Here is a 70,319-nt window from a genome sequence, read left to right on the forward strand (position 1 = left end):
TGCAGATGCAATCAGTGACCCCTCATCACCCAGAGCCAGAGTATCGACTCAGACCTTAATGAGAGCTCTGTCTTTGTCTTCAGGGGCAGGGACTTCTGTGGTAAAGGTTATATCTTTTAAATAAGGCCTTTTATTTTCCGATAGACACAGAGCTCAGAGAAATCTGGTGAAGGCTCTGACAAAAATAACCCCATTTTTGTTTCTGGCGTCCCTACGGAAGCATCAAACACGTTGGTTCTCAATAGAGCCATGAAAAATATTATTGTCTAATATCTCCATGTTCTTGATCAAGGGATTATTGATTGTGATTTTGAGCTAAAAAAAGTCACAAAGATTCAATACAGAAGTAGAGCCGCTCATTAACTCACTATTCGTTTAACACCAAGAAGTAAACACCTCCGACAGAATGGCTTCCAAGTCACTGAAGGAAGATCTTTATGAGAAATTGTAGATAAAGATTTAAAGCGTTTAAAAATAAGTCTGCTAAGAGACAACATGTGACCTGGAATGGTACTGGGAAAACAGAGTCAGGGAGGAGCGCTCACCAGATGCATCAGAGAAACGAGTTTGTCTGAGGGAACCCTGTGGGTCACCAGGAGCTGCCGATGCCCAGAGCTTCAGCTGCCGCGGGCGGGAGCAGATACCTCGAGCTGAACACAGCGATGGCATGGCCTGCGTCACAGAGGAAGAGAAGGAAACCCATAAAAAGAAACAGTATTCCAGAAACCACAAAATCTTAGGTTTATGCAAAGCCCTGGAATTCTTCCATGCAAAGCCGGGGATGGGGGGCCGCTGCCAGCAGGGCCAGCGAGCAGCCCCTGTGGATGCACAGGGATCTCTCTCAGCTACCCTCCTGGCCTCCAAACTCCCATTCCTGGGGCTTGGTGGGGAAAGAGCAGCAAGAAGAAAGACCCAGCACCAGCTGGCATCTCCCATAGCCTACACACGTCTCTCTTACCCAGAGAACAAAAGAATGGTCTTGAGCTCTTACATGTTTGATCCAGTGAAACGCAACCGCAGTTATCATTAGGATGGAGGAATTATAAGGACTATTGTGGAAAGACCTAAAAGCTGGCAGTGACCAGGCTGGCGTTAGTGGTGCTGCTGATGCAGCAGCCCACCTGCCACCGGCTCCCCCCGACAGGAGAACTGACGGAGGACCCTGCAGTCCCACCAGCTTCACTTTTCTCCCAGCCAGAAACCGCTCCCTGAAATATTTGGCGAGCTGATTTCATATTTGCTCAGGGGTATTTTATATCCACTTCTCATGAATACTTAGCAATTTACTTGGACATTTTTGTAAATCAATTTTAACCAAGTGGGGAATATTTTCATAAAACCTATTTTGAACTTGCAAATGCAAGTGTTCATGCTGGAAGCCTCATTAGTAGAATTACAAGTAATATGCCATTAATGTGTCCAACAAAAAGAAATTAATTCTGAAGATGAACTACAAATGAACTTCAGATCAAGAATTGTCTGCAGAAATTACTTTGTGATGAACTGAATAGTGAATACCGGCAATTTGTGACAAGAAAATGAGGCAGAATTTATTGAATAAATTACTTGTGGTTTTGCTGTAGCGGTGGTCGAGAGGTTGTTGGGCTGAGTCTACCGTTAGGATTTGTGCTCTTACCGTAGGAATAAACTCTTTGTTTTCATTCCTTGACCTGGCATTTTCAGCGATGATTGGATTATTTTTCAAGATGTTAAGAAATGGACAGAGATAGATGGGAAAGAAAGAGCAACCTCAGGTTAAAAACAGTTAGCAAAAGTGAAGATTAACCAAAAATGAGACTCAGCAGTGTGGTTTTTATAACCTCAGAAGGGTTCCTTGCTCAGGTGGGGTGGGACAGACCCTGCCCTGCAAGACGTGAGTCCTCCCGGCTGCCCCAGCCCACGCAGTGCCCACAGGTGTGGGCTGAAACCCATTCCTCATTCAGAGACTTGGTGAGAGAGAAAGTCACATCTTCATTGCTTGGCTACAGGAGTAGGCAAGGAATTTTTCATTGAAACTATTAAAAACTAAGGCAACATACATGCATTGCTCCATTGGAGAATGGAACCAGTACCGAAGCAGTGATCTCTGGTGGCTTCCAATATACTGATCCCCATGGACCTTGTGCTGCTGCTTGGACATCATCAACAAGACATGAACACGCATCCTGTTCAGTTGAACTCATTAGTGCACTTTTGTTCTCTCTCAATGTTAAAACAACAGTATTTGCCATGAAGACAAAATTGTGCTCACGGGCCCACTCTGCTGCCCCACATTGGTGAGATTTCCATGGGATGAAGGGTGGCATCCCTTCCTCGGTGGTGGGTCTTCAGCACAGACACCAGGTTGCCTCATGGCAGGTGCAGGTGAAAATTAATATGAACTGTCTACATTTAAAAGGAAAATTTTATTTATAATTTTAATGACATAGGTGTTTCCCTGCATTTCTTGCATGACTCCCTAGGTGGCGGATGCTACCTTACTTAATGGAGTTATTATTCAATCAATATCTTCTTAATATTTGGGGGTGTGCTTCTTGATGCTAATTTACACTTAAAGGTTGAGTATGAGCAGACGGCTAGATTCTGCCATTTAACCCACAAAGAGGAGTACACCACCGTCCAATATTTCTTCTCCGTTTGACAGGAGTCCCCAAGCCCGAGTACGGGTAGCAGAGCCAGGTCCATGGACGTGTCCGACCCGCGGGGTCTCTGGGACACTGCTGAGCCTGGGTGAGGCTGTGGATTCATCTGCACCCACCGAGGGAGTTCCTGACCATGGGATTATTCCACACCGCTGCCAAGTTCACTCCTCTGTATCTGGGGAATTCTTGGCGTTATGAATAAGTAACCAGCTGTTGTCCTTTTAATTACACAGAAAAGAAGCTCTTGTTATTCAATAAGGAAAATGGTGAATAGTGGAGGCAGTTAAAGTTAGTGGGGACCCTGCTTTACTCAGTGTTGTTCTCCAATCTACGAGTAATTTCATGGATTTCATGGACCAAGATACAAATTTGCATATTATGAGTATTAGTCCGATTTCTGTTTTCTCAAGATTTATAGAAAACTACTACTTCTGAAATACTGGAACAACCCTGATAAATGGCTCTGAATAGACTTGTGACCATGTCACAGAAGGCATTACCACCGTTTGTACTAAAACCCCACTTTTTTGACAATCTCAGCGGAACTGTTCAGGGGTGGATGAACGGTACATCCATGGCTGGACTCACGGATTTACAGTCCATGTGATGGAGGAGTACAGGGACGTGCGTAGTGGTACCGGGAGACTTTTTCTGATTCAGCTGTCTGGGTTTTTTTTACTGAAGACTATCTCTTTGGACTGTCTCCTTTCGTACGGCAACACACAGACATATCTGTGACCTTCATAGATGTCACATCAACAAAGAATAAGGTTCAGTTAAAAAAATGAATATAGCGGTTTCAGATCTGGAGTAAATCAGTGTAGCTTCAGTGGAGTCAGCAGAGAGATGCTGATTTACAGACACCGAGGAACTTGTCCTGTGGTTACAAATAGTTTAAGTGAATTGTTACTGCCGTGCCAGTTCAGGGATCTGGTGATTTTACAAGAAAAAGCGTGTGATTCAATGCAATATATGAGCTTTCCCAGCACAGGGAAGTGCAGTGCCTGGAAATGGGCAATAGAACTACAATACATTTTTTATTTTTATAAAAGCAGTACATGATAATGTGTATTTGAGACTACTCGATTAAATGCACTCAAAGATCAGAACAGTAGCAAATGATACCTACCTTGTTCCATACCTTCTGAAATTTCATAATATAGAACAATCTACTTTTCCGTACCTCAACCAAGGGCAGCCAGCCTTCCTGCAGGGCTCCATGCGGGGACGGGGGCTGCCCCCAGCCTCCCCTGCCCTGGGGGGCAGTTAGAGGATGAGGGGCTAGGAGGGGTCTGTGCTTGGGGACGTTAAAAAGCAGGGGCAATCATTACCAGCGATTAAACAGGGAAACCTGTAATGGTTAAGAATGGGTTTTTTTCAACGTTTCCACTTTTCCCAAAAAAAGAATCTCAGCCTGCCTTGTCCTGACTGTGAACATAAACCGAGATTTATGAACGAGCCGATCTCGAACATGTGTGACCATTCCGTGTTGTTCTGACCACAGCCCGTGCTTTGGCTTCTTTGAGGGATCCAAACTTGGGAGTGGCAGCTCTTCTCCTCTTAGCCTATACAATACTTGAAAAATAAGCCTTTAATATGTAATTGAAGATTACGGACTGTCTTTGTATTCCTTATCTCTGAGTTTACTTAGCACGAAGACTACCAAAATAAAATCATCCATTATTCTTGAGATTTTTATTAGCTCCTAATGCAAGAGCTGACAAAAGAAATGGTGGATTGCTTCCGGCAGCGGGACTGCAAGGCGGCGGCACTGTGGGGGGGCCAGCACATTACAGCAGTCAGATCTCCCAGGTGCATCTTCTGAACGCAGCAAGTATTCTTCTCTTTTAGGTTTTGGACTAAAACAGATAGGTGATGGCTTGGGAATAACGGGAAACCTTTATGACCCAGGAGCTGCTTTCCATCGAGCTGTGCAGAGGCTCTTCGGCACCGACACTCTGAAGATTTTCACTAACCGTGGTGACGGGCGCGTGTTTCTTTCCACGGAGAGCAAATGCCTCTGCCCCCGTGAGACAGCCCCGCCGTTGCCGTGCCCGCAGCCTGGGGGGATGCGCAGGTGGGGAATGCCCACAGCAAAACCACCCTCCAAGGACCTCTTCCTGGAAGACATCTGGGCCGTGTTTCATCCCGTGCATGATTTCAGTTTTAACCTACTGAACCCCCACCAGAAGTGATAAAATATCAGATGTATTAGCGCAATTGCTCTGAAATGGAGCTGGGAAGCTTTATAAAATACATTTACTGCTGTTATTATGTGTGTTACTCTTGGGGGACAGGGGACTCAAAAGCAGCAGCCAATAAAACACATGTCAGACAGCGAATTATCGCCAGAGACCGCAGCGAGCACAGCCCCTGGGCTCGCCTGGTCGCCAGCCAGTGGCCCGAGGCCGCCGGCGTGGCACAAGAGGAGGAAGCAGTGCTCAGCACCCCCTCGGCCCCTGCACTCCTGCTGCCAGCCTTTGGGGGTTCTGCCTTTTTCTTTTTTCTTTTTTTTCAAACAACTTGTTTTCCTTACCCTGGTCAAGACTTTTAAACCTTACGCCAACCGGTTTAATTGAGATCAGCAGCGCACTTTGAAATCCTCAGATAAAAGGCAATCTATAAATGCAACAAATTAAATTTCCAAGAGGACTTAGGCAAGATAAGAAAAGTTCCAGTCCCCATATTTGCATTTTAAGGAAATTTGAAGAATCTGGTGCCTATGTATATTCTATAATATTTTTAGATCTAGGCATTTCACTTCTATTGTTCAGGTCAAAGCAACGCTCTGTGTACCCTTCATCTTTGAACTGTCTCTATTTTTTGACCTCAGCTTTACAAGCCTGTTTTATAATTTAGGTAATTAGTTAGGTAGTGTGTAGGTACGTATCCACATATATACATGTTTTTATGTCTAGTTTGACTTTAGAAATAAAGAGAGGGTTTCCAATGCTGCAAACACTTCCGCATGCACTTAAACATACGTAATTAATGCCATGGAGATTACTGAAGGAAAACAAACTGCATTCCTGAAGACGATGGGGACCATTCACTTATATTACCAAAGCAAGATTAAATAGAGATGCTTGTCATATAAATGGTCTGCTGAGAAATTCCCAAGTAAGTAAACTCAGAGTAAAAATTGCTGGGTTTTCCGGTGTCCATTTTCTTTCAGTACAGGTTTGTTTATGGGATTTTTTAGAGTCATTCTGGAATACTCACAGGCAGGGGGTAAATTAAATAGCATGAAATCAAGACGGGTGCCTGTGATGCTTGTGTCAAAACCCTTTTTGGGTGGAACTCTGTGAATCTGGGAAGTCCTAACAGAGGTACACGCCAAGGTCCTTCGAGCGGCTGCCTCAGCCTTGTACCGCTTGTTGTCTGCAAACAAGTACATCAATATTGCAGTGATTTATCTACTGGAGAAGTGAGGTTCTCGCTGGATTGCGGAATGCATCTGGACCAGCCTAATGAGCACATTCTTCACCATCAGAGAGGCTGTGGAGGGCTTGCAAATATTTTAGACATGATTCACAGAGCCAAAAGGTCTTGTTTACTGATATGCTATTTATACCTAGCTCAATTAAACCTCTTCGGAAAGAAAAAAATCAAGGATGCCAATACTGGCAGTGCTGTTAGAAGTGAGTATCTGCACGTTAAAAAGGTTAGAAAAACACCATTAATAATTTTGATAGATTCTTGCGGGCGTATTTATGCCCTAGTCTTTGTCCAACTGCATCAAGTGTCCTGCACGGTGCGGTTCTGGCAGCTGATGACATCAGTCAGTGTAACCGTGTCCCGGTGGCAGGCAGTCCCCAGCCCCACGGGCTAGCATGGGGGCCCTGGGGCAACCGCCCCTGAGGGAGGGACAGATCCAGACAATCTCCTGAAACCAAAGACCTGCAGCTCCCTCCTGGGAGCGTGCCGTGGTTTAGCCTCAGATGGCAACAAAGAACCACGTGTCGCTCGCTCGTGCCTTCCAAACACAGGAAGAATCGTAAGAAAAGGCAAGACTCTTGGGTTGAGACAAAGGCAGTTTAACAGAACAGCAAAGGGAACAGGCAAACAACAACAACAACAACAACAACAACACGGATAGGGGAATATACAAACGCGATTACGGAACCGCCGCTCCCCCCGCCGCTCGCCGCTCGCCGGCCGGACCCGGGCCGCCCCAGCCCGCTTTTAAGCAGCAACTTCCTGCCCCCTCCCCCGGCAGCTCAGGGTGGGCGTGGCTCACATGGCATGGAATACCAGGAAAAGTTAACCCTATCCCCACCGGAACCAGGACATTATCCACCCCTTATTCCATACCATCTATGCCATGCCCAGCAGGTTCCAATGAATTGCCACCACTTTCCCCTGTTATATATATATATATACACACATATAATACCCTTAGTTTATGGGTCATCCCTCCAAAGTGTCCGTTGAGTTCTTTTAATCCACGGCTTTGGGCTCCATTATCCCAGCACCGGAGCAGCCAGGTGACAATGTGCTCGCCTGAAAGTCGGCTAAAATCTTTTCGCATATCCCGCAGCTCACTCAAGGATAGGGATCGAGTAATTATCTCTGGTTCTGCCTCTTCCTCCTGCTCTCGTGATGGCCCTGGTTCATCATCATCTCTTACTAAGCGAACTGATTTCTTTGTGTACTTCTTCTTCTGTATGGGGGCAACTGATACTGGCATGGGTTGGTTCCCTGGTTCAGTGGCAGTGGCTACCACGGGGGTTGCAGTAGCCGCAGTGTCTGTCGCAAGGATTGCAGTAGCCGCAGTGTCTGTCGCAAGGATTGCAGTAGCCGCAGGGGCCGCCGCAGGGGCTGCAGCAGCCGCAGGGGCCGCCGCAGGGGCTGCCGCAGGGGCTGCAGCAGCCGCAGGGGCCGCCGCAGGGGCTGCAGCAGGGGCTGCAGCAGCCGCAGGGGCCGCCGCAGGTCTGGTTTCCATCTCTTCCCCTTGAGGGTGCTGCATAATTCTGAGCAGTGCCTGGTAGATACTGGCCAGGGCCCAGCACAGCGCGGTGAGTTGTGCCTCTCTAGAATAGCCACAGCATTTTCCCTTCAAATATTCTACCACTTTATCAGGGTCCTGTAATTGTTCAGGGGTGAAGTCCCAGACCATTGGAGGTGAGTAGTTCTCTAGGTACCTGCCCATGCTCTCCCACATGCCATGCCACCCCTGACTATCCAGCCTCGGAGCAGATCTCCGGGTGGTAGTCTTAAATAGTCGCTTAACCCAAAACAAGACCTGGAACGTATTCAGGAGACATAGCACTACGAACACGCTAGTTTGAGTATCCCAAGGATATTCAAAATTCTCAAAAGCTGTCATACCTGACCCGAAGGAGAAAAGGGAGGCAAAAGGGCTGGGGAAATTATTAACAAATTCTGAGAGACGGTGTCCAATGTACGGACAGGACAGCAAAACCGCATAAACACCCCAAAATAGCCGTCTGAACAGTGATGTTATCATATCATAAACAGATATCGCACAGGACAGCAGAATGATAATCCTCATCCCTGTTCCAGACATGGTAAACAGCATCGCAGGGAGTACATAAGCCATATAGGAATTTATGTAACACAGCCATGAGAACAAACCAAGCAACATGATGACCAGTGACTACTTACCTAATAAAATAAATGCATACAAAAAAAAACCCAAAACCGTTTTTTCCACGTTCTAGTTGGATTCTGTCGTTATCTCAACCCTTCGAGCCCCACGTTGGGCGCCAAAAGGACTGCCGTGGTTTAGCCTCAGATGGCAACAAAGAACCACGTGTCGCTCGCTCGTGCCTTCCAAACACAGGAAGAATCGTAAGAAAAGGCAAGACTCTTGGGTTGAGACAAAGGCAGTTTAACAGAACAGCAAAGGGAACAGGCAAACAACAACAACAACAACAACAACAACAACAACAACAACACGGATAGGGGAATATACAAACGCGATTACGGAACCGCCGCTCCCCCCGCCGCTCGCCGCTCGCCGGCCGGACCCGGGCCGCCCCAGCCCGCTTTTAAGCAGCAACTTCCTGCCCCCTCCCCCGGCAGCTCAGGGTGGGCGTGGCTCACATGGCATGGAATACCAGGAAAAGTTAACCCTATCCCCACCGGAACCAGGACAGAGCGATACTCTCCACCAGGGTGTTTCCTCAGCTGAAATGTTTCTGCTTGGTCCCACTCCTTACAATGACTAATTCTCAGCACTCAGGATGGGGAGGGAGAAGAGGTAGTGTGAGCTGCGCGGGGCCTGGCAGAGGATGATGAAGGGACATGCGGGATGTGCGGGAGCCTGCAGCTCTGCTGAGTCAGTTCCTGCGGGTCCTGGCTTCATGGGCTAGAAAAGAGGTAAACGGCCAGCAAGTCCCGTTCCTTGTGTCAGTCACAGGCTTAGAGAGGGAGATGTATGTTTAAAGGAGAAAGCTAAAGAATAACTCACACCATTTGAATCTCAGTTTCTTGGAAATCCAGGTCTTTCAAACCTGATGGTTAAAAAAATGAAAGCTTACGCATAAAGTTCTACGTACTGCAAAGTGCTCTTTCCTGGAGCCTTCACAGCGGACCTAAATACCTTGCCGTGAAATTCACGTTAATGTATGTAGGCTCTTCCTGGTGCCGGAGCCAGGCAGAGCTCCTGAAGGTGGCGTGTCTCCCAGAGCTGTGCAGCCATACCTTACCCACCCCCTTGAGATGCTAAAGAAGCCTGTGAGATAAGCAGGAACCTCCACGTGGCAGTAAGCATAAAATATTGAGGCGTAAATTAGTGGTGGTGGAAAGTAAGTACAACAGCCTTTATATAACACTTTAAAATGATGAACCCATTAAATAATAAAGGGTTTGTTCCCCTAATACACTATTAATAAATTTCAAACGATCATACCTTTAAAAAAATGTACTTCAGTCAAGTGGAAAGCAGACTAATGTGGATTTAGAAAGAGGTTGGGAGTGCAACAAATTATAAATGCTTTCTACTTTATCAGCATTACAGAGTACTATTAATTTTAAAAATAGCTTTTAAAAACATACATGGCATACCATAATGGAGATGGCTGTGTTTCAATACATCATCCTGATGACTCTTTCCACAGCAATGAGTTATGCAGACGTGCCAAGCTGCGTTTTGCAAGTATGGTATGTGCCATGCCGCAGCCGAATGTTAAAAAAGGCAGTTTTGTCTTTTGATTCAGGATTGTGCTTGCCGGGAGTTCCGCGCGCGAGCGCTCTCAGACGTACTCTGTGTGTGCATCGAGGGCCGGGATGCTCCCTCAAGGAAGCACCATCCCTGCAAAACCGCCAGTGCCCATTATCCCCATTGAGCGTTGGGATCAGACCACTAGTGCACGTTTTGAATGACGAAAAAATAAGGATGTTAATGGCAGCTGCTAATGTAACTGAGTAGCTCCTTTAAAATACTTTGTCTATAAAAGTTTTCAGTGCTCATTGGCATGAGCGTCCTTAGAATGGTGCGTTGTGTCTGTCTAAATGATGAAGGAGGTAGTTGCCATAGCAAAGACTGTTTTTATTGACTGCTTAAAGGAAAGAGACACATAAAACCGTAACTGAAGCCAGAAAATGAATTAGAAAAATCCCTGGGTAGCTCTAACTTATACTCGAGCTTGCTTGCTTGCCTTTTTGGTTTTTTTTCCTTAGACTGCACAGCTCTCTACTCCTCATAACATAGCCATTACAAACATGACAGAAGCATGTAAAATAGCAATTACAAACATGACATCTCCATGCTGGGAGACGGTGCAGTGCCCACCCCTAGGGACACCCCAGGACCCTCAGAAGACCCCGGTTATGAACACGACTGACCGTGAGAACAGAGCCGGGGTTTGTGTCGTTTGAGGCATCGGGAACGTACACTTGGTTGCTCTTGCGCATGGCCTCGTGTCTGGGCACTAAGTCACGAACTCTAGTTCAAGCGTTCTCCTCAGCTGCCTCATTACTAACTTTTCTTCCCCAAGATTTTTGTGCAGAACTATACTGTCACTCCTTCCGGGTAAGAATATGACTTACAGAGCACGTATGTGCTGCATTAATGTGTTCCCTAGTCCCATTTTATTTTATTTAGTAACATACAAATATCTCTAATTTAGTCACCATTTACTGGTTACCTAATTCAACCCAAAAGAACAGAGTTCACTAAAGGCAGAAGATTTGGTCTCTGAAAGCATTAGAATAATGATCAGAGACTAGCTCAAGCTATATCAATAATGCTAGCAAAGTAATTTATGTTATTACTTTTATCACTTATAAAAAATAAATTTGTCCACCTAGAAACGGCAAACTCCATTTACCTGTGTACCGCTCTGTTCTACATCCTTCCTTTAGGCTTTCACTCCTGCCGTCCTGCCAGCCTGTGCCCACCCAGGTGCGGGCTGCACTAAGTGATTTTTGCTCCTTTATGCCAGTCCAGTTCATGGATTTGGAGCTGCATTATCTGTGATTCTATGATTCTATTATCACATTCTCAGTCAAACGAATATCAGATGCAAACCCATCTCTCTTCATAATGCCCATGTAGCACTTTGTTTCCTCTGTTGTTGATGTGATTATACAGATAAATAATTCTGCTGGAGCTGTGCTGTATAAAATCTTTATAATGACAGGTACAAGGAAATTCCTCTGCCCAGATTTACTTCCACATGCTGCTGTGCAAGTCGAAGCCATAAATCTGGCTTCATCTGCGGCCAATAGCCACATTCCAAAATCACGTTTTCAATGCATATGTGTGTCAGGCTGTGATGGATGGGTGCACACACAACGGTCACAATCAACCATCGCCAGCAATTCACTTTCTTTCTGTCCCAAATTTTCCCAGTACTTCATATGTGAGTTTAATATCCAATGGAGCCTTCTCAGACCATCATGTCTTGCTTCTGTAAAAACAGCTCTAGAGTTCCTGGTCCCTAATGAAAACACCAGGGACACGTGATGCACCCATCGATTACAAACTCATTGGGCTGATTCACATTTGTTGCAATGGTTGGTCCCCCCTTTATTGTGCCAGAACATGTATAGTGTCTGTGTGACGCCAGCTTTATAACAGATGAGATGTTTTCTGTTATCTCACATCCACTCAACATCAGCATCACCTTGGCATGCTGGCCAGGGCAGCAGGAGTTGAGCTGGGTATCCATCCTTGTTCTACATCCAATCTGTATGTTGGGTCCTGCGAAAGGACACAGGCTTTGGATTCCTGGCCGGGGAGCCCCTGCCTGCAGAGCAGATTAAGTCTGTTTGTGTAGGATCCTGATACGCTGCGAGCTGTAACATCATTCTCTCATTTTTCCTATTGTGTTATGATCAACGGCTATTATTTGAGAGTATTTCAGCTCCATTCATGATGCATACACAGAAAAATGTTCCGCACCATCATTCAGAGCGTAAGCTATCTAGCTTAAATGAAACATGATCGTTTCTGCTTCAAGCAAACAAGAAGAGACTTTCTATTTTGCACATCACTGAGTTCTACATTTTGGCATTGTTTATTTTACTAAGCCTGTGTTAGAGAATTAAAATATTAGTATATTGGTGTTATTTAGATGGTAACTTGAGTATGTCTCTCATTTATATGAATTTCCCAGGAGGGAGATGTTTCAAAGACCCGATCAGAGAACAGAAACAACTTTATCTTTTAAAATCATGAAATGTCCTCTCCCTTATTCCCAATCACAGGTTTCAGTGGCGCGTCCCTCAGAAGTCCCCAGCAGTGTCAGTCGTCCCATGGCCTCTGTTCAGCAGCTCTCCCGACTCTCGGCTCCATGTCTGGTTTCCCGGTTCAGCGCCCCCCATTCCCGCCTTTCTGGGCTGTTTCTCCATCACCTTCCCAGCGCTCTGGGGTGAAGGAGGGAGGGTGCTTGGCCCTTAGGGTTCAGGCTTGTTCAAACGACCTCTGCTGGGAGAGCCCCAAAGGTGATGAACAGAGATCTCAAAAAGTAATTTACGTTTCCCAGAAGCTGTGCAAGTGTTTGCTGTCTCGGTGAGCAGCATTCCCTGGCTTCCAGCAGCGCTCCAGGGATGCCAACGCTCTGGCCACAGAGAGATGATCACCCGAGACAATCTAGCTGGAAGGAAAGGAGTGTCTCGATGGGAAGTGATGGTTTCACAGGGTCCCCAAACCTCATGTCTGCCTTCCCCCTCCTGCAGCCCCCTGAGGTGTGTGACCCTTGCTGTGAGAGCAGGGGAGGAGTGCCTGACCCTGGTGTTGGTACCTCCCCACGGCAGTTGACCAAAATGGACTAAAACCATGAGGGCTCGTGTCGGGAGGTGTCGTTTTCAGGTGTGCTGACTCTCTGGGCAGAGATGTGTTTTAATAACCCTCCATCTCGCCGCCGATTCAGACCGCGAGCTCCTTAAGGCAGCCCTGAGCCAAAGGAGGGCAGATTTTCCAGTGACAGGTCCAAAGAGTTACAGCCCCTTAAATCAAATTAGTAGACAGCATCTGAGTGGGAGCCCCTGTGAGATGAACGAGATGGCAGTTTTTAAAGAGTAACAACGAGGTAATAAACAAGATTAACACAAAACTAATGGAGGAATGGAGATAAATACCGGGAATGTCCATGTAATGTCGGAGGGGGCTGCATGCCAGACTGCTGGCAATGTGTTTGAGACAGGAGTAGGTAACTCGTACCTACTAAATCACAGCCATAAATCCTGCGCCGTGTTAACAGAACATGAATGATCTGCTCTGAAATGAACAGGAAGAAGAAAGGGAATTCACTGTTCGTGATAAAAAGAGCTGCTAACCTAAGGTGTGCCTTTTTGTTCGAGCCAGGTTGGGAAAGGCACGTCAGCTGCCTGGCCACGCGGATGGCTGTGTACGGGGCACTCACTGAAGAAGTCCGTGTGCTCAGGGTGCCACAAAAATGGCTCCTTAGCTGTTGCTTGGAAAAAAGGAGGAAATTTATACTGGCAAGTTGATTCCGAATTACATACCAAGACCAAAAGAAGATGAAAACGGTCCGTTCCTTCCCTTCCAGATGGAGCCCATCCCTTCCAAAGGCTAAAGAGCCTACACCAACCCCAAACCTGCATTGCAGGTTTACAAAGAGATTTCAGTGCGTTAGATCTCCAGGTACTGAAGGCTTAGTCATTTTTAGTTAAACATTAATTAAACAAAGGAGTTTATTGATTAATAGGTAGACTTATTACTAACAGAGGTACAAAAGCCTCTCCAAAGGAAAAGATGATTTTGTAGTGACGGTACAAGACCACAGCTTTGCAGCTCTGATGCAGAATTTCCCTCTTATTGTAAGCAGGTCTTGTGAAGCTCCTTGTCCTTCACATTTCTTTGGACAAACCCTGGGTAAGGGACAGTATCTTTTATTGTGTGACCTGATACACTTGGGAAAAGGAGCCGAGCTTTTGAACTGACAGACTTCATCAGATCCCAGCTCTATCCACTCCTCGGGTTCCAGCTGCACCAGCGGGTCTGGAGAGGTTTACCTTCTCTCCACAAACCCTCCTGCCGTCTGTCCGCAGAAAATGGAACAAGAGGGTTATTTTCCTGCTCCTCTGGAGCTGTTGAGTGTGGCTGTGCAAACACACGGTTACAGTCCCGCACTCCTCAAGTACGTCTTTATTGGCCTCCACACCTGGAGAACAACAAAAGCGGAGACATTAAGAGGGGCTTGAAGGGCTGTGAAGTGGAGAAAAGCACCGGTGCCGGGCTCTGAGCTCTGCCCGGGGCCTGCAGAGCTGCCGGAGTGGCAGGAACGCAGCAATGAGAGAGGTGGGAGCAGAGATGGACGCGGAGCCGGTTTCGCCAGGGCCAGCCCGGCCGAGGGGCTGCCAGAGTCCCGTGGCCAGGCAGGGTCTGTCAGGCGGCGCGGGGCTCACGTTGTCGGCACGTAAGATCATACTTGGAGTGAAACCCGCCGGCGCTGTTTGGTGTCCTTACAGCCATTTGAGCAAATAATGGAAACTATTACCTTCGGGATTTTGTCTGCCCGTATGGGACAGAGATGCCTCTCATTTTTAAGTGCTGCATGGTTTCAACTTGCAAGAACATTTGATAAACTGTACCTAAACTATAGGGAAATGAATACTTTCTTTTAAATCCACAGTTGTTTTTTGAGCTTGTGAGCAACCAGTTAAGCTAGATGGATTTAGAAAGGCCCTACAGTGTTTTTCTGTTGAAATACCAGATGATAAACACCATTTTTCTTGTGTCCCTGCAGAAACAAGAGAGCCCAGGGTAACATAAAATTTTCTTTTACTTCCTTCCAACAATGGCACATTTCTTCTTCTAGAGGCTGATTAATATTTATTACTATAGTAAATGGCAACTTAAATATATGCTGGCGGTTCTGCAGTATATCATTAATTTAAGAAAACAGGACACCTACTATCAAACTACAATGGGTCCTTCTACAATGAATAATGGCGGTGATACGGCAACCTTTTAAAAGGAATTGCTGAGGCATCGTGATACCGATTTAAATGACAACACGTTACCATGCAGAAGCAGATCATTCCAACCAGTACGTGTGATTCCACGGGCAATCAATAAGCGAGGCACCTTAGGTTGTGCACTGCTAGTGGCAACAAAATTATAAGAAAGTGGGAAAACAGTCACAACCTGAGCATGAAAATTAGTGTTCTCCTCATAAAGGCTGCTGCGGGAAGTCCTTCATCCCCTGTCCGTCCCAGGGGTACAGGGATGCATTCGTCGGGGCTGTGGGCATTACTGCACCTTTTGTAAAAGGCTACTCATAAATTCTTCCGAAAGAGGGTTTGAAGTTGGAGCTGGGAGAGACACTTTTGGGGCTGTTTTTCAATTAAGATGATACTTTGCAGAGGAGGAATCTTTGTTTTCAAGTAATTTTCTTCTTGAGATTCCTGAGTTGTTTTCAGATGTGCCTTTTGGAAAGTTAAAAGAGGACTCTTAGTGTCAAAATGAAAAACTATTTAATCCGTAAAACTACATACCAGACTCTGAAGAGCAGGATCAGATGAGGTTAGGTCTACTTTGTTAATGGCTCCGTTTTTTAACTACAATGATCTGCACAATTACTTTTCTTACTTTTGTATTCTTGCACTTCTAAGATCCCCCACTCTGGTAGTAAAGGTCCTAATGCCATGACACTGCAGTCCTCAAATAAAGGCCACTCAAACAGCCTGATACAGACACATGCAGGGAGGGTGACAGAGACACTTGGTGCAGGACCGAAACAGGAGGCCACTACTTCATTTAGACATCCACAGGATGCACGATAAGGACCCGGGGTCGCTGGATAGGTAGGTCTCTGCCATTGGCAGGCTTAAAGATTTACAGCCCTGACCCAAACTGCTCCTGCTGCAGGATGGATTTGCGGTGGCTCAGGCACCACAACTGGCTCCCGTGGTCATGATCTGTAACGGCTGGTCGTTGTCTGCCCCACCACCCTCATCATCTCCAGCGCCTTTCCCACCGCGTGACCGGCCAGCGCCCTCTGGATCCGTCTGCTGACCTCTTACAGCCACATACGTCAGCGAAGCACAGCCCTTCACCCTGAGGCATCCTTTCTGGGACCTTTCTTAGTTTCTCTGTGTACGCCCACGGCTTTCTCAAGAGGTTTTGCCTCATCCAGATTCAATTTCCTCCCTTCCCAGATCTGCCTTCCTACCAGGTGGGACAACGCCACTCCTTGGCAGCCTGGCCAATGGGGCAAATGATGCTCACCAGGCGATGGAGATGCGAGGTGGCTGCCCCGTAACGCCCTCCGCACCCAGCACTGGGTGAAGGTAATGCCGACCACAGAACTGTGCCCATCACGGCGCCGGCCCCTCCGGAGCCTGGAGGATGCTTTGGCTCGGCACAGAAGCTCGTTGTGCTGGCAGCCGCTTCCTGATGAGTCCGGCTGCACTGGAACAACCTCCTCTGAGCAGCACGGCCAAGGCAAAAGTAAAAAAAGTCCTTGATTCAAAATAAAAGGGCGAAAAGGATGATTCATTTTCTTCATGAACGCCATATGTCATTTCTTACTTTATAGATAGGCTCACAGAATTCAGAGACTCGGACTGATACAGGATTTTAAGAGCTTTACTCACTACAAATAATCTTTTGATGATGAAACCAACTGCATAAAGCTTTGGAAGAAAGACCTTGCATGAATATAGCCAAATTAGGAAAGCCATATCGTAACAGCTGTATTCATAACCACATGTATTGCTGTTTTATTTTTTAATCTACATTACTGGATCTATTTTTGACTACAAACTAGATGACTCATTTGATCACCACCAGTGAAAAAAACATAGTATGTTGCCACAAAATACTTCTTAGAGTTGATGCAGTATTTTTTTTGCTTTCCACTGCAATCATATATCTCTCTACAAACAACCATGGGCAAAATCAGCACATACAGGAATTTGGCTTGCTTTTTTCAATAACCAAGGAGCTGCTTGGATTTAATTGTCATTTGTCTGCCTCTTTGATTAGTTTCTTCCATTTATTTTCCTGTCATTTTTCTTTGATTGCTCTGCTCTTATTGAGAGTCCAAGAGATGAAATTTTCTTCAAAAATATTTCAAACAAATCTGTATTTTTACTACTACGCTCATGGAAGAGGGGCAAAAACTTAACCAAAAGCAGCTGCAGAGCAGTATTTTCTACCTCATTTATCCCTTTATGTTCATACAAAAGAGAAAAATTGAAAATTAGCCAGGAATGTAATACCACAAATTCTCTCACTAGAAAACACAGCATAGTTTGCAGTAATCCCTTTAACCATCGCATTAGCTTCTTGATCTGCAGCGCACAAACCCTGCTCTCAGAGAGGCACACGACCGCCCTGGCTCGGGCAGACCCCGGTCGCCGAGGCTGCGGGGGTCCCTCACCCCCACATTGGGGGCGATGGCTGCGACTTCAACTCGTTCGTGGCATCAGAAATATTTATAGTTGTTGGCCATTTCTGTTGTCTCTGGGCCAAATTCTCACTTGCATCAGTCAAGCAGCTCTTTTACATTGAGAGTATCGGCGTGGCTCTGCGCTGGGGACGGAGCAGCGCCAACGCTCTGGGGGAGCTCTGCCAGCCCCACGGCATCAGCCAGCGGGTTAGCACCAAAAGTCATCTTCAGCTCCAAGGTTTCCTTCCCCTCTCTGCAGCAATGCCTTTATTTCTTCATAACAAAGCAGGGCAGCATCAATTCCAGGCAGAACTTTGGCCCTTTCCTCCATGTGGGATTCCTGAAGAAACCAAGAAATTCTTAAGAAAATCTCTCCACTCCCCCAACGCTGCCTCTCTTCCGCAGCAGGGCTCCGGCCTCGGTGGCCTGGTCCCCACATGCCTGGTCCCGTCCAGCCCCAACCCGCAGCCTGGCCCCGACTCCCCACCCGGGGAACTTCGAGCAGACCTTGCTCCGTTTCACCTCTGCTCCTCCCTCGGGACTTGTCCCCTTCCCCTGAGAATCATAGAACCACAGAATGGTTTGAGTTGGAAGGGACCTTAAAGATCATTTAGTGCCACCCCCTGCCCTGGGCAGGGACACCTCCTGCTAGACCAGGTTGCTCAAAGCCCCATCATTCCCCAGGTTCAAAAGTCCGAAGGGCAGCTTGCTCCATTCTTCAAAGCCATGGTTGAAACAATCCAAGTGGCAGGAATATAAATGAGGAATAAAGCTGCAACCTCAACTGAGTTTTAGACCCTGCAAAATCCATCTTAGAAAGTACAGATTCTGACCTGAGAAACGGGTATTGCTCAAGACGCTTTAAATCACAGAGAATGATGCACTGGGAGAGACGGCGCTCCGCAGATGACCTAATACGTCTCTTCCTCCCCTGTCCTCAGCGACTCCAATAAACTCCTGACCTTGCAGACCAACAAAGACAAACTCAAAGGAGACGGGAAGTCTGGCTTCACCTTCGGCATTGTGTCAGAAGCTCTGCTTGGTTCAGAAGCAAATACTAGTGCCAACCTCTTACTGCCATTCTATGAGCCAGCAACCATTTTTTTGTCCGTGGTACAGGCTTCTGCCGTCAGAGCTCAGCTGCCCGCCAAGGGCACGTCAGGCAGCAGCACTCTGGTGACACCTCTGCAGGGATAGTTTTGTCCTGATAAAAGCTACCAGTGAATCAACAGGAAGCTGAAATCTCTGTTTCTCATAGTGGAGCATCTTTCCCCTTTGTCCATTTGTCGGCAATTTATGGGGAATGACTACTGCAGAGACTTAGCTGTGTTTAGTCATAGGATGGTTTTGTCTCTTCCTAGCAAAGAGCTAAGTATAGCACAGACTCATTATTCAGAGGCCGTCAGTGATAAGTGGCGTTGGCATCCTTCCCACGGCGCAGTCTGAGCCGGGGGTCGGGTCCTCCTCAGGGCCGACTTTAACTTGCCTTCGCCTCCCCCTGACTCCCCTTCGCTCCCTGCGTGACCTGCCGCCGCGCGGGAGCAGATCCCATCCTCAGAGACAACGTTTCTGGTGGTTTATGCCCGATGACAGGCTGAATCATTCCGAAACCTAGAAACTGAAGCCAGCACATCCAGCTTGGCTGAGTTTCCCATCTCTGGGAGCAGCCACCCTCAGGTGCTTCTCGAGGGGTTTCTGAGCATCAGGAGTAATCCACCCCTGATACGGCTTCTCGCTCTGGCTACACTTAGCTATCACCTGTCATGATTTATTTGTCTTATCATTCATGACAACGCTTCCAGATGTATTTCATTGTAGATATAAGCATCTAGGATGTTTTAAAATCTTATTCTAATCTCAGTTTTATTATCTTCCACTATACAGAAATCGTAGAGCGTAATTATACGCTGTGTCGGGCGCTGTTGCCACACTCCATGGGGACAGGCTGGACCCTGCCCTGGCACGCGGAGCCTGCTGCTACACAGCTTTACAACTGCCATTTAAAACTAAAACAAGGAAACAAAAAAAAGCCCAAACCCAGCACTTTTACGTGTAACATCTCCTGGCTTTAGCCACCCACAAACAGATCGCTTTCTCTCCGTGCTTGTCCGAAGCATGACCCTTGGCCGTCCCCGGGCCGGGTGGCAGCGGGGCAGTGCCACCGCTCCCCGCTGGGTCCTGGCCCATCACCCGGGGCCTCGTGGCTCCCAGAAGTCCCTTTGTAAGTTCTTTCCTATTTTTCCCAGGTCGCCACGTGAGTGTGTGCATTGGGAAAGTGAGATCATGTCACCCCATTGCCATTCCAAATGTTTCCTGGGGCTGCCAAGACCTTCATGGCCTGGGTTTGTAAAACAATATCGCTGTGCTCTCCCCTCTGCTCGCTCCCAAAATGCCTCTGGAAGGTCAGGTTCAAACGCCCTCCCCAGGGGGACTTTATCTCTCCAGAATTTCTCTTCTGCCTTTGCTTTTTAACCCAGATTTTTTTGAGGCTGTTTCAATGCCTCTTCTAAAAAAAATAATCAGGCATTCGCTCTGCGTGTCAGGCACGTCCCCGCTCTCGAGGGCTGCCAGCCCCTGTGGCCCGTGTGCTGAGCCAGCCCGGCGTCACCCGCACGGCTCCAGCCCATTGCTTCTCCTGGGCAGAGGGAATCCCACTCCCCGGCCGGCCCCTGCACCGCTCAGTGCCCGCCATGCCGCAGCATCGCACAGGGCTGCAGAGGGAAGCCTGGCGCTCGCCAGCCTGCAAAATGATGTCGTCTCTGTCCCTGGGCGATTTGGACGCCGAGGGGAGAATTTGGTGACCCAGCACACCCACCCCTACCCCCCCCCCCCCCCGAGGCACTGCACAGATTTACCCCTCCCTGCATGGACCCGGGCAATCCATCTCCTGGCTGGAAGCAGCAGAAAGTCCTTACCTTCTTCTGCAGGCTGAGGAGCCCTGAAAGAACCAAGGCAGAGGCTGGCTGGAGCACAGGAGGGGAAATGCAGGGGAAATACCTGCGCCTGCGTCGCCTTCCCAGTCTCCTCCCAGTAAGGCACCAGCCTTTGCCGCCATTCACTCCTTTTCCTTTCCAAACGGCCGCTGTACATTGTATTCCTTCATTTCAGAAAAGCTTACCCAGGTACTGGGGACAAAACACAATGTGAGCTCTCATAAACCCTGCCAGGGGCACATGCGGAAGCAGACAAGCAAAAGGGACATAATTAATCGTGAAGCACTCTCAGAAACTGAATGCGGGTCAAAATGAGCCCAGGGTGATGAGCCCTTCTCTGCGGGAATGTATTCAAGAAATCTCAGAAAAATGTACCAATGTGTGAGATATTACATCAACAAAAGAGTGTTTAGGATTTTTTTTTTTCAATTTACTGTTGTGAAGAGACAGCTTGGTTCTGAGCTGAGTTTGTGTTCCTTGTTTCCGACCACAGAACGTAAGGAGGCGGCTGGGTCCTGGTCACTGTTATTTCAGCAGGGTTTTTCCTAGATTCAGGCACAATGAGGAAGGGAGAACAGCGGGCGCCAGCGGGAAGAGGGGAGCAGGGGGAGAGAGCTGGGAGCGGGAGCATGAGGAGCCCTCTTACCCGCACCTGCACAAAGGGGCTTTGTGCTGGACCCCCAGCCAAAGCAGGAATGTTTGTTGAAAGCTGTAGAGACCTTGCCATTTCATGTAAAAAAAAACAAACCCAAAAGGCAATAGATCGTCATTCAACCCTTAACATTCATTGAAATAAGCGAAACATGGTTTTGGACAGTTTCTTCTGTTAAAAACATTCCATGTCTGTTTTCTGCGATAAACTGCCCCAGCACATTCCTGTCTGATTCGGGAAATCCGTTTCCCTGTGCTTCGTGTCAGAGCCTGGGACAGCAGGACGGTGGGATGGTTGTACAGCAGGACAGGGGTACAGCAGGATGGCAGGACAGTGGGGCGGGGGGCAGGAGGATGGTGCGACAGGGGGACAGTGGGATGGCGGGGCACGGGGACGGCGGAATGGTGGGACAGCGGCACAGCCCCCAGGCCAGCCAAGAAATGAGACTTGGCTTGAGACCTGCCAGCTCCCTCCACCTCTGCCGGGCCACACACCGCCCGGGCATCCGCCCAGGCGCCGGGCCCCATCCGCACCCCTCCGGCGCCGCCCCTTTAGGGCGGGAGTGTCTGAAAACACCTTTTTTTTTTTTTTTTTCCTTTTTCTTTCTCTTTTTTTTTTTTTTTTAAGCCCCAGCCGCTGCGGCGGGGGCTGCGCTGCCCTGCGCTGCCCGCAGCGGAGCTCCGCGTCCGCGCCCACGTGCACGCGTTGCGCAGCGCGCCCCGCCCCGCCGCACGCCATTGGCCAGGAAAGTTTCCTGCCGGCGGCGGATTGGCGGAGGGGCGGGCGGGGGCAGCCGCCGTCGCCAATGAAAGGCGGCGGGCGGGTAACGCGCGGCCAGGCGGCGGGCGCGGAGCGGTGTGGAGGGAGCTGAGTCCCGGCGTGCGCAAGGTGGGTTCCGCGGAGGGGGGCGGGCGAGACAGACCGAGCGACCCCGACCGAGCCACCCGTGCCCGGTCAGGGCCCGCGGAGCCTGGCGGCGCAGTGCTGGCGGTGTGCGACGAGGAGGGGCGGGCGCGCACGCACCCACCGGCGGGGCTGTAAAACTTCATATTTTTTTTTTCCTTTTTTTTACCCCCATTATCTCCTCACCTCCTGCTTTCCGCCCCGCGGCAGCCCGCGCTGTGCCCGCCGCTGGGCTTGCCCGCTGAATGGGGGGGTGCTGAGGCCCCCGGGTGCGGGTGGTAGCGGCTCGTCTCGCACCCGGCGCCGCTCCGGCAGTTTGCTCCCCTTCGGCTCTTTCCTTGTGCCTGCCTGTCCCTGTTGAAAACTCCGCAGCTAAACTCACCCAGCGGCTGCTGTTGTACCGGTTTTGAGCAAGGGACTGGAGCAGCAGATGCAAAGAGGAGGCGTGTCACAGAGCACGGCTGCTGTGTGGGTTGGTAAATGCTCAGGGTTAAGAGTGCACAAAGGTAATCTCTGAAGTACTGAAGTTTTTCCGACATCTCCACAGGGCAAGTCTAGCTGTGCGTTGTGCCCGGGCAGGGTCTGCCCAGTGATGTGCCTGGGGTTCTTCTTTCTGTACAAGAAACCTGCTTCAACCAAGCTTTTGCTGCGAAAGCAACTGTTTGTTGTCTAAATTAAGGTGCCTAAGCCCCTGACTGGTGCTGCTCTGAGCCTGTGTCCCTGGGGGAGCTGCTTGTCTCCTGTCAGACCCTCTGGAAGCATCGGTCCTGGTCCTGTCGAAGGCTTGCTCTCCCCAGGGCGTCCCAGATCCCTGCCACAGTGTCTTTTGATGAGCAAAAGAACCAGAATAACTGAAACGCCCTCTTGGCATGGTGTTAGGCTGAATGGAAGGGATTTTAATTGCTGAATAAAAAAATGCGTGGAATGGGTTGCCAGGGAGCAGCTGCTCTTACGACCTCACTTGCTGTACCTTTGTCACAGCATAATTAGGAGATGAGTTAAACGCTGAATGTCAGTGCTTCTCAGTTTCCACATTGCTGTAATCCCATCCCTTGATGCCAGATGGCCCGGACTGGGCAGTGCTCAGTGCTGTGCCCTGGGACTGGCCTCTGTGGGGCTGCTGGGGTACAGGGACACCCCTAGACCTTCCTGGGGGGATGGTACACTTTGCTGTGAACTTCTCTGAGAACTTTGTTCAGCACTGTCCTTGGACCTCCCTCCCTGTCCCGGCTGTCGAGGTGTAGCTCCCTCTGTCCCCTTAGGTTTGAACTGGGCCACTGCTGGGTCCCAAGGAAAACTATTTGCTGGTTTTGTGGAAAACTGGATGCTCCTTGCAGGTCGCTGCAGGCAAATGTTGGTGTTTGGCCCGGGGGGTGTGTGTGTCACTGTCCTGCTGTCTGGGTGGCTGGGGCTGTGCCTCACACTGTGCTCCCCTCTGCAGCATGATGCTCCTGCTCTATGTCCTGCCTGAAATACCTGGTTTTGGGTGGGAGTGAGGGGTTTCTCCTTCCAGATCTGCCCCCCTTCCCTGTCCCTGCGGACCCCCGCAACTGCCCACTGCAGGGGCCCCAGTGTGGCACCATGGGGTGACCCTGTCCCTGCAGGTGTGTGTGGGGTGGCCAGGGCTTGGTGAGGACCTGCTGGGAAGGTCTCCCCTGGTGTGTTGTCCCCAGAGACTCGGAGTAATGTGCCCTCTGCCAGCAGGTCCCTGTTGCTGGTAACCCTTGGCTGTGTCGATAGGGTCCTGGTTGCCATGGCTGCTGTGGGGAGGGCACAGCTGGAGGCCCTTGGGAAGCTCTTCCCAGTCACTGAGTGGAGATTGATCCCACAAGAGTGAAAACTGACCCTTTTTCTTGGGCACCAGCAGCTGTGTGGTGTTTGCTGGGCTATGGGCAGCTCGATTCCCCCTCACTTGGGGGGCCTGAGCAGGGTGAAGCCCCTGCTAGCAGCCCCAGGCTGGGGGGGGTACCCTGTGGGAGGCAGCGGAGAAGCAGGTCTAGACATGGACAGCAATGGGGGCTGAGCAAGTCTGGGCTGTGGAGCAGAAATACGCCTCACAAAGATGTGTCTGCACTAGACCCATCTCCCAGGAGCTTCTTGAGCATTGTCCCCAGGAGCTGGAGCAGGGGGGCTGTGCAGCGGTGCAGTACCAAGCACCCGAAAGGCTTGGGAGTGCAGAAACCATCAGAGCCTTTCCAAAACGTGTGGCTGGGTACTTAGGGATGCTCAGCTCCCGTTGGTGGGGGGACCAAGTACAAGGTGTAGTTTTTAACTTCACTAAAATCTGCGGAGGGACTAGCACAAGCCCTTCATCTGCAGTGGAAGGGCACAGCGTATCCTGGTGAGGGGGGTGCCCTGTGTCTGGGCACTATCCTGTCTCCTGGCACCTGAACTGGCACTGGGCATGGGTATAAAAAAGGAAAAGTCCCAGCTAGTTTGCGTTTCCAAAGGGATGTGAAATGACATAATAAAAACAAGGAAAAAAAAATAATAGAGACCTTGGATCACTGTCTGAATAATATATGCCCAAAGACAAATGGGGCGTCCTCGCAGTAGACGGCTGTTTAATTTCCTGAATCGGGCGAAGGGCACTTTTTTCTGGGCATGGGGTGGAATGCTGTCAAATTTTAATTTGGCTTGGCAGTGCTGCACAACCAGTTTGAGCAAGTTGGGGAAGGCAAGTCTGGAACTCATTAGGGCTTGTTGCAAGGCCCTGAAAATTTGATTTTCAGTCACTGTTGGGTTTAATTATTGTTGATGTCTTGCCTAGCGTATTATGGGATTCTTTCTGAGGAAATTAAAACAGCATGAGTGGGACGGCGTTCTGTTTGGCAAATGGGTTGTTTAGATTAAATTCTAAATGGAGAGTTAAAACTCGAAACAAAGATAAAGCGTGATGGCTGGCATTTCGTGCGTTACTGGAGCTGGTTCAGCTGGACGGTGCAGGCAGCAGGGTTTGTGTACTCTGCTCGCTAAATTCAGTCCATTTTTGTCAGGAGAAGAAAATAACCCACTAAGCTAAAGGGACTGCTCAAAGCCAAGGTAAAGTTTAGTCAGTTAATGCAAATTTTGGTTCTTTTAACTTTTTCTTCAGTTCTGTAGCATGGGATTTCACAAACACCTGAAGCAGATGGGCTGTGGAAAGGGAACACGGTGTTGGTGCTGCTGGGGTGACCCAGCCCCAGTGTGTGCTGGGCTCAGGGGGAGGCAGAAACCTCCCTTTTCTAATGTAATGGTTGGATTTGATGATCTTAAAGGTCTCTACCAACCAAAATGATTCTATGGTTCTCCATCAGCAAAGTATCTGGACACTTGAAACTCCTCAGCTTGTATCTGTCAATGTACATGGCAGAGCTCCTAAGGATCGGGAGCTTGCCCTTTGGAAGTCCAGCAGTGTAAATCTTTTTAGAAACCTTGAGTAATGCATTGGAGACTCAGCGCTCTCATTCATTTTTTCCTAAGCCGTATCCCTTGACCAAGGTGTCGGGGGCACTGGGGCTGAGCCCCGGCTGTGTTCCCTCGGCAGACGTCTGGCTTCCCTGGGAAGAGCCAGGCTCCCAAATAATGGGAGTCATGCCCAGAATTAGTCTCCTGCAGGACGCATCTGTGACATCTGTTCTGTCCAAACCTGCTTTCAAGCAATTTGGGGACACAGTGCTAAAGATGGTGAACGCTGTAACTGCAGTGACTGTGCCTGCAAAGCCATCGCGGGCCTCGTTTAAACGTGCTAGTGCTTGTTTGTGTGAACGCTGTCAGGAACTGTACAGGCAATTTCACCTCTGCTTCTGGAGGCTGGACCTTGTAATTTTTAACTATTAGACCACAAAAAGTTATTTATCCCTTGCAGACCTTCCATGCTCATGATTTCTGTAGTCCCCACTAGCAGAAGCTGAGTTTCATGATGAGAAGTTGGTACCTTCTCCGTAAAGCCCCCTCTCGATGGGCAAGGGGCTTGGTCCCTGTGTCAGTGACAGGTTATACGCTGCTGATGGCCTGGGGAGATGGCTCTATCACCCGCCTGTCCCTCAGAAAGCCAGTTTGTCCCTGTGGGACTGGGACCCCTGCTCCGAGGACGGGGTCACTGTGGTGGAGCCCAGGGAGGAAGCGCTGCCACGGGGAAACAGATGTGGGTCTTAATGCAGAAACCTGCTTAGCTGCAAGCGAGTATTTATAGATATGAAATCATAAAGCAGCACACGGGTTAAAGAGCTTATTTTGGGACTTGGGCTCAGAGCTAAATCGAGTCCTGTAAAATACAATTTACAAGTCACAAAATCCCCCTCGTCCTGCAGGAAGGCAGTGTCTGCAGTATTTTTTTAGGCTGAGATTTTTTTTCCCTCTTTTTAGAGAGGAAATATTATATTTCAGCCATTCAGGAAGAAAGGTATTCAGATGTCCTCGCTTGAAGCTATTGCTCCATTTAAAGATGGGGCTCAGAGAAAGGGAAAGGTTTCAGGGCAGCTATTTGCAGTTTTTGAAAGAGCAAGAGTTTCCTGACGCTGGGTACCAGCCTGACTTCTCGTACTTTTACCATCTACCTACTCCGAGCCCTCTGACTTCACCACTTCAGTTAGGGAAAGCCTCTGAACTGCTCCAGAGCAGCAGTTTCCCTCTGCGATGGGGGGCTCTTCCCTCTTGCTGGGTTTACTGGTTTTTGCACCCCCTGCCCCTGTGTGTCGGTGCTTTCACAAATCACATGCAAAGTACGTTAAAAGCAGTTGATGCAACTGAAATGAATAGCAGCTTTGACCTAATTGCTGATGCATAAGGCATCATAAATTGTTAAGGTTTAGCTTGCTAGGTGCAGTATCTCCAACCTGTTGAGGAGTGGCTCTCTGGAGCCGATGGGAGGCAGGGGAAGGGAAGCCTGGGTGAGCTGTGGCAATTAAATGGGTGCTAATGAACAGGGGTGCCGCTGGCTGGCTTGCTTGGCAGTCAAATGGTGCAAATAAAAATACTAGGGAAATGGAGGAGGGTGGCTGAGTAGTAGGAAATAAGGAAACTAAAAAGGCCTTTTTCTGCTAGTACTGAATTGTCGGTGCTGTGAGCTGTATCTTTTCAGACACGCAAAAATCCTCACTTCTAGGGAAGCAACTCCTGCTTGTGCCTGCAATGTTAAAGCCTTGGTTAGGAGAAGCACGGAAGCAGCTGGGGGGCTGTTGTGTACTTGCTGTGCAAATAGCATTATTAATTCCTAGTGCAGTTGTGTATGTCAGTTGGAAGCTTTAAATGCTGGGGGCTTATTGCCTTACCTACTAAGAAAACAGGCTAAATTCTGTCAGGATTAGCCTTTACATAGTCCTTGGCAAATTATTCAAGATAGTGTTTCATTGGGAAACACACGAGGAACCTGTCATAGGATGAAACATCTACTGTTGACTTACCAGAGGAGCATACGAAAGCAAACTTGCCCAAAAGCAGCGTGGCGGGTTGCCCGTGCCCTGCTGGTATTTGAGGTGGTGCAGCCCTTCAGCTTCTGCATTGGAGTTCAGGGCATCACCAGCCACAAAGTTAACTTGGACTTCTTCATTTGCTCTTCCTGAAGATCTGGAAACCTGTCATTCAAAACCACCTCACGTTATTTTCCCTCTGTATAAGAAGGTAACTTGTCAACATCATGAAGCTCCAGGCACAAATAAAAAATATCCCCCGTGTCCTCTCGCACGTGCTGCCCAGTCTGCTTGGACTACTGGAGAGCTTCCAGGAGAGCCAGCTCCAGCAGGGCGCTGGCAGGAGGGCCAGCTGGCTCCTGTCAGCCAGGAGGCTTGATCCAGAGCATCAGGATATAGTAGCTGAGCGGGATTTCTCCTAGTTTAAAGTAGTGTCCCGGATCTGGATGCTTAGAATGGGAACCCAGACCTGCAGCCCCAGAGGCTGGTGTGACTCCATCTCAGTAGCTGTCAGAGGGCTGTTAATTTACTACACTTTGCCTCTTAAACACTTCATGCCCAAGCCTTGGTTTTTGTGTTCTTGCACAGCTGGATGGGCCTGTTGAGATTTTTGGAGGGGTTTGTAGTAGTGGCTGGATCCCATGGGAGCCTTGGAGCTGAAAGGGGGAAGCTGCAGTGCGGGAAGGCTGGGGTGCAGGAGAGGGCGCGTGGCCCAGGTGTGCCTCTGCCCTCAGGCACATCTTCGGCTTCCTTCTCTTGTGATCTCCTCAGCTGTAACATGTGGAGAGTAGGGCTGAGAAAAGTATTTAGAAGGACTACATCAGTTGTGTGGTACAGAAACTTGATGGAAGCGGCTGCTGAAGGCAACATGTCAGTGTCTGGAGGGACCCCATCCCTGGTGGTGGTTCAGCGCCTTCTCCTGGTGCTGGAGGTGGGAAGGACAGAGCTGGCTTGGTGAAGGTAGTTGGTGACTACAGTGAGACACTTACCTGAGCCCTCTGGAACTCAGCACAGCTGCTGTTCAATTAAATTTGGGTGGGTTCTTCCCATTCCATACACCTACTCACAGCTTCGTTTGGTCTTATAATTAAGACCAAGTGTTGGAAGCACTGTCTTGCTTGCGGAAAAATCTATTCATCTTATTTTTCAAAGTTTGCCCTTCTCTTATCGTTATTTCACACATTGTTAGTGGAGAAAGGAGTGCTGCCAACTATGTGCTCTTGGAAGAGCGAGGTATTTGCAGAGGCTGTGGTTCTGTTGTATCTCTGTCATCCTGTAGGTTGAGATCTGGCAGCTCCATTGAAATAGTTCTCTCAGATATTGATGCCTTCCCCTGGTCTTTATGGTGCTAAAATAAAAGGCAACAAACTTCTTGCTCTGCAAAGCTTAATATCAATAAGTGCTTCCAGTATTCCAGATGATACCAGCTCATTTACCGGTGACTTAAGTAAATCCTATAGAGAGAATTTGGGATGAAAGAGTCTTTTGTAAGTGACTTTTTTTTTTCCCTGTGAGTGTGGTAATTGGATAACTCTGCTTGCTCATAATCTGGCAGGGAAACAAATTGCTTTCAGGTCATGATTACAATAGATGTTTTCTGCCTATGAAAATGAGAAGAAAATAAAACAATCCTTTGCTGTTCTGTCAAAATTATAGTAGCAAGTGTGTATATTGATTAATGCACTTTGAAGAGTAGCTGTTTGCCCTTGCACAAACTTATTCTGCTTGCAGGCACTGTCAAGGAGCCCCTTCCATGATCCAGGGAAGTTTGTCCAGCCCAGCTCAGCCCTGAGTTTTCCCACTGGAGGAAGGTCCTGGCTGGTCCTCAGCTGGTCCCAGGGATGGTTTGGACAGTTTTCTTCTGTGCCCGTACTGGGAGCTGACTCCTGAGCACACTGACACTGGACATCCCTGGACATCAGGTCTCGTCAATGAGGATGCTTGTTGGTCGCCAGCAGGAGGGGAAATAAATTAGTGTTAACACCCACTGTGTGAAAGTGTTGGACAAGGTCAGTGTGTTTCAGGAGTGGTGGTTCTGCCTCTGTGGCTCCTCTGCTGTGGTGTATCCTCAGTGCTGATGCTGACAAAGTGGGAAGGAAATCCCGCATCCCAGGAGCACCTCTGGAGCTAGTACTGTTTGTACTTCCCTTGCTCCAAATGCTGTGGCCTTGCCTGCAGGCTCCCAGGCTGTGTGTGTCTGGGGTGACGGAGATGTCTTTTAGGGGTAACTTTCCCCAAAAAGTTTGAGGCAGGCTTAATGAGAAGCAGGTGATCCCCTTCCTCAAGGAATTTATTAAGAGGCTTTGCAAGATGGGAAAACTATCTAGGAAAAAGCTGAGTGAGACAGATTGCTCACCAAGCCATGAATTAAGGTGCTTGAGGCCAAGCTCTTGAAAGGAGGTTTCTGCCACCCAGGAGAGGGTTGGTTTGGGCTCTTCTGCATGGTAAAAGGACTTTAACTCAGTCTTTCAGGATTAAAAGTAATTGCTTTTTTAAAATATCTAAATAAAGCTGTGGCTTTTTTCAGACATAATGGGACTCTTTAGGCCAAGTTTTCAATGCCTTTAGTGTTTACCTGAAATTCTGGATGATCGTTTAGGCTACACCAAAAATGAGGTTTGATTTTTCTTATTTTTTTTAACTTTTTTGACATGCATGTCAGTTGCACCTCGTGAATACGGAGCTTTAGAGGATAGCTCAGCCTTTGGCATTGCTGTGCTGAAATGCAGGCAGTCGGTACCCTCAGGAGCATTAGCAATAACTGCCCTGGCACTTAAATGTATAGACAAAAGCTAGCCAAATGACTAACATCAAAGGGCCTCATTGGAGCAATCACCTGTGAGTTCAGATGTGTCAGATTGATGTGAACCTTCTGCCAGCACAGGAACCACTGAAGGGAAAAACTATTGTGGTAATTTGACCAGATAACTGACAATCTTATTTCTTCTAGAGCATCTGCTTTTCATCTTAAATTAGGAAATTCAAATAGGAGTGAGACTATTTGACATGGATTTCTTGTTACTTCAGAGTGGATGTTACCTAGGCACTACCTTTACTATATATAGCTATTTGAAATGTCGATACCTTACTTGAGACTCCCAATAGTGTACAAAACAGTCTGGGCTCAGAACTGGGGTAGTTGTAGCTACTGGATGATTTGGGGGGAGCAGCAGAGGATCTGTTCATTGCTAGCAACTGCATGTACGCTGTGAAGGGACAGTTGGGTGCAACACGTGGTTGTGGATAGGACAATTATAGCAAATCTGCCCAGCTGGACCCACAGTCAGAAGGAAAATGCGATCAAAAGAGGCTTTTTGTATGTACTGAGTCTGGCTTTATTCCTGCTTTTAACTAAAATGCAGCCCCTTGGATGTGTTACTATTTTGCTGTTGGGCTTGGCTGATCTTTCTCCTGCAGCCCATGTAAATGCTGCTGGGTTTTAACTGATGGTGCTGTGCTTTTCCAGAGCTTGCAGCATTCCCCTTGCTGTGATACAGATACCTCTTCTGTTAGATGTGAACACTTACACCCTCCGCTTATTGGGAAATCCTTAAGGAAGTTTGAGTTAGCTCCCCGTTATTATGCAAGCTTAGCTCCATTATAGTCAAATAATGACAACGAATTAGTTGCTACCCATCCATATCCCTAAACTCCTCAACAATTGTGCTGAGCAAACTGGTCCCACCCATGTGAATATCATCTGACTTTTCCCTTTTCCTTTGTTCAAGAGACTTTCTCAAAGCTGGAGTTGTTAGTCTCCAAAACTCGTTGCAGCTGGAGGAACCCCACCCAAAGTGCTTGCGTGGTCCTGCAGCTTTGCTTGAGCTCTTCTGCCCTGGCTGTGATTGATCGGGGTCAGGCATCAAATGTTGAGACTGTGCAAGGGTCTCCCGGGGCTGCACGGAAGGGGTTGTGTTGAACTTGCCAGGGGAGCAGTCTGACCGCGAGGAGGGGTGAAACGAGGACCTTGGCTCTGAAGGGCTGTTGTGAACTTTGTAGTAAATTTTTTTGGAAACCGGCTTTTCCTCTTCCCTTCCTAAAAAGGAGGAGAAAACATACTTGAGGTAGTTATGTGTCTCCATTGCCGGTTTTAGTCTCCAAATAAGGTGTTGTGCAATAAGTGCTTTCAGGATCCAGAAACCTTTGCAGAAGCAGGAGGTCCCTGTTTCACCAGTCCCTTCTGGAGCTGTGGCTGTGGCAGCTGGTCCTAAGGTGCCCCTTTCAGAGGCTGGAGAGCCGCGGGTGACTCATGGAGCAGTGCTGAGGAGCAGTAATGTGCTTGTGGGGTTCTCCTTCAGCCCCCTGATGAACCTGCTTAGGTGAGACTTGTGTTCCGCTGGCATCGAGCACAGCGAGAGGAGCAAATGAGCTGAGTCCTGCCATGCATCCCATCGCTGTGCGTGAAACCAGCTCTTGCAGGAGGGTGTATGTTCTTGGAAGCTTTATGGGTCTTCAGCATTGGTCAAACTTGCCAAAACTCTGAACCATATTTGAGGCCCAAGTTCCTCTGAGGATGCAGCTCCAAATCAATGGAGCTCATGATGCTGCAGGTTCAGTCCCCCTCAGCAGTGGCGTAGTGGCCAGCCTGCTGCTGACCAAAGGGATGTCCTCTTCTGACTGACACTGCCCAGCAGTTTCTCATGGTACGTGGTGTATATGCTGCCAATAGTGAAATCATCCTCCTAGGAGACACCTTGTCTTTCAGGGTGTTTCTTTCCCATCTGCAGGACTACTACAAACTTCTTGTGATTAGGTTGAGGTCCCTGTGGATACGCAGGAGAAAAGAGAACTGAAGGTCTGCCAAGAGAATATGGTCTAAGCATCCCTGATCAGATAAGGATCTCCTTACTTCGGTTATCATCCTTCTGTTACAGTGACTGGTTTAGCAGCTGGAGCTGGCTCCACTTTCCTATTTCCACCTTTTTTGTCACTTAACCAAGTCCCTCATCTGTGGTCTCATGACGTGTAGCACGCTTCTGCTGGAGGTCAAGACTAATTTATCAAGTCTGTTTTGACCCTGGGCCTTGCGCATAGCCCAAGAGAGGTGGTGCAGGGAGCAGCCTGGGCTGTGCAGTCTGATAGTGAAAGAAAAAGAAAGAAAACTAAACATCACTGAAAAGCAAGTGCTAGGCTCGTGACCGTATTTCCCTTACGTGGTGGCAAATTCTTCAGCAAAGGTGGGCCCCTCTGGGGGGGGCACCAGGCCGCAGGCAGTGAAACAGCCCTGAAGGCACATGCTTGGCTGCATTGGATACCGGTGTGCTGTTGCTGTGCTTGCATCCCCTCGTGTATCCAACTTATTAAGGCCTTTAAAGGAAAGCAGAATATTGCTATGGGCTCCCATGGCACTCGTGGGTTAATCTGTTACAAATGTTCAGTGGGACTTCCCAATTCTGCAGTGACCTGGGATAAACCAACCTCTCTGCAGAAGCAGCTATTAGCGGAGGATGTTAGCTTTCCCTGACTGGCCTTCTTGTAAGCTCTGAAAAATTTTATATTAATGTTAAATTTCTTCTACTCAGTACTCAATAAAATAATTGGGTCTCATGGAATGAGTGTCCCAGGAGCAGTGTGCTGGAGCCACCCTGTACTTGGTGGCTGTACAAAGCAGAGACATTATATACATCCCAAATATCCCAGGGCACTTTGTTCCTTGCCGTACTGTACATCAGCCTGCTCATCTCCGTCTGCGGGAGCATCCCAGCAGCCATCCCGCTACCGATGCCTTTGGCACTGAGCTGTTTATGCTACACCTTTAGACTGGAAGTGTGGAGACAACAGAACCATGACACCTAATGACTCTGTGTCCATAGATCCAACTATACATAAGAGGGAAAGTACTTGTGTAGCTGCAACTCTAGAAAGGAGGAGACATTTCTGAGGGCCTGTGCTTATGATAACTGGCGTGTCTGAGCACTGGCAGGTCTGAGTTCAGCCCATTTGCAGTCTAGAAGTTTGGCCCATTTGCCTGTAGCATTAGTCTGGGCATGGCATGGTCGCTCCTAGAGGAGTGTTTGCTGGGAAACGCCCAAGTGTAGTCTGAAGTCTCCTCTTTGTGGATGTACTAGATCCCTGGCCCTGAGCTGGTTGTGAGGATGGTGGAAAGAAGCTTCCACTTCTTCGAAGGATTTTCAAGTCAGGTGGATGTGAAAACGGTGTTTTCTCCAGGTGCTGTTGAGGGTAGTCCCCTCGCAACAAGCCCAACTGTCAAACTAGCTTCAGTAGACCCTTTGGCAAAGGGTCATTGGCCAAGATGTGTTGGGCTGGTCAGAGGGTGATGATGCATGAGAAAAAACCTTCAGAAGTCTTCACCGAGCTGTGAATGGGGCAGGCTGGTGGAGCTGGACTCTGACCTGCTCATAACTTCTAACCAGGGGTCCATCTTGCCAGAGCTGCCTTGGAAGCTCAGTGTTCCTTTGCAAAAGAGTCATCACCCTCTGAACCAAGATGGAGCCATGTTTGGGTTTTTCCCGGTCACTTGTCATTACAGGCTTTCTATTTTCCAACCATTGAGCGAACTTACCAGTGTCTAGGATGGCCCTGCCTTTGGCCAGAAAAATAGCGAACCATGGTATTACTGGCATATTCCCGAGATTGTTCAGAGATGTTTTTGTGGGTAGAATGGCCTCAATTTCCTATCATTTCACTACCTAAGAATTTCCTCTGCACTGACTTGCTTTTTCTCTTTTAATAGCAAGAATGCTACAAGATGAAAAAAGCCAAAACAGAAATCTTAAAATGCATTGTATACCTAGTTATGGTGAGCAGAATTTTGCTTTTCTTCCAAGCAGTTTGTTGACACGGGCTTTTTGTTTTAAAAGCATTACAAATGTCTTCAGTGTCTTTATCTTAAACTTTAGTCTCTCCATGTTTAACGATGCTGTTCCCAAATGGGCTTGGCCATAGGTGGAGTCTAAGACAGTTGGAGCATTTGTTTTGCATTATCTTACTGGGTTTGGGGCTTTTTTGCTGTGTCTTATGTGTGTGTCTTCGTTTTTTAAAGAAATCTCCTTTTATGCATATTTGAGGAGCTGGAGCGGAGCTGCGAGGAGAAGCTCCATATCTGGGCAGGAAGTCCTGCTGACCAGGCAGCCTGAAAAACAGGCAGCGGCGCCTGTTGTGTTTGGCCCCTGCACAGAGATGGAAATGAGAGGCTCGAACCTCCTCGGCTCCTGCGGGAGTGAGAAATAGCGCTGTCCTCCAAACAGGGACGTGGCTGTGCCTGGAGTTGTCACCGGGAGATGCTGCCCAGAGGGATCTGTGCTCACAGGGGAAGGCCATGCTGCAGTTGGTGGGTAAGTGCCCTGTCCCCATGTGGAGGGGCTCAGGTGTGTTCACCGAGGCCTGCCTGTGCCACGGGGATGTCCCTCAGAGTCCATGGGGCCACCTGAGCTGCCCCACAGACCGCAGTGGGGATGAGCTGCCATCCCAGGACCTTCCCCTGCTTCTGGAGACCTGCACTTCCAAGGGCAGAGAAACCTGAGCCATCTCAGAAGCCATGTGTTGCCTTGAAGAGCCTCTTGACTTTCACATTGCTTCCTCTATATGTTTTCCTATAGCTCCAGACTGGCAGGTAGCTTGCACAGTGAGGAGCCTCATGCTGCTGGCACCTGCAAGCAAGAGTTCCCAGGGAGGTCTGGAGCTCCTGGTCACAAAGGCATGTGGTCCCCTCTTGGCTGGAGCGGTGCACAACTGGGAGGGTCAGTGACTTGGTCTTTTGTGCTTGTCTGAAGCTATAGGTGGCCAAAAATAATGGTGAGGACTTCCTTAGGTTTAGTCTTGAGGAAATGTATCCTCAGCTTCTGTATAACCCAAAGGCAAGGAATCACCTGTCGATGCCAATAGGTTTGTTCTTCAGGTGAAACAATAATGGTAGTTTAGGAGCTGAAACTCTGCTGTATTAAGTGTGATCCATTTTTTTGGGCTGAATAAATGTGTTACTGCAGTGAGACAACAGTGGAAGTCCAAAAGCAGCTCCTGGGGTGCTGGCAGAGGTGCCTTGCTGGGTCAGAGGTGGGAGGGTCCAGCTTGCCTCGCATCGGCTGGTCTGGTGAGTTTTACAGGGATGGCACATGCCACAGGGTGCCCCTTGGGTTGGACACACTTGTGGGACTTGCTTGTCCACCCATCTGTGAGCTGGCTGGTCAGCCCTTGGTGGTGTGGGGCACCACCTGTTGTGTCCCACCTCTGCCAGCTGGTGGGCTTCAGGATGCTCGCCCTGCCCTTGGTGATGGACAGTCATGCGCAAGCCATCATGTGGAGGCGTTTGGAGTCGGGCAGGTGTCTAAAATGGATCCAGCAGCCTGGACACAGAGATCCTCCAGCTGACTGGGATGATGGGTAATGCCAGCCCGCTCTGGAGAGTGGGTCTGAGTGTTCTGGGGGGTACCGATTCAGCAGGTACTTCCATGGGCTTTAGGCTGAGCAAAGAGCAGTTAACCTCAATTAAACTTGGCCCTGGGCCATGAAGCAGAAGTTGTGTTTGGACAAGTAGAACAAATTACCAGATTGAATAAATTACCAAGAAAGGATCTTGTTAACACTGAAGTAAGAAGGTGAAATTCTGGGTTTACATATTAAAATGGAGGTCACAGCCTGGTGCCCCCCCCAGGCTGCGAGTTCCTGCACAGACACTTGGACTGTGAAGCATAAGACTGTCTTGCTTGGGGACAATCTACTCATTCTTGCTACTGACAACGCTCTTCCCTTTGCTTTCCCCCTTGTATGCGATGGCACTTTTCCAAATGAGTTTATTCAATCCAGATGTTTGTATTTTAAATAAACAACCTTTCATAGTCCCCTGTCTATACTCAGCTTCTGTCCGACTCATTAAGATTAGAGCCAGTAAAAAAAACCAGCCAAACAAAAAAACCAGCAACACAACCAAACCCATCTAGCACACAGTTCCCAGAGGGGCAAGGTTTTAAGTGGTCTGTGCTGGAATCTTAAATGTCTTTATATTTTTTGGAGAGCTGGTACATACCTGAAGGATCAAAAATGACCTATTTTTCTGGATATTAGAGACAGGGTGGAGGGTGTGTGCATGTTAAGACCATTTTTAAGATGTGTTTTTATGAAATCCCAGGGTGAGATGTCTTTTTGCTGGCTTCAAAATATCTGGAAAGGCTGCAGGTGAAAAATGAGGTGCGAACTCCAGGTGAAAGCGCAGGCACAAATGAAATGGCAGTTCTGTGGGTGAAGTGAGCTGAAATGGGCTGTACCCTACCCTTCGGGCTACGTTCCTCAAGGATGAGCAGCCTTGTATGGAGACTTCATAGTTCTGCACAAATAAAAGCATGCAAAGGCTTGTCATCTACCTTTAAAATGGGCAAACCAGCATCCAGCTGTTTCTGGAACTATCTGTTCATAAAGGCTTCATCCTTATTAGCAACATGGGTTTCCAAGTGAATTAAATTTCTTTCCTGAGTGCTACCAAATAACCCTTTTCCTCTTGAAAACTGCAGAAAGTGAGTTTGAATGTCAGAGGACACGTATGTTGGGGTGCCCCAGGTCCGCATGGGAGCTTTGGGGGGTACGGGAGCTGGTGGATTGGGGGGATGCAGGAGGAAGGAATGGCTACCAGCGTCATCACTGGCGGCATCACCAGCTCCGCATCCGAGTGGAGCCCTGGAGCTCAGCACTGCTGGGCAGAGTTCAGGGCTGGTCACCAGCGAAGCCACTGCCCTGGCGCCCAGCCACCCATGCAGGGTCCCTGCAGAGCCTTCTCAAAGCGGAGTTTATTCTTTTTCTTTTAACCATAGCTCTGCAGTATGAAGGAGCTGAGCCTGTTTTCCCCCAAATGCACCCTTTAAAAACAGCCTCTGTTCTTCTGCTATCAATCCCTCTGCTTGAAAATGGGAGTTGGCCAGGGTGCCCTCTGCCTGTCCCTGTGTGGAGCTGGGAGCACCGAGCCCTCCCTGGGTAGTGGGGAGAGGGGCTGGGGCTGGAGGAGGCACGACAATATTGATTTTAAATAGCGTGTGATCTTGTAATGAAAGACTATCACAGCCCAGAAAAACACATGGACTAAATTAAGATTGCACAGGCAGACACCACCCTGCTCCGGCATTGAAACCCCTGCAGCCTTCCCCGTTCTTCTGAGGGGCTCTACGTTGTGTATGCGCAAATGAATAGCCGGTGCCTAGAACTAGTTTGTGTTTCGAGAGGGATTAAAGATCTACAAAAACTTGATGAATGGCAGCAAGCACCAAAAAGGGCAGGGTGGTGCGAGACCCGTATGTGTTAAGTCTTAGCAGAAAATGCCGGGTGCGAAGTCCATTCTGGTTGGAAAATTGCAAGAAACTGATACCTTATAGTGCTGCTTGGCGCTGAGAGTCCTGGGGGCTTGCGGAGGTGGGTGACCACCCTCGAGTTTAATCTCTGACTGCGTGGGGTCAGTTCTGCTGAGGTGGGCGAAGCTCCGGTGATGCTGCCATTGCTTCTGCTGGGTGTGCGTGTCCTGGGCTGGGACTGTCCTTGTTTTCCTTAAGTCCATTTTTACAGGGAACAAACACGTCTTTCAGACAGGAGTCTGCAAGTTTCTGTAAAAACAACCAGGCTGCGATAAATTCAGTGTCGCGTGGTGTCGCTTCTCCCTGATGCTCCCTGCAGTGCTTTAGTTTTGTCTCCCGTCATACCCTCCTGCATTCGTCACGTTCAAAGAGCCATGTTTGATAAATCCATGGTGCAGGCACTAAAATAGGTTTATTTTCAATGTTATTGGCTCCTGTTGTGGTTTTTTGCACCTCCGTCTCTCCTGTTGGGAGGTAACTGGGACTGTCTGCACAGCAGTGAGCCCCCATGTATAAAACTGACTCTCTTCTGTCCTCACTGAGGGCAGAGCCCAGCCCTTTTCCCTCTGCCTTTCCTCCCCGGAGCCTTCCCCCGCCGTGTTTCCTGTTCACTGTGGAAACCACCCCTAAACGCCAGCGCCGGAGGGGTGGAAATGTGCCACATTCCCAAAATACACTGAGCCCCTGTAGAAAGACGGAGGAGGCGTGAGCTGCAGTAAAGCCAGTTCAGCATTGATTCATGGCAGTGCACCTCCACGTCTCGCTGCGTGACATCTCAGACGGCACAGACTCATATGCAATGTATAAGCTGAATCAAAATAACCTTTTAATGGGACCTGAGGCTCCTGTGGATGAGGTTAAGGTGGCTGCCCAGCGTGTGTGCATGTTCACTGGTTGATGTGCCATCTTCCCTCGCTTTAAGGTGCAAACCTTCACCCCGAGCATCCCTGTATAAACTTGTGGCAGGTCTGCATGGACAGTGGTCAAATGGCATTTGGGAGGTTTGAGACTTCACAGGACACAACGCACAGCTGAAGAAAACATCTGAAGGACAAAACACAGTATTAGTAGTTTAGTCTCAGATAATCTTTGAGGATAAAGCCTTTCCAACTCCGGTGTCCTGTTCTTTTCCAGATGTCGGTGAGCCAGCCGCAGTCGGGAAGAGGTGTGCCTTGTTTACGCTGCAGAGGGACGTGCACAGGCTTTGAGCCACATTCCTGGAGGTATTGTCTTGGCCTTGATGGGCCCTGCCCTAATGCTGTCCCTTTGGTCCTGTCGATATTCAGTCTCCAGTGACTTGGAGCACGAAGAACTGCTAGAGCACTTGAGTGGTGCTGGGAGGTGCAGAGAGGACACGCTGTCTGGCTGGGAGAGCTGCAGAGCTGAGAAGATGCTTCTGCTCCCTGCTCTCCACCCCCCTTCCTTCACTCATCCTGCTCTTCTGTTATTATAATTTTTTTTTTTAGTTAAAATCTCATCTATAAGTGCTTAAACAAAGCTGAGACTTGATGCAGTGGCGTTATTTTCTGCCTTTGCTAACGCTGCCTGCTCGCTGTGGCTCTCCCGGCTAGGTTGGGTGCAAGTCTCGGCAGTGAGCTGTGGTTTGGGCAGAGGAGGCGGCTGGGCTGAGAGATGTCCCAGCCTGCAGAAGGGTCTCACCTGCCACAGGACTGTCCCCAGCACGGCCCTGCGTGGTTGGCACTGCTCAGCGGGACATCGGGAGGGGACACGTTGCCGAAGCTGCTGCACGCCGTGCTTGGCACGAGCCACCCGCTGCCCTGCACAGAGCCTGCACCCTCCACCGGCCCCATGCCACCTGGCCAGCCCCTCGGCTTGTTTGGAAACTACTTAGTGGGAACAAACATGTCCTTGCCGGCTTGGGAGGCAGGGAAATGCTGACCCAAAGGATAATCTGGCACTGTTGGTAGGAGTTTAGCTGAGCGCCTGGCTGTCACCCTTGTCCTTGAGCACCACGGTGGCTATTGCTGCTGGTGTCCTGAGCGTCCTGATGGCCAAAATGCTATGCTTAGTGCCAGCAATGTCTTGTTATTTGATACTTTATTTTCAGTTTTTTTCTCTTAAAAACACTGAAATAGCCACCGATGTCAGTAGCTGGTGGGAGCCGAGCAGTGCAGCGTGTCTGGCTCTGGCAGGGACGGTGGGCTGCTGCCCTGCCCTCTCTGCTTGGGAGAAACAAAGGGGGCTTTGAAATGGAAGGCAGCAATCCAGATGTCATTAATTAAAAAAGAATTAATGCCCTCTGAGGCTGTCTTGCAAAACACTAGGCTCTTTTCTGCCAGCCCGCAGAGCTCCCGTGGGGTGTGGGCTGTGCAGAGGGTCCCGTCCAGCTCCGTCTGTGCTGCAGAAACGCTCAGCGGAATCCAGGGTGGTGGCAGCCAGTTGTGTCCTGCAGCCTTCGGTTCCCCGTTTCAATACCTCAGCTGCATGGAAAATCAAACTTTAAAACACTCCTTTGGTTGAATCGCTATTATTTTTTTTAATTGACTCGATTAGAGGCTGGTTTGAATCATACTTGTTCCGGGATCCTGCTGCAATACTTGGGGTTGCATCAGAGTTAGTTTGTCCTTTTGCTATTAGCATTTGATGGAAAAGCTGGCCAGCAGAGAGTGGTCTTAAAGACTTATTTATGGCTGTTAAAATCACAGACATTCAAGTATCAATTCCTCCTTTATCAGTCACTCTTTAAATGGCACGTAAAGCTTCATGGGAGGCGAGGCCAGCGCTCAGCTCTTGGAGGCTGGTGGGGGTGGGAGATTTAGCAATGCTCGAAGGGGTTTTCAATGCTCACAGAAAGCGGCAGCTCCCTGGGGCGGGTGGGAGGCAGCAGTGTATCAGCGCTGCTGTGGCTGCTCTCGCTCAGGGACAGCACTTCGGGGTTTGCAGCTCTGTGCTGCTGCTGATCCCTTTGGGATGAGAAGCTCAACATGAGCCATCAACATGCGCTGGCAGCCCAGAAACCCCCTGCAGCCTGGGCTGCATCCCCAGCAGCGTGGGCAGCAGGGCGATTCTGCCCCGCTCTGGGGAGACCCCCCTGCAGGGCTGCCTCCAGCTCTGGGCACCAACAGCAGAAGGACACGGAGCTGCTGGAGCGGGGCCAGAGGAGGCCCCGGAGATGCTGGGAGGGCTGGAGCCCCTCTGCTGGGAGGACAGGCTGAGAGAGCTGGGGGGGTTCAGCCTGGAGAAGAGAAGGCTCCGGGGAGACCTTGGAGCCCCTTCCAGTCCCTAAAGGGGCTCCAGGAAAGCTGGGGAGGGACTCTGGGTCAGGGAGGGGAGCCATGGGACGAGGGGGAATGGTTTTAAACTGAAAGAGGGGAGATTTAGATGAGATCTGAGGCAGAAATTCTTTGCTGTGTTGCCCAGAGAAGCTGTGGCTGCCCCATCCCTGGAGGGGTTCAAGGCCAGGTTGGACGGGGCTTGGAGCAGCCTGGTCTGGTGGGAGGTGTCCCTGCCCAGGGCAGGGGGATGGCACTGGGTGGGCTTTAAGGTCCCTTCACACCCAAACCATTTTAGGAATCATGCTGAATTCGCACACATGGCTTGGGCCACAGGAGCCTTTTGTCTTATGCCATACCCTGGTCTGCGTTCAGCCTTTAGAAGAGGCTGGTGCTCCATGGCTGAGCCATCGCATGATTGCGTGCCTCCCACGGCCCAGCTCACATCGAAAGGTTGATCTTGTTTGTCACACGCAGGAAAATCTGCAAGTCATGCAAATGCAGCCAGGAGGATCACAGCCTGAGCTCGGACCTGGAGGACGATCGGAAAATTGGGCGCCTGCTGTCAGACTCCAAATACGCCACGCTGACCACCCGGGTGAAAGGAGGTGATGGCATTCGCATTTACAAAAGGAACCGCATGATCATCACCAACCCCATCGTCTCTCGGAAAGACCCCACCTTCGACACCATCACGTACGAGTGGGCTCCCCCAGGGCTCACCCAGAAGCTGGTAAGACAATCCACCGCGCGTTTGGCTGGTGGTTGTGTCGCTGAATGGAGAACATAGCGTGGCTTGGGAAAAAGTTATCAGGGAAAAATAGTAAAACATATGGTTTGCCTCGGAGAGCAAGAATGTGCATAATACTTTGTATTTTGGAAAACCACGTAAATAACAAGAGTAGGTAGGAGAGGGGAGTGGATTGCCTTTGGGTTTTTATAGGTTTGCTTACATTTCTAGGAGAAGTCTTAATGGGTTTTACAACTAGAGAGCTCGCTACTTTGGTAGAGCTCATGTCCAATAAAAACATTGCTGAGGAGAGATCCCATCTCTGCTGTCCTGCCAGTTGTACAACGCCTGTGCAGCCCACGCAGGCTCCAAAACCCCAGGCTGGGTGTGGAGGCCATTCCTCCAGGCCTTCTCAGGGTGGCTGGGCTGGGACTTGGTCCTCTCCCCAAACACCCCAGGTGAGCACCAAGGGGACAGAAAGCTGTGCAAACTGTGGGACACGCACAAGAATGATGGGTTAACTCCAGAGACCTGTTTCCGTGCTTCTAAACGCAGTCTGGACCGGGCTTCAGGGGGCAGCTTGGAGACAAGCTCTTTGGGTGGTTTCTTGGGGCAGGGGGAGTTGCCGTGGGCTTTGACCTCCCTGTTGGAGATGGACGTCCTGCCTTGCTTGGTGAGTCTGACCTCTTGCAGGTCCAGGTGTGAGCCTGTCCCAGGAGCAGCCAGTGCAGGTTGAGGTAGGTGGCTGGGACACTGACATTACCTGGAGGTTTTTTCAGCAAACACTTCAGGAAATTATGCTCCAGTCTGTCTCAAAAGCGGAGAAATTAAATCAGTGTGGAAAGAAGTAATGCTGCATCTAAATCCAGTGCTGTGTTTGTAAATTATTCTGTTACAGAAATGGTGTCTCTAATATAATAATTTTCTTTGCATGCTGAGGTAGTCATTAAAATGACTGGACATAGTCTGGTCCAAATAGAATGACAGAATGGTTTGGGTGGGAAGGGACCTTAAAAACCACCCAGTGCCACCCCCTGCCCTGGGCAGGGACACCTCCCACCAGACCAGGCTGCTCCAGGCCCCGTCCAGCCTGGCCTTGAACCCCTCCAGGGATGGGGCAACCTGGGCCAGGGGCTCACCACCCTCACAGCAAAGAATTTCTTCCTCAGATCTCATCTAAATCTCCCCTCTTCCAGTTTAAAACCATTCCCCCTCATCCCATGGCTCCCCTCCCTGATCCAGAGTCCCTCCCCAGCTTTCCTGGAGCCCCTTTAGGGACTGGAAGGGGCTCCAAGGTCTCCCCGGAGCCTTCTCTTCTCCAGGCTGAACCCCCCCAGCTCTCTCAGTGTGTCCTCCCAGCAGAGGGGCTCCAGCCCTCCCAGCATCTCCGTGGCCTCCTCTGAGGTTTGGTAAAGAGGACTCAGGGTGAAAAGGGGAGATGAAGATCGTGGTCCTGTGCCAAGCGCTGGATCCAAACCCAAGTCCCCAGCCCCACCTCCCCTCCTGTGGCTGTTTTCTGTCTGGACAAGGAATATTGCTGTGTGGGAACAAATGGAAGTGGTTTTTGGCATGTGGAAGTGTTAGCCAGCAGAGCGCTTCTTGAGGGAAAGCATTTTACTGTCTTTTAACTGTGTTGTGGTACTAAAAACATTACATATTACACTGTCATTAGTGGACAGCTTTTGCTCTTCAAATTGAACAAAATAGTTTAAAGCTGCTGAAAATTGCAACCAGATTTTCTAAAGAATTGGGGAAACAAATGTGAAATTGCAGCTGCAGACCCAAGAGGCAGACGGACTTATTTCTTCTTAAAACCCAGTTGCCCTCACCCCCTCAGAGGGGCTGATTGGGGTGGCATGCAGCCCATACTGGGAATGCAGTTGAGGTCTACGGTGCTAATTGGGCTTTAATGAGGGACCGAGGCCTCCGTGCACCAGCTGTTTAATCACAGCGCTGCTCTCACCGTCTCCTTTTTGTCTCTCTGGTAGTTGCTGGCCCAGCAGGAGTGTTTGTTTAATCACTGTTTGCCTCCCACCGGTCCTGGGGGAACCTGGGAGCTCGAGAGGGATGGGGAGGACAATACTGGCACTCTTCCCACCCAGCCCATCCGTGGAGCCTGCTGCCCAGCCCGGGGCTGGTGGGGAACCCGAGGTCACTTCTGCCTGCACTGTGGGGCAGGGTTGGCTCCTCGCTGCAGAGGATGCCCAGACTGTGGCTCCTGGGCTGCTCTCTGCTTCATTGGACCCCAAGGGTACCCCCTTGTGATTGTGTGTTTGGGGTGATCCCAGATGCAGCCAGCCCGGTGGCTCCCCCAGCAAACCCCATCCCTGTGGCGCTGGCTCTGGGGACACGGGCTTCAGGAGAGCTTTGGGACCCCTTATGGTGCCCAGACAGGCTGGAAGATGTCTTGGTTCAAGTAAACAATGTGCAAGAGCTTTGAAGACAAACCTTGATAAATTTTGGCTTTGAAGATCAACTTGACAAACTTTTAAGAGAAATGCTGGATGTCATCCGTCCTCGGGATAGTTCAAAAGGGATCTGGGCCAAAAAGCTTTTAGTGCATAACTGACTCGCTCCAGTGATTTCCTTCTGAAGGCAGGCTGGAAAATTGGGATTGTTTTTAATATTGTTGTCCTGAAGTCGATGGTCCAATAATAGGAGGAAGTTCAGAGTGTGTTTTCATTAAGCCGTGCCTGGAGAAGTTATGAAGTAGATATTCAGGGTCCTTGGGGAAAGTGAAAAGAACAGATCAGAAAATACCTCCAAAATTCAGTAGTTAACAGTGAAAACTTAAAATACTCTTCCTCAAAATTATCTGTGCTAAGGTGACATAGCATTCGACCATAATAATATGTGGTAGCAGCAGAAGAAACAGCTTTTTATTATCCTTCATTTCAGTTTTTGGTGTCAGGTTGAATTTTTTTCCCTGATCTATTCTCTGGACACATCTTACAACACCTGCAATTAGAACTTTAAGCATTGCCTTGATCAGGGAGTGAAAACCCACCGCGTGTCTGTGCAGATGCTGGCAGCTGCCCTGAGCATTGCATCTGCGCTCCTCGAAGGCATGAGGTTTGCTCTTCTCTCTCACTTCCAGCACAGACATTTCGCATGGCCAGTGCGGAGTCCGGCGCTGGAGCGGAACCAGGCGCCTCAGAGGCACGTGCTGGCGCGGTGCTGCTCTCGCGGCGCTGGTGTAAGCGTTCGTTAGTCTTGGCACATTTGTAGTGGATTAAGAATTTCTTCCATTAAGATCCTACCATGTAACTACTTTACTAGCGCTCTCGCTGCGGCTGAACCAAGCCAGCGCAGGCTGCGTAGCATCTGCTGTCCTCATGCCCACGGTCCTACAGCTCTGGGGCTTGCATTGCTTTTCTTTCCCGTTGTCAGGTTTCGCTGGCAGTATCCGTGTTTTGTGGGGCAGTGCCCGTGTGAGGCCCGGGAGGAGCTGTTGGGGAGTTCTTGCCTCTTGCTTCTGCAGTTCCTATTAGGATTTCTCACTTCTGTGAAAGCCATCTGTGCACCAGGTCACTCTGACAGCATCCTGCGGCTCCAGCAGCCATTCCCAAGCGCACCTTCTCCCACGGGGCGACGACCCTCCCTCAGTGAACTCCTGGATATCACTCCTGCCATTGTGCAGAGGCGCGATGCACTGAGCATTGATGCCTGATATCATAATGTGCAGCGAGGTTAACACGCGCTCCTAGGCATGGGGAAGGAGCCCTGCCTCCATTAAATCATTTATCTGTTGCTATTGCAAATCTTCAGGCAGGACTCTTGCCCTGCCACGCTGCTGCCTGACTCTGAAGGCTGTACAGACGCGATGAGTTGTTCACTGTAGTGCAAACGCTTCTGTATGTCAAAGGCCATGCTGGGCCAGGCTGTGTACAGTAAACGGTTAATCGCTCCTCTACTTTTTTTAAAATTCAGTTTTCAAATGCTGACCAAGTAAGAACCAAATCTAATGCAGCTGGATGCTGGTCTTTAAAACGGAATGGCAGAGAGCCAACTGGCTGCCCCTCGGCTCTTCACACCACAATAGGAAAAATGCCTCGAGTGGGAACTCCCTTCCCCTCAGCTCCGGGCCAGAAGTTGTTAACTGTGCCGACCCCGCCGCCTGCAAACGCGAATTCAGCGTGGGACAGACCTCGGGCCAGATCCTGGTTTACTCGGCTTTTAAGATAGTGGCTAGTGGCCAGTTGAGTAGAAGACTTTATTTTGGAGAGTGTTTGTTCCTTGGTGTTTGCTTTCCATGGTGCAGGGCACCAGTCACCAAACACCTTCCCTTCAGGGCAAAATCAGTAGTTGGGTAGAGCTGGTGGCTGTCAGTGTTAAGACAGAGGCTCCACTGCCATCTGACTACTTTTTCTTCTTATAATGATATTTTTACTTTTTTTAAGTGATAATGGCGGATCTTTTGCTATAAACTATGCTGCATGCAGCCCATGAGGGCTCTTGGCGCAGCCTCCATCCCTCTCCCCACCCCAGCCCAGGGCAGTGGGAAGCCGGCTGCTCTCAGGTTTTGATGTTCATGGGTTTCTGGTCTTTTTGGCTGCCTTGTTGGCAAGTTACCTGGCACAGTGGCACCTTAGTGCCAGTGAAGGAGGGTGTGTTGTGATCTGGGTGCAAACTAGTGAAGCAAGTCTCTGCTGCTTTGCTTTCCTGGGGAGTCTGGTGGTGGTGGTGGGTTTTTTTTTGGTTTTTTTAAAAAAAAAAAAAAAACACCACCAAAAATCCCCCCAAAACCACCCAGCCTGTTTCCTGAGGATGAAATGACTAACAGTAGCCAGGATACTACTTGCATCTGAGTATGTTCAGCCTTTTATTTCTGAAGTGTGTGTTAGAACGACTCGAAGGGGGAGGGAGGGGAAGGGGCACATTTTCTGCCACTGCTCCATAGGGCGAGCAGAGCATCTCTTTGCAAAGAAAGCTGGTGCTTCCCTGCCAACAGTGGCTCAGAGTAACTGTGGGTGCTCTCTCCCTCCCAGGCCATGCAGTACATGGAGCTGATCCCAAAGGAGATGCAGCCGGTGGCGGGAACAGACGGGGCGTACTATCGCCGGCGGCAGCTGATGAGACAACTCCCGCTGTACGACCAGGACCCATCCCAGTGCCGCGGCCTGGCCGAGGGCGAGCTGAAGCTGATGGAAGACTTTGTGAAGAAGTATAAAGCGGAGGCGCTGGGTGTTGGGGAGGTGGCCCTGCCAGGCCAGGGCGGCGTCGGGAAGGAGGAGGGGAAGCCGCAGGACAAGAGCATCGCTGCCAGCAAACCCCCCGAGTCCACCAACGGGGCCCTGGAGCGTGCGCCCACGGCAGAGCACTACGTAAGCCCTGGGCTCGGCGGTGGGATGGGCTGGAAGCGGTGTCCCAGCTCCGCTCGGAGTGCGGGGAGCTTTTGGGGAATAGATCCGGTCTCAACAAGAGGGGGGAAAAGATTGCAGCGGCCAGGGTTATCTGTTCCTTGTTGACAGTACTGCTCCTGAGGGCTTGTCCAAGCTGCGGCATGCTCTTTCAAACCCGCAGAGGAGTGCCAGGTTGCATGGTGCTGTGCTTTGGTGCAGCTCTGAAAGACCCCAGTGGGTCCCCTGGCATGGTCCTGCCACCCTGCTGAGCACCAGCGTCCATCCAAGAGGGGTGCGGAGGGGTGGGTGATCTCCCCTTCACCATCTCCCTCCCTCCACAGCAACAGCTGTGCTGAACCACCAAGGTAAGCGCGTTTTCCCTTAACTGTAGGAGCCAGTGGTTTCAACTTTGGATTCTTGGCAGCTCTGAAAGAGTGGGCGTGACATGTCCCTGGATGATTGTGTGTCAGTAAGGTGCTCAAGAACAGAAACTGTGTTTTACTGCGAGTTAGTGAGTGTTTCCAGCTGAGTTTCCATGCCAGTGCAAGTGGAAAGACCGCAAATGACAGGAGGTGGTGGCTCAGTCTAATTATTGCAAAGCTGTGAACATGGAGATAGTGCTCCCAGGGCTGTAATCGCTCTGGGGGACTTTGAACAGACCACGCATGTCTCTGGGCTTAAAAATACTTTTCCACAGGGAGATGATTGAGATTCCCTAACACACTTCTAGATTTATATTCTCCCAGCGCTGTCTGGAGTGGCCATTGTGGTTGCTGAACAAATGCTTATCATAAAATATGGTGAGTGAAAACTTTGTACTGGCCCTTGCGAGGGTAACTTGCAGCAGAGGATTTAAAGCTGGGGAAAAAGTGGTGTCTGAGTATTCCTAAAGCAAGATTTTTCTAGCCATTGCTGAACTGAGATTGTAACATGTTAAGAGCAGTTTTCATTTTCCTTCCATATCGGGTAATGTCTCCCCTCTGCTGTGGCCTTTTCTATTAACACGCATCTGACTTTCAGAGTCCAGGAATACAGTAAAAGTTTTTCACTATTGCAGCAAAATACTGACCTGGAAAAAGAATTTTAAGCTAAAAAAAAAATAACCAAAAAAGGAAGGTTTCTATTAAACATATCAATAAAAGTCATTTTAGCAATGAGGGTTTATTTAGACTGCAAGGTCATCCTTCCAAATAAATACATAGCTGTGATGTTATTCTCTGTAGTTTAAAGCATCATTTGTCTAGAGGCACTAGCTGAAAAATGGAACTGCTTCCAAAGCAGTTGCAGGAGACGCGCTGTGCAGCACAGCTCGCGGCAGGCTGCGAAGGGCTGGGGTTTCTTGCCCTACTGAAGACAGACCTGTTCCCCCTCTAACAAATACTGCCTGTTTTAATTTGATCTCCCATGCAGGAATTAATGCAGCTGACCTGATAGGAATGGACTGTGTCCCAAGATCTGAAATGTGGTAAACTTCCAGAAGGTCTACTGGCTTTCACAAACCTGCACTGGAAGAAAAGTTCTGCCATGGAAAAATGAGATAGAGCACTTTGCAGTGTGTGTGAGGCTGAAAGAAGATGTGAGCTGGGGGAGCTGGGGGTGTTCAGCCTGGAGAAAAGGAGGCTGAGGGGAGACCTTCTCGCTCTCTACAACCACCTGAAAGGAGGGTGTAGCCGGGGGGGGTCAGTCTCTTCTCCCAAGTAAAGGTGGCAGGACAAGAGGAAACAGTCTCAAGTTGCGCCAGGGGAGATTTAGGAAGGATATGAGGAAAAATTTCTTCACTGAAAGGGTTATCAAGCATTGGAACAGGCTGCCCAGGGAAGTGGTGGAGTCGCCATCCCTGGGGGGATTTAAAAGACAGGCAGACGTGGTGCTGAGGGACACGGGTTAGTGGTGGTTTTTGTCAGTGTTGGGTTGATGGTTGGACTCGATGATCTTAAAGGTCCCATCCAACCTAGACACTTTTATGGTTCTATAAAAATGAACCATATAAAGATCAAGAATGGATGTAAAGGGACTGAGAAAGTGAAGTGCATGAAGCCAGCGACACTGGAGGCTTCAATGTTGTCGATGTATTCAGGGTTGAAATGTAGCATGCTCCATGTGGAGCAGACATGTGGAGGTTTAGGTACCTCTCTGCCTGCGTGACCATCTTCTGTGTGTCTCCTAAGAATAAACAAGATGCCTGCTCCCAAGCCTGAGCAAGCTCCCCGGAGCCTCTTCCACCACTGCTCTCCAGGATGCTGCAGGTGATGCCCACAAGTACCACCAGCCTGCTCAGGGCCACTCCGGGGCATGCTGTCCTTGGCTGGGAGTGTGTTTGTCCTGACCCTCAAAGACCAGCAGGACTGCAGCAATGAAGAAGGCTTTTTGAGAAGATATGAGTGCCTCTGGTTCAAGGGCATAGGGGGAAAATAGGGTGCCGAATAGCTTATTTTGGAGATCCTGATTCTCAAGCAGTTTGCATGGTGTTTTTTCATGGAGTCCGCTAGAAGTAGGACACAGATATGAATCTATTGAATACCAAACTTGTTAGGCAGCACTAACAGCTTGATTTCACCCTATTTCGCATCAAGTCATGAGTCTGAACTATAGATTTATGAAGGTTGGATGTGGGGGGGGAAAAACCCTAACAAAAACCCACTACCCTTGCTCTGGAAGAGAAAGAACCCAGAAAGCACCAAAGCTGCACCAATAAACAGGCTGGAATGATTTCCTGGGGTGTTTGTGTGGTCCCTGTGCTGAGGCTGTTAAACCTCTCGTTGCACACTCAGGCCAGCTGTGTTGAAATTGGTGTGTAAAGGAAAACATACAGGGCCAACATAAATCGCCACGAGAGGCATCTGAGCTCAGACAGCTTTCTGAATGCGTCTGGGCTGCAGAGAGGGGCCCCGTCACTGTAACGTGTCTGTCCTGTGTGACTGAGTGTTCTGCACCGAGCGCAAAATCATCTTTAACCCCCTCAGAACTGGAAAGTCTTCTGGTGTTATAATCCACTGTGTTGGAATCCAATCAAATCCTGAAGCAGTTGATCAAAACGAGCCATAGTCCCAAAAATCTTGAGGCCAGGGTTGTAGCGAGTCCTCGGGGGGGGCTCGTGGTGCCTGGGGAGCTCCGTCTGTGGGAGCCGTCATTGCAAAACAGCAGCCAGCGGAGACAGCAAGTTTGAAAAAGCTTAGGAGAAAGGGACACTTTCTTGGCCAACACCTCTGGTAAATCTGCTAATTAAGTCTTCACTCCTCTCCCTACCTGACGGAGATGTAAAATGAGTACCAAGCTGTAATCCCTATCTTAAATTTGAAGAGCCATTTTTATTTACTGTGTAAATGGCAGGGGGAAGGAAGTTACGATGCTTAGGAAGAGCCCTGTGAATAATTGCCATAGAAAGAAGCAGCAAAATAAGTTGGGTGGGTTTTTTTTTAACAGTTCTTATTGGCAAGAAACTTGAGCTGGGAGTTGGAAAGCTGCTGGTGTTTGTTCTTGCTGTTAGATCTTGCAAGATAAGCAGGGCTGCGATGGATGTGTCTGGCAGTTCTCCAGCGTGGAGGCAGCTGCAGGGTTGGGCTCTCCAGTGCCCTGAGTTGCCTGAATCTGGTGCCCTGGGGGGTACCAGGGGCCTGGGGTCCCATGGGATGGGTTCCAGCCCCTCTGCACCTAGTGCCAACTTCACCTACTTGTTCTCTTCTTCGTGGAGACCACAAATAGCCTGGTCTTCTGCATAGTGCTGGAGCCAATCCTTCCTTGGCTTGGGGCTTGGGAGCGCTTAGAAATGTATCTGAAGCCCTTCACAGTGGAAGGAGTCGCATAAGCAGACACAGCCCCTCTCCGACTCGCGCGAAAGCCAAGCCAGGAAATATTTCGTCTCCTGTTGCACTGCCTTTGCTTGTCATACTGGGTTTGCTGGTAAAACGGGGGATGCCCATCAGTGTGGTGGGACTGCTCCAAGGGCTGCGGGACAGTTACTGAAAATTCAGATTGAACGAGGGAGGATGCCATAGCAAAACATGTGGTGTGCTAGAAATAATAGCAACAAAACAAAAACCACTTGGTGGGTGTAGAAAGACCTGTAGCCTTCTGCTGTGTGAAGGGAGAAATGAGTTTAAGAAAACTCCCCAGCTGCAAAGACTGGTCTCTTCTGCGCTTGTGCCATGACCTGGCAGGAGTGGCTGGATGTGATGGGGAGCTCATCTGTAGTTTGGCACTTGCAGAGCTCACGGAGGAGCCCCCATGTTGTCTGTCTGCCCCCCAGAGAGGCCGATTCTGCTGCTGCTTTACTGGGGTCATAGCAGGGAGGATCACCACGGGGTCCTGTCCTCCCAGCGCAGGGTTCCCCAGGCCCTGGTGGCATCAGGGTGGTGTTTCTTGGGGCAGGGACCACAGCTGCCCCTCTCCTCTGTTCCTGCCCCGTCCGTGGTGTCCTCCTGCAGCTTAGGAACGGTTAGTTTACCCCTGCTGAGAAATTTTATTTTTGAGTTTCTTCCACCCCCCTCTTAGAAGCTTGTTGTCTTAAAACAAAGCATTTGTAAGTGAAGTCGTCATCTGAGCGCGGGGGCATTCCCGACCCTGCGCCCCTGGAGCGTGCAGGTGTGGACACGCCGCGGTGCAGACGCTCTGGTCGGGCACGGCAGCTCGGAGCGCAGCACGGGTGACACACCAGCTGCCGCACGCCGCCTCTTGGTTTCGCGCAGCCCCAGCCCGGCGGCTGCGGAGGTGGCGGGGGGTCGCACCTTGCAGCCAAGGGCTCTGCTGGAAGAGGCTCCCGCTGCCGCTTAAGAACATTTCTTGCAGGGAGTGAGGAAGCACAGGCTCAGCAGCTATTAGCCTGACCTGGGCCAGCCAGACTGAAATGGGAACTTAAATAACAGCCCGTCAGCTTCAGCGAGGGGAGCTTTACAGCTTGCGATTAACTAATCGCAGGATCACTCTGCAGGCACGGATAAAGAGTAAACCCAGTTGGTCTTGTGTGTAATATGCATAGACGCTAATTAATCTCCAGATTAGCCAAATCTAATTCTGTCTCTTTAGACTGTTATAAATTAAAAGCACTCTGCTGAAATCTGTGGAGTGACATCTGCCGTACGCATAGATGTATACATGAAAAAAACAGTGAGAAAGGACCAAAGTTCCTAATCTCTGTGCAAAACATCATCTTTGACGTGCTGCACTTCTGCACTGTAGGACGTCTTAACTCTTTCTTGGAGAACCTTTGGATTGTAGTGAAGGCTGATTTTAGCTTGGGGGGGGTCCCAAAGGCTGAACACAGCTGCTGGGGGTGGTGCTGTTCTTACCTGCCCGAGGATCTGGCTGGAAGAAAGTAAGCAGTATTCCAGGTGAGGGCTGGCAAATACATATTTGTAATGACTTTTAATTATAGTGTGATTTGTTGTTCTGTCCATACACAGCACTCATCCAGATGTTTGCACAGGATCTGGGGTGATAGACTTGGAGCTGTTGGTTCTACTGGCCATGGGGGCCCTGTGGTGCTCTCCGTGTTGTCTGAGCCCCACTGCACAACTGAGACGTTTTTCCCCGCACTTTTGAGCTGCAGCCATTGCCTGCCCTTCAGTTTAGCTTTCCTTGCTCTTTCACCTCGCTGCACTGTTTCTACACCCTCACTTCAGTGTGTTTGCTGTCCCTTCCAAGCTGATACCACTGTAAAATCTGGCTTTGGAGTTCTGTTCGCAGAACAAGAGCTCAAACAAAAACAGCCCAAGCCACACAGCTTAGCAGTCCTGGAACTGAACATTTTATTTCCGCTGCCCTCCGTGGTGCTGTGGGGTCGAGCAGGAACACAGTAGGTCCTTCAGGCTCTTTAGAAGTGGGACGCGTTGAGGAGGTGGTTGGAGGTTGTGTGTTGTTCTGTTTTGCTAACTGTGCCGCTTACCAGTTGTGCGGTTAAGAACGATGCACTGAAAAGATGCTGTGAATCAGTACATCTGAGAAGTAAACGTCTTCCGTGGAGGGGTTCAAGGCCAGGTTGGACGGGGCTTGGAGCAGAGTGGTCTAGTGGGAGGTGTCCCTTCCCAGGGCAGGGGTGGCACTGGATGGGCTTTAAGGTCCCTTCCCACCCAAACCATTCTGTGATTCAATGAAATCTCCACCCTGTGCACTGAACGTGGCTGCTGCCTTCCCTCCCCGTGCTCACTGCCTGACCCTCTCTTGCAGCGCTGCGAGACCTGCAAGCAAGCGGTGCTGGGGGACTGCCCGGTGGTGTACGCCGACAGGGCCGGCTACTCGCGGCAGTGGCACCCAGCCTGTTTCGTCTGCTGCCGCTGCTCCGAGCCCCTCGTTGACCTCATCTACTTCTGGAAGAGCGGGGCGGCCTGGTGCGGGCGCCACTACTGCGAGAGCCTCCGCCCGCGCTGCGCCGGCTGCGACGAGGTAGGCACCAGCCGCCGTCCCGCGGCACCGCGCTCCCGCCGGCTCATCCAGGGCCTCTCCGGCATGTGCCTTTCCCTGCCCGCCCGCGCCTCCCGGGTGCCCTCTGGGAGCGCATCCTTCTGGCGCCGGTCACCGGGGCTGCGGCTGGAGGTGCCTAAAGAAAATGGGACAGAACAGCGCGATGTTAGTGGCGATCCCAGCTGGCTGTGCCGTATCTACCTCAGAGCAACAATCCGGCTTCAGTTGCATTTAAAATCTGATGGTTTTATAGTGCTTAATTGCAGCCCGTGACTTTGTCTCACTTCCCCAGGAGCAATCCCGTGCCTTTTATTCACCCCTTCCCGCAGCCTGGCCTCCAGGGCTAATGGGCACGGTGGGAGGCGTGGGGCTCACTCTCCCTGCTCCGGCTTGGCCAGATGGTGGAAATAAGCACTTGTCTGTCTGTCTGTCCCCTAGATCATCTTCTCGGAGGACTACCAGCAGGCAGAAGGGCTGGCCTGGCACAAGAAGCACTTTGCCTGCCTGGAGTGCGAGACGCTGCTGACGGGCAAACCCTTCGCCCTGGACAACGCCGGCCTCCTCTGCACGACCTGCAGCAAAAGCAAACGCCTCTGAGCAGGAGCAGCCCCCCGGGGCACAGCGGGCTCCCCGAGGGCCCCCCAGGTCTGGGGTCACCTGACAAGTACATCAGAAGGGCAAGGTTTAAAAAAAAAAAAAAAAAATAAATTGGTGACTATTCACTTGCAAGCAACTCAGTGCCCCCTCGCATCCAAGGCAGCTTGCACAGGAGAGTGTTTCCTTGGGGAGGAGGCAAGGGGAGCTCGTACGCCTGCGGGAGGGAGGGACGCGGCGTATCGGACTAGGAGGGACTGAAAGGAGGTTCTGTCTTGAGCTGGGTTTTATAACGTCTCTCCAGGCTTCTTATGACTAAGATCTTGCAATAGTCTTTTGGAAATAACGCATCTCAAAAGTAACTTTTGGCATACTAAACCTACGGTCACAAACGAGGGTTGTTATTTTTTGAAATCCATACTGGAAGTTTACACTAACAGGCTGCTGACAACTGTACTAAAGCAATGGGTTTGAAGAATTTGATTAACCCGGGTGATGGCTTTCTGAAAGCAAATGATATCAAATAGCACAACATGTAGCTGTCGCTTTCTCCTAAGTGTAAGTAATGTAAAACTAACACGTTGGCGCATGGGGCGACTGGTTTAACGCTGGGGCGGTGGGAAGGGTGCAGCTCTGCCCCGGGGCAGTCGCCTGCTTCCACCCCCTGTGAGCTTTAGCCCTGGAACTGGGATGCAGGAGCGTTCCTGGCAGGTCCCTCCACCGCTCCCCGGCCTCCCACTGCCTGTTCTTCCCGGTGAGCGTTTTTCCACAGAGCGGCATTGTGTTCCCACCGCCGCGCTGGAGGTTGTTAAGCATGTAAAGTATGGGCCTTTATTTCAGCTGTGTTTGACCAGGAATTTTATGGAAAACAGCTTTCCAGCCTAAGCTGTCTGGGAGCAGGGGGGTTGCCTGAAATGCTGCAATGCCAGTTTTTCCTTGTACTACGTCACTGACTCCCTCCAAGAATCAGGGAACTGTACTTTCCTGTTGGAGCTGGCAGACCCTTGCCCTGGGCCCTGTCTTGCTCCTCGTCCCACAGCTCTCCCGTCCCCTCTGGGATCTGATAGGGGTGACACCATCCCAGGATCTGTCACTGATTCTCTCTGGATAGTATTTGTTCCCTACATCAAGCAATGCTTCTGATATTCACTGAAAATATTGGATAGTCCAGGCTGGCATATGTCTGTGTGCTCAGTCTTTTTTCTTATATTAAATGTCTACATTAATTGCCAGAGAACTGGAATATTTTTTGCAGAGGTGCGTGTGCAAGGAGCTCACAATTGCTGGGCTTTCTTTCTGCTACAGAAGATGCTGGTTTCTCTTTCAAGCGTGCTCCATGCTGTGGATGTTTGTTTGCTTGTGATAAAGGAACTGGCAAATGAGAGTTGGGGAAACCATACCTGCTGTGGGGGTAGAGCCTGCAAGCTGTGGGGCGGATGCTGCCCCACACATTGGGATGCCCCATGCCGCTGCCAGGAGGAGCAGGTCAGTCCATCAACCTGTTGGTGAGACCCATGTGGGGTTCCAGATGTGTCGGTTTGTGGGGTGCGAGTCCTACTGAGGCTTCATCCAGCTGTGTGCTCTCGTGTGGTTGTTATTCCTGGGAACACTGGGGTATTTAAAGAGAGTAAATGAAATGCTGGAGCAGGGAAATCCCGAGGTGATGGCGGAGTGTCGCGGGGTATCGTGGCACATGTGCTCCTGGCATCACTTGTCCACCTCGGGTCAGTCAATAGCTGTGTTGGGTGCCTGGGCGGTCGCTTCTGTGAACCCAGTGAGATGGTGCAGGTCAGGAGAGGATGTGCAGAGCTGACGTTGTGCGAGGAATAACAGAGCTCCCTTGGATCAGCCCTGGATACAAACACTCTTGGGGAATGGAAAATAAAGCCCAGTGATTAGCTTTACTGCCTCTTCTTCATTCTGTTACAAGGGAAATATCTTCACATCTTTGTAAACTTTTTTTTTTTAAAGAACACATTGTTGTTCTAAACCCTGCAATGTTACGGCAGCCAAAAATACACGCACTCAGTGTAAGCAGTGATAGGAATCGTGTGAATCGCCTACGAAACTGTATTTTAGCACAGGCATTGAGAACCACATGGCATTCCCTGATGGAAAGTCAGTGTCCGTTTCATCCCCTTGGATGATCTGCCTGAGAGGGAGGTGCGCAGCCAGTGCACAGGTGGCTGGAGGAAAATTAAATGCGAAAAATAAATCAACAAAGCATCACAGAAAGCCCAACAGCGTGCTGCAGTCTGCTCCCGGGGTGTTTGGGGTTTGTGTCGGTTGTTTTGCCTTGGCTGGCAGCGTTGTCCTTGCAGGCTTTGGGATACGCTGAGCCAGCGCCCTGACCGCAGTAGGGTGTTGCTTGAACGTGGGGATGGGGATGGCGGCCATCCCCCCTCCCGAGCTGAACGTGATGAGCAGGGGCTAGGGGGATGCTGTACCCACCAGCCTGGGCCCGCTGCCCAGCTTGCAGGGTGGGGGGCTTGGGGACCCCATGGGCTGGGTGCTGCGCTCTCAGCACTGACACTACTGAGCCCCACAAAGTGTGCGGTGACAATTTTTCCTTTTTTTGAGTATTTGATGGCAAGGATGCTAGCTTAAGAGGTGCGTGGTGTGCATCAAGTCCAGAAGAGACTACAGTGGGTGGCTTGGGCATGTCCCCAGGGTGGGGGAAGCTTGTGTGGACCTCGACCGTCTGTGGCTAAACCCGTATGGATGGGGACCCTCATGCCCTGCCTCTGGGCAGAGGGGGGAGGATGCTCCCAGCTCCCTGTGGCTGGTGCTTTGCTGCGGCTGTGGGGCACCGCCTGCGCGTCAGCCCTTTGGAGGTGGGATTTCCAATGCACATCTCTTCTCATGTGGTTCCCTCTCCCCTTCTGGGGGGTTGTGTGGGTAAAGGGGATCCCCCTTCCACCACTATCAAGGTTAAAACCAGCAGAGCCTCAAAGGCAGGCAGTGAAGAAGAGGTGAGTCTTGTTTTCCCTGCTGCAGAAGAATGTTTGTGGTGGGAGCTTGGGTAAATGTCAGAGCAGGGGCACGGGGAGCGCTGGCACCCCAGCACGGCAGCGGGGGGGAGGCATAATGCCGAGACCAGAGCCTGCCTCCAGGTCTAGCACTGCATTACTGTCCCCTGTGGTGTTGGGTGGCCATCCCCTCGTCCCCAGCCGTCACCCTGGGGCTGGGGCGTCCCCACCACCCTCCCTGTGGTGGGGTGGTCTCAAGTCCACCTCATGTCCAAGGGCTGTCCTCAGTGATAGCGTCTGTGTCGGGTTTATCCTGCCGGACTGTGCAGTCCACACATAGCAGCGTCAACTCCCTATGGAGTCTGTCTCCATTAACGCAATCCTCCATCACTAATGCTTTTATTTGGCTACTTGGAAAAAAGATACCACTATAGCATGTTCTGGTTTGGGTTTTGATTTTGTGATCTATAAATGGTAATTCTCCTCTGAAGTCCCTGTTTCAGCATACGTGTGCTTGCTTCAGGCTTTTTGGACTGCAGGCATCCACTCGAGCCTTTCAGGTATTTCTGCAGCTTGTAAAACACTGTCTGCTAAAAAAAAATTACTGCCATTAAACAGCTTAACAAAATCACAAAATCCTGTGCCTCTCAAGTGTCAGGAGCGAGACCGTGAAATTAGTGCATCTAACAGCTCAAAACATACGTGAGTCTTTAGTTTTGATATTAAAATTGAAATTCAGTGTAAGCATGAAAAGATGCTCACCCCAAGTGAAGACATTACGCTGTGGTTTTCTATGGTTTATCATCTAGAATGGAGGAGGCTGCTGCGGCTGCCTTCTGCGGGTCACCAGCTCTGGTTTACAAGACAGTTAAATTCACAGGAGTATTCTGGCCAGCCTCGGAGGGAGCCATCAGCGAGCAGTATGCAGAGGGTCTGTCCAGAAAATCGGTACAAATGGAGGTGTTTCCCAGGGTTACTGTGTACGACAGGAATAGGCTAAGGGCAGAGGCTGTGTTGTGTGACTGTTTGAAAAGCATCTTGTGCCACAGTTGTGTCCAGCCCACCATTTCAAATAAAAGCTGCTGTACAGAGCCGGCTTTACAGTGTCTGGCTGCCTGCGTGGCCCGGTACGGGCTGCTTTGGGACCCCGGTGAGAGGGTCTGAGCACACGGCAGCGCTCGAGGCCGTGGCCAAGGTCTCTGATGGAGCATGGTGCCAGCAATCCCGCTCCCTGAGTCGGCTCATCCGCATCGTGCTGTCGTCTTTAACGTCCCCGCAGCGTTTAACGTCCCTGCCCCTCAGCAGCAGTGTTACAGACAGCTGTAGCACCGCTGCTGGGAGATGGCGACGTGGTCTTGTCTCGTTACACTGCTGCTTTGCACACACAGATCCCATCCGAGAGGCAGGTGAAATGACAAGGAATGAGGAAGCAGGCAGCGGAATGGGACTGGGGTGGGACGTGCACCCCGTCAGTGGGGAGCGGGCGCGCTGGCCGTGGGACTTTCTTTGTTGGTTTGTTTTCTCCCCAACTTTTGCACTGGGTTCCTTTATCTGTAAAAATCCAGGATTTTGGATGCTTGAAACTGCCCATCCTGGCTGCACCAGGTTTGCTCTCTGCCAGGTGCGAACAGCTGGGGCAGGGGGAGGGATTTCGAAGCGCCCGCGGATGGGAACAGGTCTCACTGTGCCGACCAAGCGCCACGGTGTGACGAGGACCTCGGCCACCCTTCCCGGGGAGGTGACGGGGCGGGGTGTGACAGTGCCACGGGGCCAGTAGTGTTTTCTGTGCTGCCAATACATGAATTTCAGCGCTGCTGCTGTGAAACGTCTCCAAGGACGTGGACGCTGCTCGTTTCCTGCATGGACCATGTGAAACGGCATCTGTTGGTCGGAGCCAGCTGTAAGAGCCGAACCGGTGAGCTGAACTCCTCACCTGGTGTTTTAGTATTAATCTAGCTCTTTCGTGGAAGCCTGGGGATACATTGCCTTGGCTAACGGTCGATTGAGCACTGCGTACTGCAGTCACTGATGCCAGTGTTTAGGCTTGTGACTTTGCAAAGGACAAACCTCTTCATTTCCTCCTGTCGAGGGCGAGCACGAGGACTCCGCGCCTCCGACATGAACGTTCAGCTCCAACTTATGCTGTATAGTTGTTCTAAATATGACTGACAACACACGAAAGTGTTCCTAAAACGTTAAATAAGCTATTTCCGGATACGCAAGTGCCCCAAGTCTTGCCCTGGTTCCCTTCCCGTGGCGGGGCGAGCGTGCTGCCCAGGGAAGGCAGCTGTGGCAGGGCCAGGGCTCCTGCGCGGAGGGAGGGAGGTCAGAGATGCTGCTGCTGCCCCGGAGCACGCTGCCATCCCTGCCTCTGAGATGCTGGCTCGCAGTGGCAAAACGCAACTACCCCCAGTATTTCCTCGAGATGGTCTAAGAGAGGAAGCACTTTGAGAATAAACTCTGTAAGGGAGGAGAAATGAACACTGGAGTGTAGCGGCTCTGGCAGGGAAGGGTGGCCATGCCTGAGCCCTGGCCCCGGGCTGGAGCCCATGCTCCGGCACACGCTGGCAGTGCAGGGTGAGCCTCCGGGCACGGGGGGCCCTTCCCTGCCCCCCCTGACTGCAGCGCCAGCCGGAGCGCGGCGGGTGGGAGGGAGGGAGGGCGGGCAGAGAGAAAATAACTGTTGGTGGGGCAGAAACCACACTGCAGCCAAAGTTCTGCAAGCTGGAGTTTTTCAGAGCTGAACTGATCTGAATCTACAAATATTTGCAGCGCTGTCTTATTTGTGGTCCCTTTTCTTTTTTTTCTTCTTAAGAAATATTTGAGGAAGAAAAAGGGACCGTCTGTTTGTGGTTTGGGAGGATTTCGCCAGTGGAAAGGCAGAGGCTGTTTAAGGACAGCAGCTCCGTTCGGACCACCTTCCTTCTCCCGGGTTTCCCACAGTATCCCCCCTCGTCGATGGGGCCGTAGGAGGAATTGGCCCTGGGATGTGCACTGCCCTGCACAGAGGCATGGGGAGCTCCACTGCTGAGGTGGGGAGAAACGAGCAGTGGCTGGAGCGATGCCTTTATACACATCAGCAAGGGAGGTGGGCTTGGGAGAAGGGAGCCCTTTCCTTAAGTGAATGCTGATTCTTTGTACAAATTTGCAATATCTAGTCTAAGACAAACCATAGGACTTGGAATAAAATTTCTGAGCTCAGATGGGCAGGAGAAAATTAGCTATCCCTGTGACAGGAGGACAGTATCTTACTGTTAATGGGCTACAACTTCAAGGAGAGGTGTCAACCACCCCACGAATGCTGAGGAGGGAGCAGGGAGCTGGTTGGAGCCTCGCTCAAGGCTTGCTCCCTCTGCCGCTCTGCACAGCTTTCTCTAGGCAGAGCCGGGGGAAGGCAGATCTGGAGATATTTAACAGGTTTCCCTCAGAGGTCTATGGAAAACACCTGGGCACTGTGATTTATTTATGGGCCCTGAACCCGTGAAGAGAGATCTCTGTCATCAGGAGCAATTGAGTGGTGACAGGGTGAGAGCTGGTTGCTGTAGGACATGGATGGTGTGTGGGCCTGGGGCCAGCTCTGCGCCCCCCGTGCTGCTGGGACCGTGCAGGAAAGGTAAGAAAATCCTTAAAGGGGGAGGGGGGGATGAAGTATGCTCTTCTCACCTTCTCCTGCAGCGCCCAGCTTTTGAGCAGCAGAGCCGTTCTCTGCAGGAGCCTTCCTACCAGCCTGGAAGAGGCTGTTTTGCTCTGGCCCGAGAGGTGGGGGTTTGGCTCCGTGGTGATCAAGCTGCGTTTCACTTTGTTCTCTGCAAGCAAAGCTAAGGAGCGTTCTCCTTTACAATGTATTTCAAGGAAAAAAAATAATAATCTGTTTGCTTGGATATTTCTCCAATGAATTGACTCGGTCCTGATTTGCAGGAGTCGCTGGGATTCTTGTTATTTACCTCAGTGGTAACAAACAGCATAGAGAAGTTGGCCATCTCTGGTATAATAAGAATCAATAAGAATTAGATACCTGGGCAGAAGACGATTGCCTCCAACAGAAACTTTTCAGGAATTTTATTAGTGCAGTCAGTTCTTAAAAGAATGTGGTTTCAGATACCCATAACTAATAAAACTCAAAATTCAGTGGCTTCAGGTGAAAAAAACATAAACTAAAGGCAGACTGAGGTAGCTATATAAACACTGCAATAAAACTCACTTAAAAGCCCCAGAGAGAAACATTTAGAGGTGCAAAAACAAGTATTCATGAAGTGCTGCTGTGTTTTGGTGGAAACGCTCTTCCAGAGGCTTGCGACAGCTGCTGCTTTAGGACGGAGCTAAATAAAGTTCATATGGGTATGCGTTGTTCTATAAAAAGTGAGGTTAATTATGCATATGTAAGTCTGATTTGAGCTTTTATTTACTTTTTACTCAACTTCTTCAGCCAAATCACCCCGAAAGTAAATCTCTCCACACTGAGGTTTTTCTGCGTTGTTGCCCCGTTTCAAGAGGTGATGCGCACAAGCATCTCCCGCAGCCCCGGGGCACCGTGCTCAGCCGACGGTCCTTCTCCTGTCCTGCCACGCACATCTGCAGGAATACCTGGCTTGTGCCTTCACGTGGCCACGCGCTGCGTCCTGCCACTAATAAAAGAAAACTGAAGGCAACCAGATTTTGTCTACCTGGAAAGTAAAGTGCCTTCTGAAATCGTGAGGGGCAGGGTTCAAATAACCCCTTCTACTTCAAGCAACTTCCAGGTGTCGGCTCCAGCCATCTTGCGGGCAGGGAACCCCACCAAGAAACACGTGCCCAGCGCGGGGTGCTGACATGGTCGTGAGCTGGGGCTGTGCCTCGTGGTCCAGCTGGCTGCAGGACCCGTGCTGCAGCTGCTGAATATGCTTTTTTGAATGAGATTTTCTTTTTACCTTTTTTTTTTTTTTTAAATTGCGCGAAGTGCTGACATGTTTCACTGCTCCACTCGCTTGGCAAGGATAACTCTCCCACTGCTTTTCTACAGCCTTGGCTAGGAATCTGTCCCCCTGAATCGCCTGGGCACCCCATGTCCTGCAGCTGGCCTCGCCGCCCGTGTCGGTGAGAGCTGCGGGGAGGCGGCTGCGTGGTGAAACGGGGCAAAACCTCTTCGGCCAGAGCCCAGGCCTGCAGGTCCCAAAGTCTATAGGCGCGCTCGGTGCTCTGGAGCTCCAACCGCCCGGCTTTAGCTCCAGCCGCCACCCAGAGTGGGAAAAGGCCTTTTTCCGTGGAGCGGTTTGTGTCCTGGTGCACCTTCGGCAGGCAAGCCGCAACGGAGCTGGGGTAAGAAAGTGTGTGCAGCGGGGTGGGGTGGCGTTTTGTGCGTGTGACTCACCTGCCTCCGCACCGGCGTGTCGCCCAGCACGCTGCCCGCGTCCAACCCCACGCCGCGCGTTAGCCGAGATGCCCGTAGTGCTGGGGGCTGCAGGACTGCACCGCCTGGGGGCAAGGCGCCGCGCGCAGCTGTGTTATTGTTGAGCCAGATGTTTCATTAGGGGCTTAACAAATTCCTCCGGAGCCCCACAGTGGCGCTGGAGCATGGAGACTGTCAAAGACAGACGTTTTCTCTACACATGAACTCAAAAAGCCGAGTGAGACACGGGCCAACTTAAAGACCAGTGAATAAAGGCCTCTTTTATAAAAGAAACCTATTAATGCTTTGCCAAGACCTTCCCTTGAGACTGCCTAAATAAATTTCCTTAGATTGACAAGGCTTGAAAAGCAACCCTTTTAGTGGAACGGGACTCGAAAGCTGTTCAACTGGAAGGCACCAGCCTTCTGGTTTTGCAGCTCTGAATTTACTCAGAAAAGAAAGGTCATTTTTCAAATCCAAGGAACACTTGTTGCTGCAATTTTTCTTTTCTGGGGATTTTACAGGGACTAAACAATCACATACTCTGGGAATCTCCAAATTGATAACAAGTTGCCTTTAATTAACTGCTCACTAAATTGACTGTACCTAGTGTTGAGGGGTTTTCATGAATTCCCTGGGGTTTGGGATGGACCTTGCTGTGGCTGGAGGAGAGCAGAGCTGTGACAAGCCGCCCCGGCAGTGCCACTGTGCCGGGAGAGGCGGGATGCTGGCTGACCCAGGATGCAGGAGAACAGACTGTGAAAAGAAGTGGTGATTCAAGGGGATCCCTCTGCAAACACCATCAGCCAGTTTATAACCAGTGTAAGTACAGTGTTTTCCTTGTGTCCGCACTAGAGCTGTGCTTGCATGAAGTACCCTCATGCTCCTGAGCTTCTCCATGACTAATGTGGAGTTATTCCCTAGTTGCTGCATTACAGAACTGCTCATCCTCTCCAGGAGCAGCGCCTCGGTTCCTCTGCTGACGGAAGAGGTTTTGAACTGCGTGATGAGAAGCTGAAGGAAAGACAAGAAGTGACAGGTGAGGATGGAAAAATCATACTTGCCCTGATCAGTGTTGCATTCCCATCAATCAGCCCTGCAGCCCCAGCGATGCCAAATGGGTTTGCTCGGTCGTGCCTGGTACAGGCTGTCCCGCTCCTGTCCTGGGGACGTCCCCCCCGCTGCATCCCACGGGCATGGAGCCATCGCTCCCCTGTGCAGGGAATGAGGTGGCTTCCTATGATGGAGACCCAGCCACTGGGTCCGGGCTGCTCTCCCATCTTTTGGTACATGAGAAGGACCGCGCATGGACCCCCACCCTGGCTGTGCGACACCACCCCCCAGCAGCCAGGGGAGGTTTTTCCTCCCCATCTCTCCCAGCCCAGCGATGGGCAGCATCCCAGCAGTCGGTAGCGCAGGGACTGTGATTGTGGGTTGTGTTTGTCTCACGGAGCTGGACTGTGGTCAAGAACTTTCCAAGAGACGGTTTGTCTCGTGCATCGCGTAAGGTGTCTCTGTAGCCTTACATGGGCATGACGCTGGCGTTACATCTTCCTTTTTGGGAGGGGAATAGCCAAACAGAGCCCTCACCATGCTTCCTGCTGCCCTTGCACACGTGCACATGCCGCAAACCAAAATGAAACGTTTTGTTCCCCAGCCTTTAATTCACCAGCGCTTCCTCCGAAGCGGGAGGCCGGCCAACAGATGGCTGTTGTACAAGCGGGGCCACAGCGGACACAGAGCCGTGCTGTTCTCAGGTTGCTTTTTCCATGGGTGTTTCCACGCCCCACGGTGCCAAACCGCGCCTCCCGGGCGGGTGCCGCAGCAGCGGAGGCTGGAGGCGAGTGGGGACAGGACCCGATGGGGAGGGTGGCTTGTCCCTGTCCCCACTGCAGCCCAGCAGTCCACCCCTTGCTGCCCCACCAGCCGCCAGCAATCCCACCCTGCATCGCCGGGGAGCTGAACCTGCCGGGATGCAGCAGCAGCTGTGGGCAGCGTGGGCACTGCCTGACTCCATCCTGGCTGCCACCAGCACCTGCCAGGGACACCAGCCGTGACAGTGAGGGACGAGGAGATGCCCCAGAAAATGCATGTTTTCTGAATAGCTTCCCGTATTCCCACTTTACACAGTGTGAGTAATTCCAGAAGATCCAGACTGTTTGGTGAGGCAGTTTTCCATCTTTGAAGCAACAACCACATCCCAGTTTGGTGTTTTGCTCTGGGGAGGACCGGTTTTCAGTGGCACCATCCTGTACGGTGCCAGCATCCATCGCACAGCAACCCACAATGCTCACTGGACCCAGAGAGGAACCTGCGAATGATGGAGGAAGGGAGAACTGCCCAGTAAGGGGGAGACAGGCAGGCAGGAGCGCCTGGAAGTGCTGGTATGCAGGAGCCTGGTGAGAAAAATAACCCTTCCCAAGTAGTCTGCCCCATCCAAAATGGTTTGTACCAAAGTTTCTTTCCCTGCCTGTCAGAGTGGAAAGGCACAAGCGTGTGCATGGCCCCGAGCGCCAGCCCGGCGGCGTCAGGCACCGGCTCCCTACTTCTGATTTTTAGATGATCAAGTTTAATCTTGGCCAGATGGTGAAGACAGAACACACATGACACGAGTAGGACCTGGTGGTGTGGTCAAGGCTGTGCCCTCAAGGCTGCTCAGGAGGCGGGTCCGCCATGTTCACCCCCAGCTCTCGGGAGGAAAGGTGACAGCATTTGTCCGGTGGGAACTCTGTCTGTCTGTCTGTCTGTCTGTCTGTCCGTGTCTGACAGCCCCAAGCCCAGGTCCGTTCTGCCCCTGCCCCAGTGGGCTCTCAGGCTGTGGCAAAACCCTCCTCTTCTCCCCCAGACTCGGGCCCAGCCTTCCTCTCTGCGGGCAGACGAGGGAGTTCAGCCTGATTTCACGCAGCCATTATCAGGACTAATACACCGTGACCGCCCACTTCTGCTTTTTCCGTAGTGTATTAATGCGGGAAATGAAAGACTAAATTGCAAAGGTTAACAGTTGGTGGCCTTCCTTATCCTCGGTGCAAACCAGCGCTGCCTGAGGACCAGTAATACCCCATGAATATTCAGAGCACAGCTCCCAGCAACCGCAGGCTCCTTCTTTATTTTTGAGTGAGAAAAAAAAAAAAAAATGGTATTTGCAGAGTTGCTTTCCTAATATTTTGGCTGATCAGCTTAATTGTTTTTCTCCACAGTGCCTAATCGTGTCTGTTCCTGTAGCTATTACTCAGGCATTACTTCCGCAGATATTAATGTGTATTTTGTTTAAACACCGAGTGCCAATGTCAAGCCCGGAGCCCTGTGCCGCTCGAGGAGCGGGAGGAAATCCAGGCAGTGTCTCACAGGTTGGCAAGGGCTGGGGCACAGCCAGGGCGTTAATCTGAATGAAGAAACACTTGGTTATACTTTAACGCTGTCATAATATTAACACTGCCCAAAGGATGTGGAGGTGTTACCTTGGCATATCAGCATCCAGAACGCCGTCTTCTGTGGGCCAGATGTTGGATCTCTAAGACACCTCTTTAAATGCAGGGTTTGGATAAACAATCTAAAAGGAAAGATTGGGAGCAAGCAGGAAGAAAAGCCCTTGTGCTGTGGATGCCTTTACAAGACCGTATCTTTTTCTGAGGGCTCCCACTGGGATTCGTCTCAAGCCACTGCCGCGCGGGTGTCCTTGCGCTCCCAGGGTGGGTGGGCTCGTCGCCGGCTGTTGGCAGAGCTGTGCTGACCGGCAGCGCTCAGGATCTGTCCTCGCATCAGCCGCCCACCATAACTCTTCTTCAGGGCCATGCTAAAATTACTTCCCACTGTTGCTGGTTTGCTCTAGGTGACACTAGCATATTCTGTTGTAACAGAGCGCCTTACTGTTTGCAGGGCTAAAAACGTGAGTTTGTGACACTTGAGGAGATTTACTCGCTTTCCAGGACTTTTCAAGGGAGATCAAATACTCAGCGACGCTTATTGTTCTGCCACCCCCTGGTCACTGGCAGCCTGGTGCCTTTCGCGGAGCATGAGCCAAGGCTGTGGCTACTGACTGGGCTCCAGCGCGTGCCCAGCAAAAGCCGCGAGGACGCTGGGCTTGCTCCCAGTCCCTTGAGTCCAGCAGTGCCCTGCACCGTGGGGGCTGCAGCAGGCAGCCTGGGGGGGCAAAGCCCTCGCTGCTGGGGCTGGGTCTGTGTGATGGGACCCACCGGGCTGAACCGCTCGCAGGCAGTTGGGCTCACTCGCTCCTGACACACGCCTGCATTATTAAGTACAGCTGGGAGAAAAGCTGTTACGGGGAATCCTAAGCCTGGATTTGATTTTTGGAAGTGCTGCCATCCCCCATCTTCTTCCCCCCACCAGGTTTCCAGCCACGGCTGCTCCCGAACCCTGCCAAGCCCCACAGCTCCTCGCTGCCTTCCCAACATCAGGCAAGTGGGGGCTTGCTCCAGGCACATCCCTGTGGCCCCATGCAGGAATTCCCCTGCCCGCAGACCTGCCTTTGCTCTGCTGGGGACCAGCCTTGCTTCTCACTTGCACCGGCCAGCCTGGCATCCCAGATGGATGCTCTGGGGCTGGATCCTGGGAGCAGCTCCCTGCTGGGTGCTGCCCACCCCTGCCGCAGCCCCCCCAGTCCCCGCCTTGTGCAGGGCCCGGGGTCAGGCTTGGTTTCGGTATGTCCTGTCGGGCTAAAGTGAAGGGACACAGGCACTGCCCGGCACCAACATCTGCCCCCTCCTCGGCATGCCGAGGATGTGCTCGGTAAGGCACACCAGCCAAAAGAAGAACCTTTTGACTTTTTTTTTAGTACAAACAAAATGAACAAGTTACAAATATCTTAGTCTTTAAGACTTTTCTTCCCCCCAAAAGGACAAAAGTTTAGACAAATCAAATCCGAGTGTTTACAGCTGAAAGCAACCAGGAAGGAAACTGCATTTTCTGCTTTGTTGAGAGTATGCAAGAGTTTAAATGACTGTTGGGCACAGTATTTTAACCATAAAAGTTCAACAAATGGTACATGCTTTCCACTAACCATGGCAAATGCCAGAGGCTTGCGAACCGCACCAGCTCTCCCCAGCTCTCTCCTGTTCTGCAGCGTGTCGGGTCTGGCGGGGATGGAGCCAGCGCTCAGCTGCGGCCTACCAGCGCCGACACCGCCCTTCCCTGCTGGCTGGTGTTTGAGGTGCCCAGCCCGTCATATTGTGACACAGACATTTGTTTAGGGTTGGAAGAAAAGCTACTCTTAAAGAGGAACCTCTGTTTTGTACCTATGGGAATCAAGCCAGCGTCACAGGCAATGCCTTTTCCCGTCGGCAGGAGTAGGGTGCAGTTGATGGCGTCAGTGGCCCAATTTTGTTTTGTTTTGTTTTACTTTTTCCAGAAATCCTGTCCTTTTATCTTTCCTACATTCAGTCTGCCCATACGGTAACTGATCTATCTGAGGCTGCAGCCTACTCTTAAATCTTCAAGAGGAAACCTTTCTTTCCTTTTATATTAACTTTTCTTTTTTTCTTGGTCTGGCTTTAAGCCCTTCAGCCAGGCATGACATTTACATTTTGCATCAGATTTCTGGTTGTCGTCAATAGTCCCTCGTGTGACTTACGTCTACGCTTTGAAAGAGCATGAAAGCACCCTTTGATTAAACTCATTGGGTCGCATTCCCCGTGGAAACTTGCTGCAGCCAGCTGAGTAGCGGCAGGGAAAACCTGGCCCAGTCTGCCTGGGGTGAGGAATTTTGGCATCGGGTTTTGGAAGCTGAATAACAGCCTGGAGAAAGAGTCAGGGCTGTCGCGAGCACAAGTTCTGGAGAGATGGAGACTGTAGTCAACACTCTTCATGGCAAAGCGCAGAGCATTCAGGGAAGAGTATCTATTTACAGCACCAGAAAATTTGCCCCAGGATCTTTCACCAGGAGAAAGCCAGAATTATTCAAGGGTTTTCCTACAAATGCTGTGGCTTGGGGAAAAAAAGTCATCTTTTTCTTTTTTTTATCAGGACAAATTTTGAAATATCAGTAGCTCCTGCAAAACTCTAAAGCTCAGTTTCGACCAATTTTAATGAAAATGTTGTATCAGGATAAATGCGTCTTCCCTGAAGTAGATGTTCTTTATGGTTTCTTAGCCACCAAAAATGCGACTTAGAAAGGCTGCCATGAAAGTAAGCATTAATCTATTTATCCTCTTCCAAGAAGGAGTAAGCTTTCCATCAGAATTAAGTTCTCACATCACCTTTGGTTCTTGATTTCACTGAGTTTGAGAAAAAAAACTCCAGGCAGAGGTAAGTCAAGGTCTGAAAAATAAAACCATTTTAGCATGGAAATGGATGGCTTCGTGGATTTCAAAGGTGGGGTCAGAGCAGGGGTGGGATGGGACCTGCTGGCATGAGCCTGTGCCTGTCTGTCCTGCACCTGTCCCCAGGTCCATGGTGCGGCCACCAGCCCAGGGACAGGGCGCTCAGGTGGCGGAGGAGCAGGCCTCTGAAAACACATCTGGCCAGCAGGTTGGCATTGAATACTTCGGACTGGGTTTTGAAGGCAAACAAACATTTAGCCCATACCATCTGTTTCCAGCGGAGAAACAACGGGTTGGCAAAGCACCAGCCCCTTGTGGCAGGGATCAAGGGATAAATCCGAAAACCCAAACCAGATGCGTTCAGTTGTAACGGGAAGCTGCTGCATCGCTTTGGGCCTCTGATAAAATACGTTTTCAAAGGGCTGAGCATGGCCCCGGGCAAGGAGCCTGTTGGTACCCAATGCTGACGGCAGACCCTGCCGAGAGCCCGTGCCTGCCAGCAGAGAGCCGAGACAGGGACGCTGTGCAGGGACACTGCCCTCGCTCGCAGTGCGGGATTTTTTAGTCGTCTTGCTATTTTGGCTGCTTTTAGCAAAAATTCACACGAGACAGCTGCAAAGAGCTTCTCCTGTGGCTTCTGCCCAAATCCCAGAAGGCTCCAGCTCTGCCGGATCCTGCGGTGTTCCCAGCCACCCTGCTCCAAGGTCCGCCCCAAGCTCTGCAGGTGGCTCTCTAGCCACGGTGGTCCCAGGTCTCCTGTGGGTCCCCGTGGAGGCATGGGAAACCGCTGGGGACTGGTTCGCCCTTCTCCCTGATCTCCACGTTAGCGGGGCGATGCTGGAAGATCTCACCAGTGTCCTCTCGGCTCCTCCTGCCCCTCGCTGCAGGTTTAAGGCTGTCCTTGGTGTTTGCTCACGATGCCTTTTCCTGTAAGTCAGTGTGGCAACACTTCTGCTTCCCTTTGCATGGCTGAAACACGGATTAATTTAAGCCCTTCCCCTGCCTCATAACTCCCATCTGTATTTACATGCAAAGCTGAGTCTGAGCACGCATGCGGACACCAACCATCCCCTCAAGGGATGAAAAGCCACCAGTGTCTGCGCGACAGGGACCAGGAAGAGGAGGGATGCTGTACGTGGCCATCGCAGAAAGCCCAGGATGAGTGGTGGGGACAGTGGTGGGAAAGGGGAGCGCCGTCCTGAGCCAAGGGCTGCATCTGCCCACCGCAGAGGTTTTGGGGGTGCCGAGGGCTGCGGCACCCACCGAGCTGTGGTGCCCAGGTCTGAGCAGGGCTCTGCCGCAGCACCCAGACGTCGGCTCTGCCCGCGCTCCCCTCAAAGAGCCATCCAGGCATCGTACAGACATCGCACGTGTACAGACAGATGCCGCCAGCACCATAAAGATGTCGCACATGTAACCTCATCAAACCCAGCACACTGCACGGCACAAAGATTGCTGGTGAGCTTATGGGGACCATCGACGGGGTTCTGCTTGCATCACCTTTCGTCAGATGTTATTATTTCCTGCAATTTGTCCTCCGTGGCTGGCTGAAGCATCACAGGATGCAGTTGCTGCTCTCACACTTTTCATAAGAGACAGCCCTGCAACTGCACAACCATTAACGGCAGTGCCAGGGCTTCAGGTAACTCCCAGCTGGATTTCAGCTTTCTCATTTTTAACTGCAACTTTTAATGTCTGCTGAGCAAATGTCAGTAATAGTGATGAAATCATTATTATTTTTTTTTATGATTTACTGCATAAAACAGAATTTG

At 50.5% G+C, this 70,319-nt stretch overlaps 1 protein-coding gene across 2 annotated transcripts; it reads left to right on the top strand.

Moving 5' to 3' along the window:
• The first annotated feature begins 21,867 nt into the window (after positions 1-21,867).
• Positions 21,868-54,052, top strand: LMCD1 (LIM and cysteine rich domains 1). Of its 2 annotated transcripts, none has more exons than XM_054216422.1 (6): positions 21,868-21,946; positions 38,778-38,866; positions 41,354-41,609; positions 46,595-46,930; positions 53,111-53,326; positions 53,783-54,052. In XM_054216422.1, exons 2-6 carry the CDS (start codon positions 38,778-38,780, stop codon positions 53,939-53,941), a joined length of 1,056 nt encoding a protein of 351 aa, XP_054072397.1. In that variant the 5' UTR covers positions 21,868-21,946; the 3' UTR covers positions 53,942-54,052. The 2 variants fall into 2 exon arrangements, with proteins under 2 accessions (XP_054072397.1, XP_054072396.1); XM_054216421.1 differs by lacking the exon at positions 21,868-21,946 and adding an exon at positions 34,447-34,646.
• The last annotated feature ends 16,267 nt before the right edge of the window (positions 54,053-70,319 follow it).

This window comes from Rissa tridactyla, chromosome 10, assembly GCF_028500815.1.
Source record: "Rissa tridactyla isolate bRisTri1 chromosome 10, bRisTri1.patW.cur.20221130, whole genome shotgun sequence".
Lineage (NCBI taxonomy): Eukaryota > Metazoa > Chordata > Aves > Charadriiformes > Laridae > Rissa > Rissa tridactyla.

What these genes read in the sequence shown, in the direction of transcription:
- LMCD1 (XM_054216421.1), top strand. Translation starts at nt 34,593, where the DNA reads ATGCTGCCCAGAGGGATCTGTGCTCACAGGGGAAGGCCATGCTGCAGT. An exon ending in CAGGGCTCACCCAGAAGCTG is followed by an intron (nt 41,610 to 46,594) that starts GTAAGACAATCC and finishes TCTCCCTCCCAG; the next exon opens with GCCATGCAGTACATGGAGCT. An exon ending in CGCCCACGGCAGAGCACTAC is followed by an intron (nt 46,931 to 53,110) that starts GTAAGCCCTGGG and finishes CCTCTCTTGCAG; the next exon opens with CGCTGCGAGACCTGCAAGCA.